Source organism: Setaria italica, chromosome IX, assembly GCF_000263155.2.
Source record: "Setaria italica strain Yugu1 chromosome IX, Setaria_italica_v2.0, whole genome shotgun sequence".
In the NCBI taxonomy this organism is placed as follows: Eukaryota; Viridiplantae; Streptophyta; class Magnoliopsida; order Poales; family Poaceae; genus Setaria; species Setaria italica.
The window spans coordinates 38383319-38445834 of NC_028458.1; the positions used below are offsets into that span (position 1 = coordinate 38383319).

The window sequence follows — 62516 nt, forward strand, 5'->3', positions numbered from 1 at the left end:
TGATTGGCCCACGAACCCAAATTCATCTGGGGCACCAAAAACCTTTGTTTAGCAAGATAAATTTGGACTAATGGGGGATAAAAATCTAAGTATTTCCCTCACCACCTTATGCTCATGAGTGGAATGAAGGCTACTCTGTGCACTACTGGATTGCTTCCAGAAGGATCCATAAAACTTATGCGGGTCGTTCATCTGCAGAAAGATATCACATCACATTCATGTTCATCGCAACACAAATTAACCACAGTCCAATTCTCCAAATATGATTAAATCTTATAACCTAACCATAACTAAGATACCAACTTCAACTGTACAGCTAACCAAATTTATCTTCTTTTTTTTGTTGTCCCCTGGTGAAGAATAACAACCGGTGCTTAAAACTACCAAAGCAGTGCTTAAAACTACCAAAAGTAGAGCAACGAACGAGATTAAACCTGGTCAGGGAAGGACTGTTCTTGACGGAGCATTGCCCGCCGGGTCTCCTCCGCCACGGCGGGCTCCGGCGACGACGGACGGCAGTTGAGATCCAAATCCACTAAAGCAGTCATCCTTCCCGGCAGGAAGCTCCAGCCAGGACTGAGCCAATTCAATTCAGATCGAACCAACCAATTTAATCATCCACAACGAGTAAAAATAAATTTAACTTATAATCGTACACGACTGCGACCGAGACCATACAAGAAAGGGAGACTTACAGCGAACAAACAGGGAAAAAAGGAAATAATTTTTTGTGCGCGGCCCTTCTCCTCGGACTGGGTCTCGGATCTTCTCAATTCTTTTCGATTTCGGTCGCGGCTGATGCTGATGCTGGTGCAGGCGGCCGTCCGTGGTGTCAGCCGCAGCTCATGCCTTCCTATTCTTTTTTTTCTCTCTCCCTCCCCTGTTTCTCCCTTGGCTCACAAGCCCTTTTTTCCTTTCACATTCCAGTGCTTGGTTTACTGGTGCATGGGCAATGGGAGATAGAGATGGCGATAGGGATTGATACCTCTCGTTAATCTAATCGTTCTAGGGCTGTGCTTACCTGTGACTGCTGCAGCTGCAGATGCATGGAAGGAGAGAGGTGGGGTTGGGGATGGAGATGTGGCAACTCCGCCACTGTGTGGTCGAGAATCCCAAATTTGGAGGAGACAGGGAGCAGTCGGTTGGTTAGGGATTGTAACTCCCTCCGTATGTCGTTTTGGTTTTTCTTAATACATAGCATCTATATATAGTATTATGTCTAGATACATAGTAAAATTTATGTATCTAGAAAAACTAAAACGATCTGTATTTTGGAATGGAGGAAAGTACGTGTCTAAACAAAAACAAAAAAATCTTAACTGAATTACTAATCGGTTCTATAAAAGTATAGTAGTCGTCTCATGCAATGTCACATAAATTTTTTTTGCTGATGTGAATAAGAGAGGGTGAGAAAAGAGAAAAGACCGTTGTTTCGCGAAACAATCGTCTCAGTCCAACTCAACGAGCATACGTCAGCTAGCTCACAAAGAGCCAACTCAGCGTTTTACCTACGTGGAGGAGATGGAAGAAGCTATCTCTTTCCACCCTTAGCTCGGACGGAATACGAGGTGCTCGTTGGGCCCACTGACGCGTCCTCTCTCCCTCCTGTCTCTCGTTTCTTCTTTTCTATTCGGCTTCGCGGAAGAGCCCAGCGCCGGCAGCAGAAGCTCACCGGATGCGAGTGGCGGCGGCCCCTGCGACCACCGCGGTGACGAGTGGTCGAATGGCATCCCGCGTTCGCCGGAGACCTCAGCTCAACGGCGTCTGGCGGTGCAGCTCTGGCTCCAGCGGCCATGAGCGGCTTCCAGCATGGGGGAGGAGAAGCCGGCCGCCGACGCCGGCGGAAGAAGAAGCCTCCGGAGGTGAGGAGGCGGCGGGTCCTGCGCTCGCCATGGGCACGCGTGGCCGGACAGCCTTGCCAACACCGGCGGCTTCCGCTGTATGATGGAACTGGGCTGCGCAGCGCGTCGGTGCTTCAACGCCGGCGATGGCGACCGCCGCACGGAGCGGTCCCGAGGCGCGAGCGACAGAGCTGGACGAGACCGGCGCTTCCCGGGACGACAAGCGACGCGGCAGCGCGGGGGACGGCGGCCTGGAACGAGCGAAGCGGCAGCGGCGAGTTCGTCCCTATGGCTGCGGTGTCCGCGGGCCGCGGGAGAGGCCAAGACACGGCGGACACCCGCCGGCGGCGGCGAAGAGCAAGAAAACAACATTGCGGGATTGATTTTGGACTAAAGAAATGCTTTCACGTGGGCCCCACAGAAATCTCGAGGCGCTTGCAAGAGCTAGACTGATGGGTGGACGTGCTTTTTTTGATGGCTCGTGGTGACGTGGAAACGCCACGTCTTGCTATGAGCTAGCAAGCCGGCTTAGGGGGTGTTTGGATACGAGGTGTTAAACTTTAACAGTGTCACATCGAATGTTCGGATGCTAATTAGGAGAACTAAATATGAGCTAATTATAAAACTAATTGCAGAACCCTATGCTAATTCACGAGACGAATCTATTAAGCCTAATTAATCCATCATTAGCAAATGGTTACTGTAGCACCACATTGTCAAATCATGTACTAATTAGGCTTAATAGATTCGTATCGCGAATTACACTTCATCTGTGCAATTAGTTTTGTAATTAGTCTATATTTAATACTCCTAATTAGCATTCAAACATCCGATGTGACAGGTGTTAAACTTTAACACTAGTGAGCCAAACAGGCCCTTAACCTTCGAAGGAGGCCTATCTTAGTATTACGATACTACTATTCATCATTGTACGAGTTTTGATTGCATACAACTCATAATATTTTTTTTCTATGTATAAATTAAGAAAATAAGATTACTGTAGGACAACATAAAAAGACAACTCATTGCACATATTGTTTAACACTACATGTTGTTCGTTAAGTCATTTTAAAATTACGTATCAATGTATGAGACCGCCTATTAACAATACCAATGTACTTGCCCTAAATTTGTTGCCACGGATAAACCTTTGTCTAATCTGCCTTAAATCTGTTGCCACGAATAAACCTTTGTCTAATCTGCCTATGTTAGAGTAAGTATATCAGTGCTGTCTCATATTACACGTAATATTGAGACGATTTATCGAACAACCACTACAATGATTTGTGTTTTTAGTTGTCTCGTAGTAATCTAAAATTCCTTAATTTGCGCACAACTCGTACAATAGTAGAGTAGTGGTTTCATAGACCTAAAATTTAGTCTCTCTCCCTACTCTATTTTCCACATCAGCAAAAATACTACATAGTACCGAATGAGACAACCTATAAGAGCTACCACTTACAAAGTCATCTTGAATACAGTTGAGAATCTTTGCCACGAACGAGCGCTCCGAAAAAATCACCGAGATTTTATTTTGCTTCCTTGGATTTGCATCTTCAACACTGATAGTGATGGGTGACGGTGTGGTCCACTGGCCACTGCAGCAAATACGTGGTACGTACAGAAGAAAAGGAGCGGAAATAATCAAGTGGTGCAGGACAGGAAAAGGCTGTCATGGGGGGATACCGGAATGGTACCATCAGAACAAGTGTATGGGGCCATGGGGCAGGATGCTTGCCCAAAAAGCCCCTCGTGTTTTGACTCGTTAGCCCCCTGTTGCTTGACAAATTAAACGATCCACGAATTTCCAGGTCCATCTCACTGTTTGTTCTTTTTTGGGTAAAGGGAAAAAGCTATGCCGTGTCACATGAAACGATTGCCCAAGTTTTCTATCTTTTGTCGATTCAGACGGACCGCTTGAATCGGATAGCTCACAATCCATGCTAGTACAAACTTTCACATTTTCCGTGGAGTATAATATCCCGATCTTCTCAGTTCTTCGCTGTGGTTCACGCCTTAGATGATCCATTTATATATTTATTTATTATATTATATATAGTATCAACTTGCTTAGCAGGTAACCGTTGTTTAATTGGCTCTCCCATCTACTAACAACACAGCTCAGCCGGAACGTTCATTCCAAAATGTGCCGTGGGCCCCACAACTAATCTCCTCGTCAGGACCAGGATCCACGCGACATGTGTTGTTATCTTCGTAGTGCCGAGTGCGTTCTCTTCCATCTCTGATGAAAGGTAGGTCAAGTGTTGTAGCACTGACAGCTACGAAAAGCATATGGGAAAAGGGAAAGGATTAAAAGCAACGAAGAAATATGGTGACTCAGGTTTCTTGGTTATGCAAGTACGCCAAACGAAAAGCATTTTTTTTAAACCGGTACGTTAATTTTGCTTAGTTTCAAGCTTGACAATTGTACAAAGCTCTTGGTCTTGGATCTCAATTTCAATTGTACAAAACTTGACTCTTCTAACAACTGACATTCTAGCTACTCGGGACCCACATGGAACAGAACATACGTGGAGAGCAATCATGCTCCACCTGGAACCCACCTGCCAGTGACCGGCCGACTGCGGCTACTGAAAAGGTTCAGGATATGGTAAAAAGGGCATATGCACGTGACAGCAACCAACAATCCGGTCATCGGAGTACAGATGGCCCGGCCCGACCTAACCCGAGCACGGTTTGACCCGACCTCTATGGTGCGGCTCGGATAATGATCGTGCCGTGCTGGTCCGCGTGTCGAAAAAGCGACCCAACCACGGCACGCTGGTCCGGCGGGCCTTAACAGCCTCGCCGTGCTCGTGCCAGCCCGTTTAATTGTAACAAGCCACGACTCCATCAGTGCTGCAGCAACCTTATCTCCTCCTCTCTTCTCTCCCCCCTCCTCTCTCTCCCTTATCTCCTTCTTCTCTCATCTCTCCTCTCTACCGGGTGGGCAGGCGCGTGGAGGCCGGGCCGTGGGCACTTGGGCTCGCCACGGCGCGCAAAGGTCAGGGCACGGCCGCTAGGCGTGGCGTGGAGCTCGAGGCTCCGGCGGAGAAGGCCGGCGACCTCTTCCTCGATCGGCTGGCGAGCGGCGCAGCCATAGCTCGGGGCCCCGGCGGAGAAGGTCGGCGTGGAGCTCGGGGCTCCGGCGGAGTAGCCACCCCACCCGCAGGATTCGAGCAGCGCCGAGCACGTCGCGAGGTGCGGTGGCGGAGGCGTCAGGAGGAGCTCGGCCGGGGCCACTGCGCTAGGGGCGGGGGCCGCGGAGGCGGAGTGGGCAAAGCTGAGCGGGCAGCGGTCTTGCGGATCCGCATGGCGGGGAGCGGCAGGGATCTAGCGGCCCCAGGGTGCCAGCCGCTAGGGTTCTAGGATTTTTGGTGGAGACGGTCTAGGACTGGTAAGGGCGGTCGGTGTACTATGTATATGCCGAGCGTGGCAGGCCAAGCGGGCCTTAATAGGCTGGGCCACCCACTTAATTGTAACGGGCCAAATGGGTCGTGCCGTGCTAGGCCAGCACACGAGCTGAGGGAGCAGCCTAGGCACAACCCGTGGTATGGGCCGGGCCAGCACGGGCACGACAGCTGCCGTGCCTGGACCGGGCCAAAATCCCGTGCCGTGGGCCGACCCACGTGCCGTGGGCCATATGGCCAACTATACATGGGGGGCTTCTAATTAATTAGTGCATGGAGGGTTTGAAAGCACTAGTTTGCATCTACTAGTACTTCTAGCAGCAGAAGTGTGACGATCCTGGTGAAATCAGCCGAGTTAATCCTAATCCGAGTCCCTAATCCCTTTGTCTCAGCTCTTCCCGAGCAGGAGTGCTCCACTCCGGTTCCCGGTCCTGACCCCTGAAGAACCCGACTAGAACCACCGGTTCCCTCTAAGTCTCAACAACAGCGTCCCTTTTCAATCTTGGAGCTGTGGAACAACAGAGACTGGCTGGTGGACCCGCAAATCTTTTTCCCGGACCTCCCGAGGTAGACGCACTCGAGCAGCATGCGCCGCTTCAGAGCTTCTCGGCCGCGTGGCTTGAGCTCTCCGACGCCCGCCGCTTCGCCCAGTCGCCGGCCGTGACAGGATGGATTCCCGCGCCCTCCTCCCCAATCGCAGCGGAAGCCCCTCTGCAACCCTTTCTGCAGCGCCTCGTCGGCCACGCCTCGGTGCCCGTCGCCGCCGTGGCAGAGCTTTGCTGCTTGCTGCGTCAAACCACCTCGCGGCTCGCGCCCATCATCACCTCGCCGGATCTCCGGCTGCAAGCCCCGAGGACCTCCGGCTTTTCCGCCTCTCCACAGTCGCGCCGCCCACGAACTCGCTACGCGAGGATTCCTCCATCGCCAACCCCGACTCCGGCCGCGACAGCTCTTTTTCGCCTTGCCAGAACTGTGCCCCGGCAAACCGCTGTTTCGCGCTCGCCCGCGCAGCCGCAACTCACCTGTCTTTTCACCTGTTGCAACCTCGTTTGTAGCGCCGTTCTCCCTGTCACACCAATCAAATCCGCCGCTCGACGACGCCCGCCTCTGCCAAATCTCAACCCCGGCAAAACCGCGCCTGCGCCGCCTTGTCTCCAGTGCCCAATGGCCGAAGACTCTATCTCCAAGGTTCTGTTCCGCCGCCCATCGCCGCTCAATCGCCGCCATGGCAGAACACTCCATCCTTTTCCTCCAGTCTTCGTGCTGCCCGAAATCTCTCTCTTCCGCGCCGCTATAAAAAGTGAATGCCAGAGTTCCACTGGAGTTCCTTCGCCTTTGCTGTGTCACCGCCCCTACTCTGAGCACACTTGAGCAATCCCACTGAAACTCTTGAGAAGTTCCCTTCTCCGCTCAAACCCGCTTCTCCCCAATCCACCCAGCCGCCTGCTCCTCCGCGCTGTGCTAGAGCTTTCTTGTTTCCCACAAGAAGCTCCGCCACCGCCGGAGCACCGCCGGACATCGCCGCCGCCCAAACCTTAGTGCTTAAGACCTTCCTCCCAGTTCTGCTCCTTCTCGACCCCAAAGTTTCACCTATAAACCGAAGGTAAGCTGCCGACCCCTTTCCGGTTCGCCCGACCCCTTTTCCGTCTCACCCGACCCTGTCTGTCCGCCGACCCTTTTTCCGCCTCGCTCGAGGACTTGGCTGTATCCTTTTCCTTGACCCGAGGGTATCTGTGTAAAAGATTGGGATTCTCTACGTTAAGTCCGAGGGCCTCCAGCACAGCTATTCCTCTAGTTCAAGGGTCAGATCATAAGTTTCTTCGCATCCGACCCGTTTATCTTGCTCTCCACCAACTAAAGCAAACTTCCCCACCTTTTCTGTAGCCTTGCTACAAGTGTCCGAGCTTAACGGCAAGTGTTGTGAAATAACCGTCTAAACACTAACTCCTGCATTGCATTCGTGTAGAGTTTCATCTTGCTGACGGCGTCTACGAGCTACACCCGGCGCTAGAAGACGGAGCTGTAGCTGAGCTACCAGTTCCAGAAGCCGAAGCCGCCCTAGCTGAAGACCAGCTTCCCTCCCCTCCACTTGAAGGCAAGCCCCAGAGCATGAACCCAGCTTTCTAAACTTACACATGCCTTCCTTCTCATGTTTGTGCATTTACGTGTAGGAGTTGTTTGCAACCTTAGATGCATGACATAGTTCCCTTGATCTGAACACTAGTCTTTTGGGTCGAGTAGTTGCACTGCTTAAGTAGGTATCAGTAAAAATCGAGTGATTTCCTGTCACTCGCGAGTTATAGGAATTGGTTTGTTTCCTTCTGTTACAACTATAAGGATGATGGGCGGGGCAGGGTTTTGGTTAACTCTTTTGGTGGTCGGTTGATCGCCCCATCTGTCTATGGAATCTGTTAAGGCCCGACAGTGTTGGTGTTCGTGATCAAGTGTTTGAAAGTACTAATCTTATACCTAGTATGGGATGAGGAAGGCTAGTACCTGATTGAACTAGGGCGTGGCTTATACCCCTGCTGTCCCTGGAACGAGGTTCCCATGGTGCATCATGTGGGTGCAAGTGCGGTCATAGTACGGTAGAGGCTAGGACTGTGGAGCATTGCATGCCAAGGGAAGTTTGGACCTGACACGTGCCTGGGAATTGATGGGGATGGCTGACATAGGAAGCGACCCTTGTGGTGCGCGGATGTCGTGAGATTAGGTTCGCCATGCATGGTTAAGAAACTCGAATCGATTCGTCTGCCTCTCACAGTTTGAGACTGCTTGATCGCTATGCTACACTGAGTAATGAAAGAGTCTGATGATGACATGGTCTTGATGATGAGCTTATATACATAAAGATGGATCTATGTTTGCTTAGAGTAAGTTGCAAATGTAGACTGGTTAATGAACTTAGAATTTGAGCTAAAACTTGAAAGTAAGGACCCAACTTAGTCATTTTTGGCAAACAAACCCTCAGCCAAAGAGCCTTGCATGTCTAGACGTTGGTGGAGTAGTTCTCCACTAGTCGGTTAAGTCTTGTTGAGCTTAGAAGCTCAGCCTTGTTGTGGCTTCTCTTTTCAGGTGAAGTCGCAGCTTCTGAGTTTGCTCCTGTTGGCACTTGGCCGCCCCAGCTTCCTCCTGGGTGGACGGTCGAGTGGGATCCCTCCTCGGACGGCGAGGAAAGGGATCACTAATGTCCTGATTGGCCTCATCAGGTACGTCCGACCCCGACGAATAGCTCCCGCTTGTTTTATCTTCTGTTGTTTGCTTCAGAACTTGTAAAACTCTGACTTTCGAATTGATGTTGAACCAATTTGTCAAACTTGTTTAACTCGGTGGATCTGCTGTATTCTCTGGAACCACTCACCTTCGTGTGGGTCATGCTAACTCGGTCCTGTTAAGTGGTTAAATCGGATGAAATCCGACGGCACCTTGAGTTAACGCGATTAAGGCATGAGTGTCGCGTCTTAAGCGACTTAACTGTGCTTTAGTTGAGTTAATCAGAGGTGGTTGCCACAAGAAGAAGATTTGTTTTTCTTTTATTTATTTTTGAAATACTATTTTTATTTTATTGATATGGTTAAAACATGGGTATCTATCGTTCTGGGTACCATGCACCTGCATCTCAATTCTCAAGTCAAACATATTTTACGAAATGTTCAAAAAGTTACATTGTGGAAGAAGAAAAGGTGAGAAAAAAAATAAGAGCATTACATTGGACCTGCTGACCAATCCCAGCCATGCTCCCAGCTCTCGCATAGGTAGTGATTGGTAGGGTGCATAGGTTGGAACCTGGCTAGGAGTAGCCCATGGCCAACCCGAGCCTAGCTAGGCCTACCATTTTGGCCCATGTTTGGTAGGGTGCACAAGGAGTTTTGACCTGTGCAAGCATGTGATTGGTAGGGTGCATAAGTTGTTGGGCTGCATAAAATTGGCCTATCTCGTGGTGTTTGGTAGGGTGCATATCTTAGATGGGCTTACCACTTGCACAGCTCGGGTAAGGATACCCCTTCATCTGAGGGCACCGTATATACCCAGCCATCCTAACCCTAACGGTCACTCGCCGTCATTTTCACCGCCCCCATTTTCTCTCACACTCTCCTCTGTCTCTCGTGATTCAGGCGCTCCGATGATTCATTGCCCGCGAAGGCCGGTGGAGAGGATGGCGGTCGGAGGTTGAAGGGGTGTGCCCGCGGTAGTCGTAGCCCTTCGCAGTCCGATGAGGTGAGCTCCCCGCCAGTGGCCACCCACTTCGTCTATGAGGCCGGCCGTCCCTGTGAGGCTTGCCTTCAGTACCATGTCCACAAGGAGAAGTTGAAGGAGCGGGAGGAGAAGAAGGCTGCGGTGGCCAGCGATGGAAGCGGCGGGCCAGGTGGAAGTGGCCGAAGCGGTGGATCTTCCTCCCCTAGGGATTCCAAGAAGTCATCATCTGAGCCCAACACCAACTCATCCGCCAGTGGCGGATCTCAGGTTTGTCCATCTCTGCAACATTATTAGCAACAGGGTTAGGTCGATTAGGGATCTAGGGTTTCACTAGGTGGATTGGGGATGTGTGTTGTGCAGTGGGGATTTAGAGGTAGATTGACTAAATTTTACGCATATGTCCTTTGTAGAGTGTTTCTGTTAGTGAATTCAACGAAGGAATGGAGACAAAGGAGAGGAGAGGTCTTGACACTGAAACTGAGTTGAGATGCCGCCATAGGAAGTGTCCTAGGTGCATGTTGTGCTGGGATGGAAAGAACACCGGGTGCCGTTACCTCGCTTGTCCACTAAGAGTAAGATTTGATGAGTCATTGTGATAGGTTGTTCCCTATAAGATGTTCTGATTGATTGTATGATAGGTTGATCTCTTTGCTTGTGGTTGCAGGGGAAGGAGAACAAGTGTGACTTCGTTGAGTGGATAGATTACAAGTGGCTACCAATGTTTCAGAAAGTGGCTGCATCCATTTGGGAAGTCATTGGCAAGTTTAAGAAGCAAGCTGATGAGGCCCAGGTTGATCTGTTAGCAGCTATTCAACTTAGGAATGATGTTTATGAAGAGAAAGAAGCACTGTTGGTGGAGAAGGTTGAATGGACCAGGGAGAAGGAGAGCCTCATCAAGGAGAAGGAGAGCCTGGAGAGGGAAATGGCAATGAGGACTAGGCTTGCAAGGACAACATGCTCTACTCTGGAGAATAGGATCATGAGTGATGGTAACGACAAGAAGATGTTGTACGGTTTGATCCTATCTTTGTTTGGTGTGATCGTTGCAGTTCTGCTAGCAGTTGTGTTCAAGAACAAGTGACTGATGACTAGGAGGCCACACTCTTGACAGTTTGGTTCTTTTAGGGTTCTGTTTGGTAGTGTGACTGATGAACTGTGTGGCTTGGGTCTACTGACCATTTATCAAAGTCTCCTAGGCTTTTGTTTTGTGAAAATGTAGTAATGATGAATCTTGGTACTTTGCCTTGGCTTGGGTTCTAGTTGGGTTGTGTCCAAGAACTGGTGACTGATGTTTAAGTATGATGCATGCCATATGAACTTGTTATTTGGTGAACTGCTTGTTTCGTGGATGATGAATGGCATATGACATGTGTGAATAATAACATGGCCTGAATCTCTTTACTGATACAATACATTCATGAATCTCATTACCAATACAATAAATCATGATCATTGGTAGTGTTGACAGCAGTTAGTACGTTAATTTATGAACCACAAGTGTACGGATCAGTTATAGCTCTTCCCTTAGAGTATCCCCCAAGGTTTATCAATCTGTGGAACAAGTGGATTTGCACGCTTAACTAAACACTAATCTATGTAACCGAAGGTTCTTTATATATGATAAAATTGATCTAACGAAAAAACTACTGACTTAGATTAAACCGAACAGAGAGTATGGATGTAAATAAGATAAATAAAATGCTTGTCCTAGGGATGTAGGATCACTTGTAGATGTAATCGTCATGTATGAAAGAACTAGATCTAAGTGTTATCGTGAGTGGATGTGAACTATGCCTAACACTTTCCCTCTGGCACATTGTCACGATACGAGGGTACTCAAATATTGCATGATAAGAACACAGCTTGATGATCATTTTAGGTAAGAAAATAAGCAAGATCTAAGTATTATCATTAGTGGATGTGAACTATGCCTAACACTTTCCCTCTCGCACGTTGTCATGACACGAGGGTACTCAAATATTGAATGATAAGAACACGGCTTGATGATCATTTTAGGTAAGCAAATAAGCAACCCAAAGTAGCATTGGCCAGTCATTACATGAAGGAGCACCATCAAGATATGATAAATAATAAACAGATCTTAAAAAAGAGGTTCAGCGATTACAAATCAATATCTCCATACAACCCCGAGGACAAACAAAGACTTTACCCTATGATCTTACACATGTTGATAGAATTTTGGGTAAAGATTGCCCTGTAGATCAACTGGACCGAAGGGGACGACGAACGGGGGCAGAAAAGCCCCAGGCCAATCGGCCTGGGAGGTTCCTTTCTCCTCACGTGCTTCGCTTTGCGTGACTTTTTGTAGATCCAATCTTCTCTCCGTTTTTTCTCCTTGTGGCGGCGGTGGATGGTGTTTGCATGGTGTTTTCTTCTCTCTATCCAACTCTTCCTCCTTGTAGTCTATGAGGGGGTATTTATAGTCTCCCATAGTCGGCGGCTCTAGGTCAATGTTGGTGAAAAAAATCCTTGAGATCATCGTAGACTTCACGCTGAAGAAATGGGAGGTCGACCGGGCCCTAGAATGGGCCAGGCCGATTGGCCCCAAGGGTCCCAGGCCGATCGGCCTGAGCCCTTCCTGGCCCTTATGGTCCTCTCCTTCCTCGTGCTGGCTTCCCTCGATGACTCATATCCAAATATCCATTAAGATTTTTATGCAACCCCCTTGATTATGTTGTATTTCCTGCCATAATGCAATATACTCAAAAATACAACATATATGCAATAACGGGGTTATTTCAGGTGTCACGTGGTGGGTTAGTATAAGATTAAGCATGAAAACACTAGTTAAATGGCACTAAAAAATATGTCAATAACGAGCGTCAATAGGTAGCAGCAGGATCATGACAAATTACATGGAATACAACTTAACACAAATTGACAACAGTAGGATCATGATCATTGCTAGTAGAGCCGTATTGATGAAGGACATTAGGATCCTCTCTTGGTAACATGCGGCGCCGTATTGCTAGGCGCCTCTTCAACTCCCATTCTATTGCCATTGTATGCCATCATTGGCTCTTCCCTTGACTTGAAACTCTGGTAGCTAGCATGGCTAAACCTAGAAACTTGAGCTTGGCAAATGTTCCAATCATCGTATACACCGGGTTTCCTTTCCTTAAACATCATGTATCACTTCATCTCTACATGTTAACATTGCATTAGTTAGTGAGACAAGAGGACATTGAAAGTAAATAAAGGTGAAGCACATTAAATAATAAGAGCACAAAGCAACATCACAGCACAACAAATGCTTCAAATTTTAAACCACCACATCACAACATACCAATTGTTTGAGTTTGCAACCAGGAATACTATCCTAGGCATACCATCTAGTATGCATTATCCACAACCAGATAATCCTAATTTATAGAAGATGCAACTGTTTCAGTGTTCAAGGCTATGGTGGAACCGCCCAAATTAAACCGGCTTAAGTGTGCTAACCATCATCTTAATGGTTAATCCGGTCATACACACTTAAAACGGTGTAAACCAACAGTCCGTTGGGTCAAGCCCGATTAAACCAATGAATATCTCGATCGAAACAACATGCAACAAGTCTCACACAAAGGTAAGTGCAGATGATACAACATGGTATTTCAGATTACAAACATAGAGTTCATAATTAATTTACAAATTGAGTTCGAATTCTTAAAAGATTACAAGCCGGAGTTCTTGAAATAAAATACAACGGAAGTCTAAACGATAAAGCGAGAATAAAGATACATGATGACATGAGTAACCCACCACATGTCATCCAACACAAGACCACCTCAAGGCGAGGCCGGAGACCACTCAACCAACCACCCTTCAGGTAAAGAATAGCCATCCCAAGGTTGACCGGCAACTAACTCTAACATTTCATCACTAGTACCTGAAAGTAACAACAAAGCAATGCTGAGTATACTGATACTCAGCAAAACTTACCTGACTATGGTATATACTTAGCCGACTCTTAGCATGAAATGTTTGTGGCTAAGGGGTTTGTTTTCCAAAAAGCAACTAAGAGTGGATCCTTATTTTCAAGTTTTAGCATCCAATTTAAGGTTGAGCTAACCATTCTAAGTGAGCAACATTTTCAAAACTTTTCAGTGTGGAAAAATAATTGTTAGATAATAACATCAACATTATTTCACATTTATTTTCATTCCACTTCTTACTACGATGTGACATGGTGATCAAGGTTATCTTAACTGAGAGTGGCAGCGAATCGATTCGATTTATAACTTTGCAAGGCGGACCTATACACACGACATATGCATGCCCCGTCTAGCCGACATGGCAAACGGTCCCCTTAGAGAACAATGACAGTGCGAACTCCTACGACCCTCGAGTGCTAATCCCCACCAGTACCTCCCCGGGCCTATCGTGAGTTACTGACTAGCACACGAATAGGAAATAGGACCAACTCAATCTGCAATCGCGCCCTAAGGTACTAGGTTTTATTAGTTTCAACTACCTCTTACTTCTAGCATGTGTATAGTAATGTTCAAACTCGATCAGCAAAGCCACAACGAACGGACCTTAATCGACACAAGCGGAGCGCAAACACAATACTAACTTCAACTTTATTTTCTGTCTCCACCCGATCTCCAACTTTTTCTTTCATCAGTGATTCATTCTCAAGTAACTTGCCATAAATATTGAAAGGTCCTATGTCTCGCGAGCAACCGGCCATCACTCGACTTCTACCGTTCTTAATTAAGCATGGCATTTCTATTGACCTACACATACTAGTATTTTAAACTTGGGAGTCCTAGGGATCATGCAACTAAGGTTTCATTCAACTCCTTGGAACTTAATGCATAAAAGTAAACACGTATTTAAAATAATTGCATAGTTTGAAATTATGGGTTATGCTCCGGGGCTTGCCTTCCAAACTAGCCTTGGGCTCTTCTAAACTTTGGTTAAGGTCTTGAGATGCTTCAACTAGAGAGGCTTCACGCTGCTCACTCTCGGACGTGGCGATCAATTCATAAAGACCGTCGACTAGCAGGTTATCTACATGAAAGTGCATATGTATGAGTTGATTGAAAGGTGATGACACATGCATGAAGTCAATTTTAGAGAGTGCAGCAATTCAATCAAACAACATTTAAAGATCAAGAAGAGTATACAAGTATATCACTATCTACACAAGGAAACACTAGAGTTTTCATATAAGACATAACATTAGCCAATAATATTTCAGTAACTTTGGTTGCAACATGGCATGAATACCAGAGCCTAAATAAGTGATTTAGCATGTCATAATGGTAACAAGATCTAGGTAAAACATGCTTATGAGCAAACTATAGCATTAACATACTAGAGGTCAAATAAGTGACACATACAAGCAACCATATAGATTCTGTTAGCAAATTTTCCAGGGATGAACATGCTACTGATAAAGAGCGTACAAATAATTTATGAGCTCCCAATTTCAATAGCAATTATTTTCAATAATTTAAACTATCTTATAACAAGAATAATTATTTAGGCAGCATTCTATGTTATACGAACATAAATCATTTACAAGAGCTTACTAAACACGCAAAAACATTACTGTAAAAGTTCGGCATGATTGAACTTCCACAGAGTTTATTAAAAATCAAACATTGCAAAATTGCAGATATGAAGAATAATTTATATCTCAAGTTATATAAACAATTTGGTTCTACAAACTTCCCAGAACACTTTTCAACATAGGAACATATTAATGTGAATTTATCAGAATTTTATGAGCACGAGAACTATTTATTCCACAATGAGAAGATTAAACAACATGCATTATGGATAAGCAAAAAAAAACACATATTCCACAAGAACAAGTATTTTTACTAGGTAGATATGAGCATCAAGAAGCTAACAAAATTTATTTGGTATTTTTACCATTTTCCTATGATTTTATACGGATTTCCCAATTTCAGCCATTTCAACTAAAGTTAAACCCGAAAAAGGAAAAATGCTTTTGCAAGAAAGCCCTCCGAAACAACTTCTCCCAACATATCCACCCTTCCTTTTACGAACCAGTACCTGACTCTTACACTTAATCCCCTTGACAAACTTCCACCTCACACTTAAACCTAGAACTTTTACTCGTAATCCCCTAGACTTTCTATCTGTTCGCAACTCAGCCCCCGGCCTTGTTCTACGTCAGGACAGAACTCGGCTGGCAGCGGCGGCGCATTGGCGCCGGCGCGGTGGCGCAGTTTTCCACCCCCATGACTCCCCTGGAGCCTTGCCCAAGACCTGGTGCACGTTTCCCCCCTCTTTTCTCCCTGAAACTCTAACCCTACCCTAGACCTTGCCTAGCGTCGGCACATGGCTGGCGGCAGCTCGAAATCGAGCGCAGAAACTAGCCTATCCCCTCTAGAACGCGGGAGCATCACGACCATGAGCTCACCACAGGTCGATTTTGGTTGTTGGTTGGAAGAGAAGGGGCCAGGAAGGGGGCATCGATGGTGGGGGTGGAGCTCGGGCAGGTGGCGGCAATGGCGGCACTGAAGCTTTAGTTCCCGGCGAGTTAGGCCATGGCGCAGGGCAACAAGTGGTGGAGGAGAGAGCTAGGAAGGTTGCTAGGTGGAGGAGGTGGCGGTGTGGAAAATGGTGGAGTGGAGTGGTCGAACTTGGCCGGCGCAGGCGGGCATGTTCCGTTTGTGCTTGCTCGGGTGGTTCTGGCACTTGGCCGCGGTGTGGGAGTGAAAGGGTGGGTGAGAGCAAGACCTGCAGCTTGAGGGGAAAGATAAGGCCGTGAGCGTCGTCAGTGGTCTTTGGTTCCCTGGCAAGCAGTGGCGCATCGCAGTTGAGCAGAAGGGAGCCAGGCGCGGCAGTGGCGACAGGCGAGCGCAGGCAACGGCGTGGCATGGCGTGGCGTCAGCTGCATGGTGCGGCAGAGTGGTTGGCAACGGGATGACGACGTACGGTGTGCGCACGAGTGCTAACGAGTGCACGTGTGTTGACCGAGGCTGGGTGATGGAACAAGCGGCGACATGGTGAGGTGGGGGCTCGTCCCTGCCATTTGTGGTAGAGAAATGGTATGGGAGGAGGGAGAAGAAGGTGACTAGTGGGCCCGGGCTATTTTTCTGGAAATAAATTTCCCCCTTCAAAAGAGCAAGGTACAACTGGCCAAAAGTTCCCTAAAAATATCCATTGGAAAGATAAAATCACCAAGAATGCAAAGGAGCTATAACCAACTGCAAAGCTAAAAAAGATTGCTCAGAATTTGAAAAGTAAAATAGTTAAAATTGAAACTTTATAGAATTATTAACACTAGCAAATATCATCCAAAAATTATGGAAAATTTTGTAAATTCATCATTTTGCATCTAGTATTTAATTAAAATAAAAGGAGCCACAATTATATTGCAGAAACTTATGTTACTTTATATTGTTGCATTTGAACAATAAACAATAATAGAACGGTTTTAAGCGATTGCAATGCCATGATGCTCACATTTATGGAGATGATTAAGTCTAACTACACCAACATCAGTTACAAAGCAGCCAAATGGCTCAAATAGTTAGGTTGTTAGATGTTATCCAAAAAGTTGTTAACTGTTGGAACTCTTAGATCAGGTTGGCATGCCATGCTTGCTCAAGTGACAAGCTAGCCAGAGGTCCCTCTCTTCGTTGTCCATGTCGATGAAGCCTAGGGCAGACCACTTGTGCTCCATTAGGTGATCCAAACAGAACATTAGCTGCACTTTGCAGAAGTTGGAGCACCCCATGTTGGCCTTCATGATCCCAGGTGTTCCTTCTACATGAATGGAAGAGGTGACAGCTCCAGCAAAGCCCCAAATAGCATCAGTTAAGCCTTGCATTGACACTCCTTCTTCTTCTGCGGTGACCCTCTTCCTCTTGCCCAAAGTTTGTCCATCACTCTTGCCCTTACAGTCAGAACCTTCCGCGGTGGCTTTAGTAGGAACATGAGCATTTGCATCAACATCGATTGTCTCTACATCAGTAGGGTCCCCTGGAGGTTCATTGGACCCTATGGCAAACCTCCGAGTAGCCACTCCACCACTAAAAATGGCCTGCATCTGAGGGTAGTTCACCAGAGGTATGTTCAGGAACTCATCATCTTTGGGGTGGTCCTGCTGTAATCAGCGCAGGTGTGTTCGTACCCCCTCGAGTGGTCGCCGAGCGAGCGTAGATTCAATATGTTGATTTTTTATGTTTACATTCTCAAAAGAAAGGTAAGCGACAAAGCTTTTTCAACTATTTGAAATTCACGATTTAATCATGAAATGTGCTACTTATAATGCCAGGATTGCTAAAAGGAAAATTTGGGAAATGGAACCCATTGTATGGGAAATACTTTAAGAAGTTATGCGGGGACATCCTGTATTGTTCAACAGAGCACCTACCCTGCATAGATTAGGCAGGTACATGATAATCAAGAATCAGAACTAGTAAACTATAAACATGATGACCATAGCAGAAGGCAGTAAACTGAGAAACAGTACATCAAGAAACAATACCTTAACATGGCCTGAGTAGTGTTCTGGTGCAAGGGTAATCATGAAAAGTTCTTCATCCTAGTTAGCACCACTCAGATCCTTAAGCCTGCAGATCTTGACCCATCTGGCATGCCACTTATAGAGGTGATTGTACACCTGAGAGCCACTGACCTCCATGCCCGCCCACTCCGACAGTTCCGGGCAACTCGGTTCATATGCAAATCCTTGAACCCCCTTATTAGTCTTAACCCCTTCCCCAACAAGTTTTGTGAACCGTCGTAGCACAAAACTAGACATGACACTTGTCCAGTTTAGTCTGACATGTGCACCATTGGCAGGAGCTTGATTAACCTAGTTAGGACCCTGAACCCCTTGCACTTCATCACCCATTTCAGCCATTGCCTACTAACACATTGCATAACATATTCAACAAAATGATAATAGAGCATTGCATTCATCAAACATCATTCTAGTAGTAAGTAGAATATCATTGCATTCAGTACCAAATAGAAATCATGAACACAAACATCATTCTAGTAGTAAGTAGAATATCATTGCATTCAGTACCAAATAGAAATCATGATAGGGTTCAGATTCATACAAGAAATAACAACATAAGAGTACTAATTATTCAACAGCACATAACAACACAATCTACATGAAATGAGAACACACAACAACACTCTAAATTCTAGTTCCTAGCACCTTGCCTATTTTGCCACATTTGTTCTGCCCAGGTGTCCCTCTTAGCTGCCCAGGTTCCATTATCCATGGCAACGTCATTGGGTACTGTCTCAGCAGATGGATTTGCATTCCATTGTTGTTCAGTTGGAACTAAGTAGTCATGTCCATGTCTAAGTATCCAGTTGTGGAGGATACAGTAGGCAAGAACAAGCTTCACTTGGATCCTGTATGGGTGGAAAGGCTTGTTGTACAGTATCCTGAATATATTTTTAAGTTCTCCAAAAGCTCTCTCCACTGTCACCCTTAGGGATGAATGCCTTAAGTTGAATAGCTCCCTTGCATTCTGTGGCCTTCTACTCCCATACTCCCTAAGGTGGTATCTTGTGCCTTTGTATGATGGAAGGAAGCCTGGTCTCACTGCATACCCAGCATCTACCAGGTAAAACTTGCCTAAGATGATACAATGGATAGAATCAGTATACATGAACAGGCTGCATGTCCTAAGGTTTTGTGGTTAGGCTATTACCTTGTGGAACTTTCAAACACATTTGGAGGGCATCAGATAGAATTAATGCATCATGAGCTGATCCCTCCCATCCAGCTAGGACATAGGTAAACTTGAGGTTAAAGTCCACAACTGCCACCACATTCTGGGTGGTGGTGTGCTTCCTTCCTAAGAATGCAGCTCTATCTTTGGTAGGCGCTCTAGCTAGCACATGGGTTCCATCAATTGCTCACACACAGTCCTACAACATCATCCAGAGGATATAGTTACTAATCATTCTAAGATGTTAGGCTTGTGAATGATGGACACAAATTATTGCCAAACCTTGAAGTAGGGATTCCATCTGCAACTATTTTGGATTTTGGCTGGGACTACTGAAGATGGAGGAATGATCATCTCTCCTCTAGGCTCCCCCACTGCATATAGGACTTCTTGGAAATACCTACTGATGGTTTCAACAGACCTTAAGAATGGAACTTGGATGCACCTAAACCTTTGGTTGTGACCTACAACATGAAGGAACATTGCAACCTGCTCCTCAATGTTAATGTGGATGCTATCCTTGAGCAAACCCCTAGTGCAGAAAAGATCACACAACTTGAAAAATGGGGCTCCTTTCATCCGAAGTTGGTTCACACATTGGGTATCAGTGGAGTTGTATATGTAGGCAAGATTCTTTTGTCTTTGTTCATCTCTCTCTAGCATAGGAACAAAGGGGATATCAAGCCTGGCAAGTGCACGGTGATGAAACCTAGTCATGAACCATACACTGATGATAGAAACTAGTGCTACACCCCTAACAATCAGCTGGCGGTGCCTAGTAGCAAGTTCATCATCCATGTCTATAACAAGAGGACAACAAGATTAATTAATACCAGTGCAAAACTAAACATTTTGATCGACCAACCTAATATCTTGTCACAAACAACATCGACAACACAAGATACGAGAGCATAACATACAGATCTAGTTGCAAACATCAACACCAACAAAGATTATTCGATGAATCCGACTACATCCTATCGCAAACATCAATGTCTATTCAAGCTTTTTGCGAAATCAACCCGGATGTGGCCGCAAACAACTCATACAACAAGAAAACACCAGATCCTGGTCCTCTACTCTACCAAAAAGAATCCTAGAACTAAGAACATGCGAGACAATGAACAAAAGAGGGGGGACGGGAGCGGAGCATAGAGGTTTGGGGGCCAATCAACACGATTGGATACTTGCGGATGTCGAGAGGGAGCCGAAGGCCTCCTCTGATGGTCTTCCAACAACGATAATGGTGCGGAGCGAGAAAGAGAGCGGGAGCAGGAGGGCGAGCGAGGGAAAGAAGCAACAGGCGGCAACGCGAATGGGACTGTGCAGCGGTAACCCTAGCGGGGGCTCCTGGTTTTGTTCGTTGCGCAAGCTAGGTCGGCGGGTGGCCGAACCGGGCCCACGAAGGTGGCGCTGCAAGCCTGCATAGTTAGGAACGTGGGTGGACTTCGTGTCCTCAAATGCATGCCGCACCTAGCGTTTTGCACAGCCCAAACCTACATAAGACCCCTATGAACCCTACCAAACACTGGTGGGCTGCATTCCACAAGTCTGGGTAGGGGCTATGCCGCCTACCAATCACAGCCATACAATATGCCTCCTGTTGCTGTTGGATGGTTGGATGCTCAGAGCCTCGGAGGGACGCTACGGGCTGCGGCTGGGGATATGGTAGGGCCCACGTGTCTAGCGAGATAGCAAGACAGTCATCAGTGCGTGCACCCTTTTGGGGGGTACGACGGATTCGCTCGCCTTGCTACGCGGGCCCCTTCCACGTGGGCCAGCTACGCGGCGTTCCCTGCCGTGCACACAACGCGGCATCATGTGTGCTTCTTCTTTTGCTTCTGCATGCCGTACCATCGATCTGCGGATACCGAGGCCAGATACGAATACGAGGTGGAGTACCGAGGCAACGAGACGGAGAGAAATGCGTCGAATTGACGAGGGGGAATCCGTAGAAATTCGCTGTGGCCGCAAGTATATCAAGCTTGTTGCGTGCCAGATCCAATTCCTAGATTATTTTCTATCATTTTCAACAAAAAAAATGCGGGTTAGTAATAACGGGTGTGAAATTTTTGCATGGAGCATGTGTGCGGTCAAGGGTATGGAAATATACGATGAATAAAAAATTCCAGTCTCCAATCGTGTCTTTTATCTCCTCTTTTATTTTTAGTTTTTAAATGCATCCTCCTTTTCTTTTTTTTCTGCTCGCATAAAATTTTGTCCGTCCTCAAACTTTGCATGACCATACATCATTGCGCTATCTATATTTTTGGTTGAATTTTTCGTGCACTGATTGATGTGTTTCTTGATGGTGGAGTACCGAGAGCACCTCAAGGTGCTGGAGCACACCTGAAACGTTCTCGCCAAGACCGCGGGAATAGGAGCGCTTAAGCCCACGCCGAGCCACCGATCGCACCCGTTCCGACCCGTAGCAGCAGTAGGAGAGCCCCGCGCCATCGCCAAGCCACCCACCACAGCTGAGCACCGAAATGCTTGCCTGCCGTTGTCCTTCCTCTCCCTCCCTTGCTAGATTGGAATCACGAAATTCACGATCCTCGACACAATTTGATCGATTCATGGATAAACTGATAAAGGATGCGAGGAGGCGGTTAAGAAGCTCAAGCCGCTAGGAGCTCATGATGGAAGAGAAACTGCAGGTGTGGCCTTGTATTTAGGACTCGATGGATCGGATGAACAACGTTGTTACTCTCCTCTTTGGTACTCTCTACGTTCCAATCTGTAGGTCATTTTAGCTTTTCTAGGTTCATAAGTGTTTGTGTGCATTTAGATATACACTATGTCTAGATGCATACAAACACATATGAATCTAGTAACATGCTTGACAAAGGAACCAAGAGAGGTTTCAATTCACTTGTAGGAGCCTGGATAATATGGAAGGAAAGGAATGATATTGTGTTTAATGGTGCCTCGCCCAGGATGGAGTGGGTGCTTCTCCTTGCATAGGAAGAAGCCGTTCTCTGGAGGCTAGCAGGCACCAAAGGCACTAGTGATCTAGTCGCTGCTCGACCTGGGGGTTAGCAGTGTCCGTTGGTGAGGGGTGGTCGACCTTTAAATTTTTAGCGGACGCTTATGTAACCTAGCACCTATGATGTTTGTAGTGTTGGTGTGTGTGGTGTTGTATGGCTATATAAGCCTCTTATCTCCTTTCTTAATGCAATGATACGCAGCTCTCCTGTGTATTCCAGAAAAAAAACATATGAATCTAGAAAAGTCAAAACCACCTACAATTTGGGATGGAGGGAGTGGATGACAACTGATACTTGGGGAAATTAAATCAAAGAAAGAAAAATGAAAAAGTACAAGATACTCCTAGCGTGTCCCACTTATCATAGGAAAATACCACTTATCATAGAAAATTAGGGGCTTAGAATTGGAGATTATTGCTGGAGTTGGAAGTACTTAAAAAAAGTAAGGTCCTTAGAAAACAGAGGCAATCCTCATTTAGCATTTGGAAGGTTATTGTTGAAGTTGCTTAGGTCCAATGGAGCCCAATTAACCAAGGAGTTTTGCTATTTATCTGTCAACATATTTTCAACAAAATCTGTCAAATTTTGGTGCATTGGATGTTCTTTAAGATCCGTGCAGTCACAGCCTGGTTTCATCTCCCTCCCGGCGGGTGCGTTAAGCCGTTTAGGGGTCTCAATCCGCACTCTGGCACCCGTGAGACGAACGAATTTTTCGGATGGCACGCCGTTTCCGCTTCTGGTCATTTCATCACCCCGTTAATCTTTCCTTTCGAATTGCACGTCATTTCTTCATTTTCTCTCCCCGTTTTTCTCCTTTTTATTTATGTCTCACAAAATATCCAGTTCAGTCCCCAATCAGCACAGGCATGTTCGAGTTTCTCGCCGGTCAATGGCGCTTGCGCTTTCGTGTTCCCCTCCGGCCGCGACATTTGTGTACCCCACCGGCCGTGGGCGCCGCTCCTCTCCCCGTCTCTGTCCAATGAGAGGTTAAATTGACAGTTGATTTGTACGATTTTCCCAGGATTTTTTGGTTTGTTTTGATCTTTTCTTCTTTATTTTGTTGTCTGCAGTTCGTTCTTGCGATTTGGGGTTAGTCCGGCTATGGAATCCGGCGAGGACGGCGACTGTAGCGGCGGGCAGTGACGCTTGATTTGTATCTAGGTACATCAGATGTCGATTTCACTTCACGACGTATTCGATCTGTCCGGGGCGGCCAGGGAACCTTGGAGCAAGGAGGCAATGGCTATGCGCCCACACACTTCTGCTGCTATCTTTCTGCCCAGTTTGTAGTCGCCGCGTCCTTCTCGTGCTCTTGGATGTGTTGTTTCCTGCAGGAGCCTCTTGCTTGGTGCATTGCGTTTATGTTGCACGAATTTTTGTGTCTGCTTAATAATATAAGTACTACTTCACAGTTGTTATGTAGCCTAGCTCTCTTGATCTACTTGCTTGAGATGATTTTTCCCCCTCGAAATGCATGCCATATCTTGTTCAGTTGCATTTAGGTGGTGGTCGCATGGTTGCTTAGTCTCTGTAGTTCTGTTTGTATCTTGCTGAAACGAAAATCCTAAAATGGATGATGCCTCGTTTTTTTAATCTAAATTTGCATGCCCTGTTTTTTTACAATTCCAACTAAACTTCTTTAAGGATAAACCATGCGAGCCTATCAATTTGCTCTACTACTATTGATAAATCCTGAGCTAGCTAGAACTCTTAATCTTTGGCATTAAGTAAATGTTGTTTCTCCCAAGATGCATGCCGGGCCTGTTCAATGTATGAAGGTTGCAGTGAACATTTTATCCTAAACTATATGCTCTTTTTTAATCTAATTGCATGTCTGTTCATTCCATTCCAGTTAACAATATGAAAAGTTTGCCATGTGTTTTTTGGCATGTCAATCATACAAGCAAGTCTTGCATCTCTTCAACTAATCCTATGTTTGTCTCTCTACCTTTTGGTGCTTTGTTGCTTTATTTGGCGATTGCCGTGTCCTTCCTACTCTCATCAATGAATTGAGTTAAGCTGTTGAATGAACAAACATTCAATATGTGTGTCCTTCCACGGTCTGATTTAAATGTGAACTGTGGTGTGGATGCATGGTGATATTTGTTTTGAGCGCAGTTCTGTGTTGATTATGCAAACCCTCCTCTATTTGGTCGAGTTGGAGGTGGGGTGGGGGGGGGGGGGGGGTCAGTAACTGTGTGCTTCCACCGTCCTCGATATGCTAAATGAACCATTCATCATTATTCTTGATTTGTTTGCAACCAAAATGGAACCCCTAATTTTTTGTTTATTATCTTCCATTTAGCTATGTCAATTTTGATTTGTTGTCAATTAGTCTTCCATTTTTCTGATTTTTTTGTGTTCATTATGTCATCTGTCAGCATTTGACTCAGCTCTTTCTATGTGCTGAATGTTTGATCCATGCCTACCTGCTGTAGAGAATGTTTAGCCTATGTTGCGGCCGTGATTTATTTTTGATCTCTTCCATTCAGTTTCAACAGCAAGCCGACAGCTGCTGCAGCTCTTATCATCGTTCTTTTATTTGCAAGTCGACAGTAGTAGCAGCAGCTTTTGCGTCCTTCAAGTTGACTTATCAGGTTCTCGGTTTGCCAATTTCGTTTTTAATTTGTGTAGTGTACCTATCATGCTAGTGTACATAATCTTGTCATGTAATATGTTCATTATTTTTTTATTTGAATATCTGTGGAGAACTTTCAGACCATTCTCTTAATTTTCAGATTACAAGGTGGCTATAGTGATTGTTTACCTTCGATAAATGCGTAATACCATTTCTTCTATTTGTATATTTCAGAAAAATCTATTTTTTGTCACAATTCACTTTGCAAACTCCTACCATTGTCTTAAAGATATGCATTCGTATATGATTTGTTTGGTCTTTTTAAATACTTATATCTTATATAGTTGCATATATTTAGTGTTGATTCCGTGGTTATTTTAATCCTACCACAAGTCGCTTTACTGTTATTTGTGTCTATTTTGTGAATTTCATGACTGTATGATTAAGCATATTAGGTTGTTCTTTTTTGCTTGAACTTTTGTGGGTATTCTGAAATAATAAAAGTTTTGACCTACAATTTGTTTGTGCTATCCATTTGCTTGAATATATTCTTTCAGTTTTTATTATCATGAGTGCCATGGGAATTATATAATCAAAGTATCAGTTCTGAACTTCTGATAAGTGTTCCATTTGTGTGAAATTCTATAAATTCTTATTTGAAGGTTGTATTATAATATCCTTTGAAATTGTATTATGTTTGAGATGGTAGTTGACTTGTGTGCCTTTATTTTGAGCTATCCTTCTAGTTATATTTTAATTATGTTCTAGTTATATAACAATTTGAAAAATCATTCCTAGCTTTTTGGTGTGATCTATTTTATATGTAACTCAATCCCATTTGTCAAATCATTCTAGATGATCCTGCTATTGGATGTTTGTATCCCATTTTTTTATATTGTTTAGTTGCATCCGATCCTATTCTTGTTCCTTAGTTCTGAGTGCTAGGGTCATTAGATGTGATTATTCCTCCATTTGTCCTGAGACTTCTGTGTTGCAAACTCGAATTCCAAGTGGTTTTCCTACTATTTGTGTGTCCTGCTATTAGGAGGAAGTTGTGTTGCAAAGCAAAATGAAGTATTTTTTTAGAGCAAAATGAAGTAAATTTTGGTTGAGCTGTTTGCATGCATAATTGTTACTCTATTGTTGACTTGTTCATTTGTTGTTTAATTAGTACAGTTTGTGAAATTTCATATTAGTTCATTGGATCAACTAATAGAAAACACACGTATGTTTTGTGGCTGCCTTTTGGAATATTGTGTAGACTTGTTGTGGTTTTCTCCATCGGTTTTCATTGTATTTGAGTGACTATGGATGTACGTTGTTGGTGGTAGCTTTTTGTTAGGCAAAAGAGTTCAATATGTGATGTTACTAATTTACTATAACACCTAAATCACAATGTTCTTTCAGTGGTACCACAAATTTATCTATTGTTGTTAGAAGGCTTGTGAAATTGTTGATTGGTGCTTGTGGCATGTATGTTGATAGTTGTGCATCGTTTGCATGCCATATGCTGTCTTGTCTCATCATTTTGCCAAAGCAATTGACTACAGCTCATTTGTGGAATGTTGAATGCTGTTTCTTGCATGTCTTCTGTTTTCATTTGAAATCTTGCATCTGTAGATAAGTACATGTTCACTGTATCCTCCAGTCGATCATGTCATGGCTGTTGTTGTTTTCCGGCTTATTTGGCCTAACTTGTATCTTTTATCTTGTCTTGTTGCAGCCGAATGATGTGATTTTCTCCTGCAATTATATTTGGAGTATAATTAAGATTTGTAATGCAGCTCAACTTTTGTATGCTTCATGGTTTATATAGGTCTAGTAGTCCAAGTTTGGCTCAGATTTTGTCTAAGCTTAAATCTGATGAGACTTCAGAAAGGAGAATTGGCATAATCGAAAGGCTATAGTTAGAGAACTGCACTGCAATTTGTGTTGGTGCCAAAACACTATTATCTGATTTGGGTTATTATTGGACCCGTTAAGTAATAATTAGCCTGTTAGTATAAACCTGACAGATTTGTGCTACCGAATCTGTCACTTTTTTATTTGCTGATGTGTCAAATTGTCGTTTGCCAAAAAGCTGACAGATTTGGATACAGCAAATCTGTCAACAGACAGCTAGATAGTTCCTTAACCAAGAGCTATCAGTTTAGCCGCGTCTTCTCTGTTTTGCTCCCCGCCATCAGTTTTTTCGATGCGATACCACTCCTAATTCCTAACCCATGGTGTGTGTGTTTTTCGAAACACATGGCGTTTTTTATCCGAGAAAACGTAGTGTCTAGTTTTTTTCAAGGCAAAGTTGGCGTTTTGTTCACAGGAGTAGCACATTGTTTTTCGGAATTCCTAAACATCACATTTTTATATATTTTTTGAGGGGGTATAACCCTTTATTCATCAACAGAGTTATTCCAGTCGATTTTTATATGTTAAATCCTTTTTCTCCTCCTAGGCATAGGCCCCATTTGTATCCGCTTATAAGCGGCTTATCGATGGAAATAAGCGAGAATCCCGCCAAACGTTTTACTTATTTCCACCGATTCTCATTTATGTGGTAAGCCACTTCAACGATTTGAACTACGAGAAGCGAAAAGCGAGAAGCAAGAAAATCTTCGCTTAGATTAATCCAAGCGTGGCTAGGAAAAGTACATACAAATAGGGCTATAAGCCCATGCAACCTGACGGCCCAATGAGCTGAACACGAAAGAGAGCAAATAGGGCTATAAGCCCATGCAACCTGACGGCCCAATGAGCTGAACACGAAAGAGAGGAGGGCTCTGGTGGAGGAGAGAGAGCATGCGACGACGCCATATTGACGCTATATTGGTTCCGTTTGTTTCCGCTTATAAGTGGCTTATCAGTGAAAATAAGTGAGAATTTCGTCAAACGTTTTGTTTATTTTTACCGATTCTCGCTTATGTAGTAAGCCGCTTCAGATACTTAACTTTAAGAAGCGAAAAGTGACGTAGAAGCGAAAAGTGAGAAGTGAGAAAAATTCACTTAGATTGGCTGGAAAAAGCCTATCCGAACAGCACCGTTGGTCTCGTGGCCGCCGCTCTGGTAGAGGAGAGAATGCAAGCAACATGGCGTGACCGCGTGAGGCGTGACGTCCACGAGCGTAGAACCAAACGCAGCACCTGTTTCACAAAAAAAAAAAACGCAGCTCCTCCACCAAAAAAGGAGAAAGAAACAGAGAGCCCGAAATCGTTCGAACTCTCCCAGCTCCACACGCCTCCGCCCGCACTCCCCGTCGCCGCCTCCCATGCAGTCGGCTCCCCTCCGCCTCGCCGTCATCGGCGCTGGCGCGGCCGGACTAGCCGCCGCCCGCGAGCTCCGCCGCGAGGGCCACGCGCCCGTCGTCTTCGAGCGCGCAGCCGCCGTGGGGGGCACCTGGCTCTACGCGCCCCCGGCCACGTCCTCCGACCCGCTCGGCGCCGCCGCGACGCACTCCAGCCTCTACGCCTCGCTCCGCACCAACCTGCCCCGCGAGAGCATGGGCTTCCTCGACTTCCCCTTCTCCGCGGCGGCGCCCGGCTCCGCGGACCCCCGCAGGTTCCCCGGGCACGAGGAAGTGCTCCGGTACCTGGAGGCGTTCGCGCGGCGGTTCGATCTGCTCCGGCTCGTCCGGTTCGAGACGGAGGTGCTCAGGGTGCGGAGGGAGGGCCGCGGGAAGTGGGAGGTGACGTCGAGGAAGCTCGGGGACAAGGGGAGCGGCCAGGAGGAGGTGTACGACGCCGTCGTGGTCTGCAACGGGCACTACACGGAGCCGCGCATCGCCGTCATTCCAGGTAATTTCGTTGCTTCACAACTTGCGATCCTGTAACTAAAACTACTAATATGGGTTCTGGAATAAACTGCATTAGAAATATAGCGCACCTTTGGCGTGCCTTTAGGACCCATGACTTTTGGTCTGCGTTATGAATTTGGATTTGTATCTTGTTGTACAAAACAAAAAACTTCAGTGAAATTGTAATATTCAGCACAATGAAGATTTGAATATATTGTCATTCGGGTGAAGTCCCATATATTTTGTTCAGACAATTCAAATATCATTTATGAAGAATAGATTGTATGATATGAAAGATGCTTCAAAGCTTAAACACGTAAGGCGTACAACTCCACAACAGATTCAATAAGATGATTCTCATCTCTCGAACTGAAGTAAAAAATCATATACAATTACATCACCTTTCGTATTGGTAACTTATACAGTGTACATGATTTGAGGGAGCACATGCGGCAATAGCAGTAGCAAGACCTATGGTGAACACACACAGCATTTTGTGGTCAATTGGAGAGGCATTACACACGTTGGAGAAAAAAAATCAGAAATGAGAGACAATTCAGAAGTTTAGATAGCAGGAACTAAATTGTGTTTGTTGGCTTTATCATGGAAAGGCTAATAGCCTAATAGGTCCAACTGTGGTTCAACTGTTCAACTGCGGAAGTGAATTAGATAGAACATAATTTAAAGTATGCTGAATTGTAGGTCTGAAGAAGACTGGGAAGGCAGTAACTGTCCCCCATATTTATTTTCATTATCTTATAAGCCTTACGTAGATTGACTGATCATAGCAAATTGACAATTTGCATTAGCCAACAGCACACCTGTAAATAGAAACTTTTTAACTGTAGTGCCTGTGCTGAGTTCAATGACTAGAAATCTCGATACATTAGAGAACACTTATCCCCATACCAATTGTGAGTTGTGACACCTGTCAAAAAATATTTTACATATAAATGCTTCAAAAGCAGACTACCTATTTTAACTTGATTTGCTAAGTTATCTCTGTTCCTCTACGACTGAGTGCAATTGATATAGCAAATTTGGTTCCGGATAATCACAGGAGATACATGCCAATTTACCAGCTAGTGCTGATTTGATAATTTTTGGTATCAAATCTCTAGTAACATCCACAAGGATTGAGATACCCTCTGAGCCCTAGCATCCTGAAAGCATTTCATATTTTTCATGTTTGATAACGTGAAGGCTGCCCTGCTGGACAATAAATTAACAGCTGGATCATCCATGTTGATAGAAATCTGTAACAATTTACAACCATTGCAAATTTCAGATGGTTATTGCCTTCAGTAACCAATTCATACAGTTTTGAACTTTGGCAGGTGTAGATGCTTGGCCAGGGAAGCAGATGCATAGCCACAATTACCGTGTGCCGGAGCCATTCCTCGATCAAGTGTGTGTTTTCCTCTTGGTGATATATACTCCTCGCATGCATTTCCATGTGTAACGAAGACTATATGTTGCAATGACAGGTAGTGATCATAATTGGGGCTGCAGCAAGTGCAGATGACATTTCAAGAGACATTGCAAGCACTGCAAAAGAGGTTCATATTGCCGATAGATCAGCACCAGTTTGCACCTGTGTGAAGCAGCCTGGCTACGATAATCTGTGGCTTCATTCCATGGTAAACAGCCTTTTCTCCTGGTGAGTCAAGCAAGATATGGTAGCTTTTATCTGTTGGAGGAGCTGCCACAGTTAGTATCGTTAAAACCAATGCTCGAACTGCAGATTGACCGTGCAGAGGAGGATGGTAGTGTGGTGTTCCAGGATGGCAGTTCAATCAAAGCTGATGTCATCATGCACTGCACCGGGTATAGAGACTTTCAAGGGCCCTTCAATCCATTTCTTATGTTACAAATGTAAGCCATCATGTGCTACTTTGCCTGAAGCTGATTATGTGCTTCCTTCATTTATATGCTGGCTAGCTACTTGTATGACTTCCCATTCCTTGGAGATGATAGCACTATCACTGTGGATGACAACTGTGTCGATCCTCTATACAAGCATGTTTTCCCACCAGAAGTGGCTCCTCAACTGTCCTTCATTGGATTACCCTGGAAGGTCAGCTTTGCTGCAAATTGCTACTCGTCAGTTCAGATGCACTTGTAAGTTGCAGCTTTGCCTTGCTATGCTCTAAGATCTGAAACCTTCCAACCTCTGTTCCATCCAGGTTATTCCTTTTCCGCTGTTTGAACTCCAAAGTAAGTGGGTCGCAGGAGTTCTATCAGGACGGATAGTGCTTCCATCTAAAGAAGAAATGATGGAAGATGTGAAAGCTTTCTACTCAAAACTAGAAGCACGTGGATGGCCTAAGAGATACACTCATAACTTTTCAAACTACCAGGTATCCTAGAGATGCATGTCAATAGAAAACTCTGGACAACTCCCCGGGGTATTCAAGAAAAAAAAATTGTGACTTGGCTGCTGTACTGCTCTTCTGTTGATACATTTGAATTTTCGTTGATATCTTTGCTTTGCATGCAGTTTGAGTATGATGATTGGCTTGCTGAGCAATGCAGCCATCCACCAATTGAAGAATGGAGGAAGCGGATGTACGCTATTAACGGGATAAACAAGGCAATTCGTCCTGAGAGTTATCGCGATGAGTGGGATGATGACCATCTAGTGGCCGAAGCAAATGAAGATTTCAAGAAATATTTGTAGAATCTTTTTCATTCGATGTGCTTGAGACCGATCTGCACTGCAATAAGCATGATCAATATTTACCTGGTGTGCATATATTGGCCACACATCCGGGTTAGCATTTCATTGATCATTCGATGTATATTTCATTGATTCTTCATTGCAATAAGAATAACAGAGAAAACGATTTTGCAAGTGGAAGTGTGGTGTGGACATATGTGATATTACTAGTATTGCATAGCTATGATGAGCAAAATAATATATACTAAAAAAGTAGATGCACCAGCCGGGAATCGAACCCGGGTCTGTACCGTGGCAGGGTACTATTCTACCACTAGACCACTGGTGCTTTTGTGTTCTTACACTTTAATTAACAGAGTTCTAAAAATTATGGAAATAATCAAAATTGCAGCTACACAGCTTCCTTTGTCCTATGAACACGGGCAGTCGGGCATTATGTCAATGTCGTTTCCTGTCATCTACTCATCTCCGCTTATACGCACCACCAAAAGCTGCCTTCTTCATTCTGTAAAGGCCCTATGTTTTCCTTGGTGCTGCATGGTTTCATTTCGTGGCTCCTAACTGGGAGAATCGAGGTGCGAACTGTTGCAAGGACGGTGCTACGGACTTGAAAATGCCACTCATCAATCCAGCACAAAACTGCAATTACATTGAACACAAGATCAAATTTCTTGACTCCAATAGCACATATAGTCATATAAAGTATACACACGCTCTTCAGCCCTCAAATGTTGAAACGTGAAATGAATCAGATGTTGCGCTTGGACCGACAAAAATGTCCTGACGCAACCAAAGAAGATGTTCCGCTGATCCTACATCTCGACGCTGTCGTCCTCCATCGCGTAAATCCTCTCCGGCCGTCCCTCATCCTGCGCGCACGTCCGCCTCCGAATCCTCCGCAGCACGCCGTCCACGGCGAGGTCGACGGCGTCCTTCCCGGCCCCCCTCAGCTCGGCCGTGCTCCCGTGCCGCCGGTACAGCACCCTCGGCGCCATCTCCAGCACGCGCTTCCGCATCCTCCGCACCTCGGCCTCCGGCACGGCCTCGAGCGTCTCGGCGATCCTGACGCCGCCGAACACCACGGTCTCCTTGGGAATGTGCACCGAGAACTCGTCGTACCGCGCGGGGGGCAGGTGCCAACCGTACTGCCTCCGCGCCGCGAGGTCCTCGAAGAAGACGGGCACGCAGCCGGCGAGGATGGCGTCGAACGTGGACCGCCGCGTCGGCGTGTCCCCCGGCGGCTCCAGGCAGAACTTGGCCCCCAGCATGGCGCGCATGTACCGGCCGGGGTCGTGCGAGCACTTGCCGCCGGAGCAATCCACGACGGCGCACGCGTCGGTGCGGTTCGCGCACTCGGCGAGGATGGAGCCCCGGATGTTGGGCCGGGACGGGCGCGAGACGCCGCCGGCGAAGAGCATCAGCGTGCCGCGGCGGGACCGGCGCGCACGGGCGAGCCAGGCGCGCAGATGCGGGAGCGTCGCCGGGTGGAAGGACGTCGGGTGCGGGATCGCGTGCTCCTGCCACGGCCACATGCGGGACTCCACCGTCAGGAACGTGAAGTTGGCGAGCTCCGGCCGCCGCAGAAGCGACGTCGTGCCCCACAGCCTCGGCCCCTCGCCGGGGGACTGCGCGTAGTCCCACGCGGACCCCGATACCACCAGGAAATGGTCGTGCCCCTGGCGGCGCGACAGGATCCGCGGCTGGTCCCGCGCGAGGAACCCGGCGAGCTCCTCGCCGTGCCGGGCCGAGGCGTCGAGGAGCGCCGGGTCGAGCACGTACGGCAGCGCGTCGAGCGCCGCGTAGTAGGTCACGAACACGGCGTCGGCGCGGGCCGGGTCGTCGGCGAGGCAGTCCCGCTCCAGGATGCGGCGGTGGAAGAAGGGCTCCAGGAGCCGCGCGTCGGTGCGGTACCAGGAGCGGCTGCGCGGGTGCGTGCGCGGGCCGAGGCCGTGGTTGGCGAGCGACTCGCAGGGCGGGGCCGAGGTGGCCGCCGCGGACGCGTCGGCGAGCGGGAAGGCGTCAGCGCCGCAGTGGCGGAGGAGGTCGGCGTTGAAGCGAGGGGGAAGGTGGCGGATGTAGATCCGGCGGCCCGCACAGGGGTCCGCCCCGTCGGCGCCGGCGCGGGGGGCGGCGGCGACGTTGAGGAAGAGGAGGAAGAGGAAGAGGGGATTGGCCATTTTGGGGAGTGGCCGACCGAGGGAGGGAGTGGGAAGGTGGTCGTGTAACTGAAACGACCGGTTTGTGGATGGGTGGTGCAGATTTCACCGCTGCTGTTAAAAGCAGTTAATTTTTGTACATGTGAAAAAAAGATCCTATAGCCCCCCCTCAATCCAATCCAATCAGCCCACGGCCCACTTCGCACAAGCTCCATTTTTGCGCCACCTTCTTCGACCTCGGGACGCCTGTTTCTTCCTCGCAAGCCAACATTTTACACCGCGATCTTTCTAGCCTATGAAATCGGCTTTGATGGCCAAGTGATCGACGGCGGCATCGGCTGTGGCGCTGGCTACGGTTATCGGACGGGGGAGACGGCGCAAAGGGAGCTTGGACGAGAGAGGCGAGGGAGAAGAAATCGCATCCATTAGCCGGGGCTGGCTGTGCACGAATCTTAAGCCTTCGAGCCTTTCGCTGATGGGCCCGCACCCACGCAGGAGTGAGTAGTTCAGTGATCTAGCCCAACTCACTCAATCCCAGCCAAACGACGGACGATGAGCCAGTAACTACTTTTAGGCCCAAATATAGATGTGGGCGGGCACTCAAATTATAGCCCGATAAATATGGCAGCCCATATTTAAGTCGTTTACCAGAGCAGTTCAGGGCTCAAGTTCAGGAAACAACAGGAAATGTTAACATTGAAAATTTGACCTGATTTTTTTATGTGCGATTTAAATAGATATACATTTTCACAAATAAATTGTCCAAGGTGAATTATTGCCGATGTCTCTTCCCACGAGTCATGATGGAGAAAATGCCAATTCAAATGGAATGGCTCCAACCTGATGTTACTGTCGAAAGTCGAAATCCCTTTATTTTCGTCTGTTAAAGAGTATTCTTCAGTCTTCCGGCATCCGTGCCAATAGCTTAGCCATCACAGCTGGTGCGGCGGGTAGGATGGGACATGCTGGCCGCCTGGCTCCGGCCGTATCGTAGCTGCAGACTGCAGATTGCGCCATGGTCCAGTGATCATATGCGGAAGCGTGTAGCAGCGATGTAGCATGCGAGCCGTTGATCTGGCTACACGTCGGATTTTATGACTGGGATCTGGGAATAGGACTCGTCCAGTACTGTCTGAAGCACATGATCGATACAAAGCTCTGCTACCGATCCAACGCTGCGCTGATGATCCTGTCCAATCCAACCTCCGCCGTTGCGCGGCGCAATTGGCTAATCAAACCACTACCGGAAGACATGAATTCCACGCAGCGGCCCGTTTGGCACGTTACTGAAGGCATTTTAAATGGACGCATATTTGGTGTTGAGTGGCGCCAATGTATAAGCTCAGCCTTTTGTAATTTTTATGTGTTCCTTATCACACACTTCCAACGGGAGCTAGAATTTCTTATTAAGAGCAGCTGATGCGTGTTTGTGGATATAGCGCAAACAATGGAAACTATAAAAACTTCACATGGAACTACCATGGCAATAACACCATGTGACGTGCATGCAGGAAAACTAGTCGTGCATACATGCATGAACAGATTTACATATGTAAATGTAGTTTTCATAATAATCAACTAATAATGGCTGTATTATCCATCCATATAGAACTAGATATTGTTGTGGTACAGTCAAGATTATAATTCTTGAGCTTATAACAGACCTGTATGATTTTTTTTCAGTTTATGACCGGAGGAAACAGATAGGATTATAGGAAGATGGGCCGTAAACTAGGCGGCCTACTAAACAACCATACACACATGCATGCATCCTCCTACCGTCGTGTGAGGCCCAACGTGCAAAATATGCTATGTAGTGGTCAAAAATTAAAGGTGCTGGATGGCAAGCTCAACGTCAATTTTCTCCATATTCATGGAACTTCGATATTCACGTGCATCATAGTTTTCTTTAAATTCAGACATACTCCCTGGCTAGCCTGTGGGGCCGTTTGGATTCAAGTGCTAATGGGAGAAAAAGTTAAAATTTAGCACCTTTATGCATTAGCCCATCCAAATTGGAGGGCTAATTTTTAGCCCACTCTCAAAAAGTGTAAAAAGTATTAGCTGGTGGGAAGGAGTTAATGGGTGCTAATGGCTTGTGAAAAGAACTAAAAAGGGAGAGAGAAAAGGGGAGGTGAGAAGATAAAGGGATAAAAATGATTTTTCATTTTTTTATCTATTAGCCGTATCTTCAAAATGTTAAACTTTAAATGGATTAAACTTTAGCAAAACTCTAACCATAGCAGATCCAAACAAGTCATACATCCACGGTAGGTTGGTCTTGCGTTCGTATGCTGCGACTGCGACCGCTAGCAGCAACAACTGCGCTTGCAAAAGCTGCATCCCCCTTCTCGGCGCGCCGATACATGTTACGTACGCAACAGGACGAGGAGTCCAGTCACGTCCAGCTCGACATGCCTGCAACTCAAGCCTGCAATCATGCGGGGACGTGCAGCTAGCAGCACGCGAGCACGACGGCGATCTGGCGGCACGTCAGACCTGGCGGCCATGAACAGTACGTACCAGATGCTGCTGCTCGATCGATCGGTCGGGCACTGTGGCAGCTCCCGTGCACAGTGCACCGCCCGGCGCCCATGGCCAACTCTTTACCCACGATCGGTGGACGGTGGCTGTACATACAGATACAGCTAGCCAAGCCGGAGCTTGCTTCGCAGTTTACAATCAGCTGACGCACCGTACCGTAGCAAGGATCCTTTCCAGCGCACGCGTGACGACGCAAGGCGACGACTGACCTTGATGGAACCATTAGCTTCGGACGGCACGAATTCCACGGGGATTTGTTTTTGGCGCGGAGGTGACGTCGGCTGTATCCCACATAATCTCCGTAAAATTCATGCGTTCCTTGTCCTTGCACGCCTCAAACGATCGAGCTCGTTTCTTTAAGAATACTCGCGGTGCGTGACGCCGGCGACCGATGCAACAACTACCGCCGCGGCATCGCGGCGCAACGTGCGGGAAATAAAAACCACCAGCTAGTCACACGTCCGTTGGCTCGTTGCAGAGAGGGGGATGTCAAATCGGTGGCGCGGTGCGTGCCGCACGTTACTGGCAATTTTATGGCTCCCGCCCCGTCACCGCACCGTCGGACGGACGGTGGGTTCGTTCGGCCGCATCGCGGTACGCTTCGTTGCTTATAATAGGGGCAGCCAGCGCACGCATGCGTGTGAGGTGATGAGGTCGGAGGGCTGCAGTTGGTCGAGAAAGGTAAGGAAAGACCGGCCGCGCCGCGCGCCGGGACCGGCGGCCAATCATCGGGGAGTGGCGGCTGCTGCCGCGCCGGGAGTGGGAGGGCAGTCGGCATCACCGGCACCGCCCGGGGCGGACGGTCGACTGCAACACTTGCTACACGAACCGACGAAAACAAGTACCACTGGCTAGCGCTAGTGGTTGACCCCGCGAGGAAAATGGGTTGTGCGATCTACGCGACCACGTCCGCTCATGTGCCCTAAACAAGCGGCGGTGAGCTGGAGCCTACACACAATGCAAGCAAGAATGTCCTCCGATGGTCGTGAGGCCTTTTGTCCAAGACATGCTAACCGATCGATGACACACACACACGGTGTCTCGACTCTCAAGGTTTGGCTAGTGCGGCGGATCGAGGTTCTGGACGGCATCATCAGTCGGCGATGCGTGCTGCCGTGTCTGCGTGTGTGCCAGCGGCGTTCTGAATTGCTGCGGGCCGCGTGAGCCGCCGCCCACGAGGCTAGCTAGCTATATCAGGCGAGCGGCAGCGCGATCAGCGGCGTGCACGCATGTCAGCTCCTCCTAATTCGCCGGGAGAGGAAGACCGGTAGCTAGGTGCTTGATTAAGCTGATGGAGCGCGCCCCGGGCCACGCTTCGTGGCATGTGCGCCGGGCCCCTCTTTCCCTATTCTGAAACGATCTCCGCCCGGTGGCGGTCGGTACTGGCGACCGGCCGTCCGGCCAGTAGGCGCTGCGAGTGGCCTGGCCGGCACGCGCGCAAGTTGGAGCCGCAGCAGCACGGGCGCCGTGGCCAAGGCCAAGAAATGCCTTTTGGGGCACTAGTTGCGCGTTTAATAATAAAAGCTTCAACTTTGACGCCGTCGGTGAGATCGATCATTGGCCGTTGCGTGGTTCTTCAGTAGCTCAGGGTGTCAGAAGTTCTGCATGTGACGCCTGTTACTCCAGCTAGCTGGAGACTGCAAGAACAGTAGTTTCGGCAGACAGTTTTTTTTTTAAAAAAAAGAGAGAGCTGTCCTGTCTTTCTTGGAGGTCAAGGCATGCAGCTAGCCGCCGCCGCCGCTTCCATGGGATCGATCTGTCCAAGTACCGGACATGCATAAACAAACAAACAAACAGGAAGTAGTTAATCAAAGCAGCAAGTGGTCAAACACGCCACCGGCAACCGGCATGGTACTCCAGCTACCTCCCGCCGTATGTATTCCCGCAAAGGCGACAAATAATTAAAACAAATCGACGGCGGGTTCTTATCAGTTGTCAGAGACTCCGAGTCATGCATGCTTCGTGTTCGTGACAGACGCCGTCGTACGATCCACGACGCCGGCTGGATTCGGCGGCTGAAACTTCCGCACAATTTCTCGATCGCGCATTGACTTGTTGATGATGCTTACTAGTTGATTACGACAGAGAAGCCTTCCTTGATTTCGTCGTCCCCCTTGTCCGCACCTGCTTCACCTGGACCTTGCTCTGAATATTCTGGCGGGCTCCCACGTAGTTCATACGTGTCACGGTGCCGTAACCGCCAGCTGCCGCCGGTGACTTGACTTGGGCGCCGGCGCGGCCGCCGACCGCCGGATCCGTGGGTAGCTGAAGAAGCTTTCACCGTCAGCGCCACGTACGCGCGCCGGCCGTCCGGGGCGGTGCGTGCGTGTACGTGCGTACCGCCACCGACAAAACCGTACAGCTCGAGAGAAGACGGCGACGTGCCGGGCGCGTAGTGTTGACGTGCGATCTCATGAGCCTGCATGCAGAGAGCCCGGCCGTCAGCGACAGGCAGGCGAGTTCGCTGGCGTCGTGCGTGCACCTGGCGGTGGAGCGCGCTTGGGCTGCCAATATAATAAACTCATCCTACGCCGCAGGGATTTGCGGCGAAATGGTGCGGTATCTTCCGAACTTCTCGCCCTTGACCTTTGCCAGTTTGCCATGGAACCACGAGACATCACTGGGACAAGAGATCTTCAAAGCCACAGTTGAGTGGATCTGCAACTTCAGACCTCCTCCAATGTTACAAGTTAGTATCTAGTTCTAAGCACTCTAAGAGACAACACTTTCAACAATTTAATTTTTAGCACATAGCTCATAATATGAATGATCCTACCTGTTATGCCCACGTAATCTTGAAGCGTGTACGAGACTAGCTCCGTTCCTACTCTGTCGTCCCAACATGCCTCTGCACAGCACAGGAGTGCCCGAGTGGATGCTTTTCACAAGGATCGGAGCACACACTTGCGCTGGTTGCTGCTAATTGTAAATTGTTGGTGGTCCGGGGGTAATTGCTCTCTCTGCATTGCATGCGCGCAGCCCATTGGCTGGGTTTGTTGGGTTAATAAATACTCAAAACGGCAAAGAAACATGGGGACCCGTGTCCAACAGTTGGATCGCGACAGGATCCGAAGCACCCCCTACCGTTTTTGTCTGCAGCCGCAAAACACTGCGTTGCCGCCGATCGCCATGCCCTATATAGTTTTTGCTCTGCCCCTTGGCGGCCCTGTACGGCCGAGCAAAAATCAGCGTCAGAAAAACGGCAACCGCCGACCACCCGTTTATACAAACGGGGCTACCGGTTCTCGAGGTGGTAAGCGGAGCGGCCCGAGCCTGCTCCTGCTTGCGGTGAACTCAAACCGAGGAGCATCTCGATCAAACGGACGAAGCGAGACACTGACATGATGTGTCGCCTTTACGCCCGCGCAGCTGCCTGGCGCCTCGCTATGGGCCTAGTACTCCGTATGGTAGGATGGATCCACGTCAGTGCCAGCTCCGGCTAGGCCCCGCCCTTTCGTCCTGCTGAATTCTCAAACAACGACGCGGAGCTGTTTCACGTGCCGGCTAAACATCGCTTATTGTCACGATCGCACATCGCAGCATGTTATGCTGCAAAAAGGTTAGCATTTGATGTTGACCACCGATCATCGTTGTCGTCACACCTCACAACGCTGTTTTTTTGCGAGAAAAATTATCTACCATAGTAGAGATGTGAGGAGCCACCCACCGCGTCAAATTCGGAAGCCCACAGTTTACACAAACTCTAGCGATTTTAGTAGTTTTGTCGACAATATGGAATATGGCTGTATCCGAAGTAGTTTACCCGAGAGGGCTGTTTGGTTTACACCCACGCCAAATCTAGAGCTAACCATTCTTTTTTTTGGCGAGAGATTCGCTCGCCTTGATTTCACCCTCGCGTTGGCAGCAAAATGAACTAACGCCGGCGCAGGCGTGCGGCCGCACCAATCGTTGGCTTCCGTCCAAACGCGCTCCAACGATGCAGTCAGAGAGAAAGAGGTCGTTGTTTTGCAAAACAACCGCCTCATAGGCTAGATTTTAGGACTATGAGATGACTACTCTACCATTGTACGAGTTATGGTTGCATGCAACTCATAATATTTCCTTTTTTTCTATGCAAAAATTAAGGGAGTAGAATTACTATGAGACAACTTAAAAAGATAACTTATTGTATAAGTTGTTTGTTAAGTCGTCTCATGATTACGTGTCATAAGACCAACACCAATATACTTGCCCTAAGCAATTTGCGGGTTTATGAGGTGATGCGTGATTTATGCGTAACAGTTGCAACTAAAATAATTATGGCAAAACATTACAGTAAAAAAATGGCAACATGTCTGTCTTTTTTTTTTAACAAGCAACGTGCCTCTTTTGTTGATTGGAAAAAGCTTTGGACAAAACTAAAAAAAAGCAGAGACAGGAAGGCCCGTACTCCGGAGGAGACGAGCCCGCTGCACGCAGCCACGCCCCACGTACGCGGGACGAGGCCCGCGGATCCGGCGGTCGCCCACGTGGCGCCACCCGTCGTCAGCGTCCGCTCACGTGGAGATCCGGTGGACCCTCTCCCCCGCCCACGCGGCACCACGTGTCGGCGCGTCGGTGGGGACGGGCCCCCGCCCCGGCCGGGGGCGGTCAAGGATTCCGAAGCCGCTCGCTCCTGTCTCGTGGCTGGCTGCTTGCCTCTTCTCCGCCACAGATCCCGGGCCCACACCTCCCCTCCCCCCCCCCACCGCAGTTACCCCGCGCACGTGTGGGGCCCGGACCGGCCGACCCCTCGCGATCGCCGTCGCTTCCCGCTACGTGGCGCGCCGTCGCCCGCCCGCGTCAGCAAAAGCTCGCGCCGGCGGGCCCGTCGCTGCGGTCGCTTTGGGGGGTTAATCCCGTGACCAGCGAAAACGAAGCGAAACGCCCATGACCGAGACAACCGGTAACTGCCTTTTGCGCCTCCGCTTCTGGTAGAGAGAGAGAGAGAAAACATAGAGAGAGAAGCCGCGGGTCGCCGCCTATTAATACGCGCCCTCCTCCACCTTCTCTCCTCTCCCTTCCCCTGTTCGGCTCCCAAAATCCCCTCCTCCGTCGCCGCCTCCCGTCCGGTCGTTTCCGAGCCTCGTTGGGTGGCACGCCGGCGCCGGCATTGGGGATAGCCTCGCCGCCTCTGTCCGGTAAGGTTCCTCCTCCCTGGATCGGGTCCTCATGTTTTCTTGGAAACTATGTCACGGGGTTCCTCCCTCAAGTATTCGTTCATAGATCTCGCGCCGAATTGCTTTTCGGGCTCGTGTAAAATTTTGTTTTCTGAGGGAGTAAACCTCGCCGTCTCCGTATTCCCGTGCGAAGGCGATGGCTGCCGTCCCCACCGGTAATCAGTTCCGTTCCATGTATGGAACTGTATCGGAAGCGCCCAAAGAAAACGCGATTTTTTTAATCAAACCACCCAAACACGGCCATGAATGAGCAGGTGGGATGCGGAGGGGAGAGGCGGAGGAGGGGTTGATAGCGCCGGTCGTTGGCGGTGTGGGATTCTTCCTCGCGGGGGTCCCTGCGGCCAGGGCGGGGTCCGTCCAACTGGCCGTACCTTTTTCTTGCCCTTTTCCCCGATTCTTTTTGGATGTATCGCGAGGTGGAGGGAAATAAAAATCCCGGCTTTGATGATTGCCGCAGTGCACCGGTCCGGCCTTGTCTTCGGCCGCCCCCACGTATTTTGTTCTTGTTGGTTGGGGTTGATGGGAGCTGTGCCTTTCACTGCCGCCGTTGCGAGCGGCATGTTGCATCGCCGAGGCTTTCTTGCGAGCCTGGCCGCCAGGCGCCATCTGTTGTACATGCCTATTGATTGGCTGATTGATGCGCTGGTTGTCCAGTCGATTACTCCTGTCATGATACGTGATGATTACTGACCTAATCCACAATTATGTGTTTGCTTTTTTGTTTCTGAGCGCCACCGCTAAAAAATTCCATGTGCACTTGTCCTGAATTGCTCTTGGGACTTCCTTGTACTTTTCTGTATGCGTTTTCATGGGCACCTTAACCACGGTGGTGACTTGTACCGATGATGGCAACCACCACTTCGTGCATCTACCACTAGTACACATGGGTCACACCAAATCATCTATGCTGATGTCATTTGTTGTAATTTGGCCTTTTAAGTTGCTGATGATGGATGGATCAAACGTCGTTTTCCAACTATGCGGTGGTACATAGAAGGAATCATGGCTCACCAGCTGTTGTCTTTGTCATTTTCCCTTGTTACTCTTGAATTGTGGACCAAAAGGCATCCCAGTCTGTTTCCTTTTTTAACTTGCAAGACACAAACAGTAACTATGCTGTTCAGTGTGGTCAGCTGTTCTTGCATTAGGTGGTGTGGTGTTTCATTAGACCATTACATGACAAGGTTTTTTTTTTGTCTTTTTAATTACTGCAGTGTTGGCTGTGATTGTGCGCAATTAATGTCCTTGGAGCTGATTGATCTCTTGGATGAATGAGCGTTTCTTTTAAATGATCTGTGTTGACCATGGCGATGAACCAGTATGCGTCTGAACAACCTGCAGTCTTTATTTTTCAGCGGTTGCTATTTCCCAGTCTAATTTTTTTTTCTAATGCAGAATGCAGGGTCTTCGCATTTAATGGGCTTGACGCGGTACATGCATGTTTGCAGTGACAAGAAGACATTGAAACGCTGGTTTTTCATTGACAAGAGGGTTGGTTAAGTGCTCAGTTCTGTGGAAAATTCTGCATTCTTGTGCACTGACTTTGTGTAGCTTCTAACTGCTCTTACAACGAGACTTGAGGGGGAGGGAGAGTTGTGTCCTGTTGATGGATTTGAAGACAGGCCTCAACTCACCTGTTCTTGCTGATCATCTCCCTACAGCCTTGCCTGCTGCTGTAATGACTTTCACAACTCCTACTAGCTTCCCCTCTCCGGGGCTTTGCTTGAATACTACCAAGAAGATACCTCTGCCTGGTAAGGTCGAAGAAGTTCGTGCCACTGGATGGCTCGACCTCATGATGGCCTCATCACCTACCCGCAAAAGACAGATCAAGGATGTCGTCAATGACACTCAAGCTGATGATCTCGATTTGCAATATCATAACTGGATGGTATGTACTTGCAGCTTAGTGTTTGCGACTATTAAAGAAGTTTGACAACATGTCAGTGATTTGCTTTATTTTATCATTGTAGGTGGACTATCCTTCTGCTTTGACCTCATTTGAGACAATTACTGATCTTGCTGGGAGTAAAAGACTGGCATTGTTTCTTGACTATGATGGAACTCTTTCGCCAATTGTGGACAATCCTGCAAATGCATTAATGTCAGATGAGGTATATCTTCCTTAACTCCTGCAATTCATGTAAGTTTGGAGCACAATTCCTATATTTTCAGGTTCAATTTTCTGTCCACTTTCTAAAGATTGTATTTCACAGATGCGTGCTGCTGTTAGGCATGTGGCATCACTTTTCCCAACTGCAATCATTAGTGGAAGGTCTCGTGATAAGGTATGCTAAGTTATTGATAATCATGACTAATACTCTTTGTATCAACAATTTTGCATTTTCCCTCACCTGTTGGTTCTTTTCTCTGATTTGACCTTTTCCTTTTAGGTTTTTGACTTTGTCAAGCTTAATGAACTGTACTACGCCGGAAGTCATGGGATGGACATAATGGGCCCTGTTAGGAAGACTGCTGACTCCAATGGTGTGGAATGTATTCGGTCCACTGATTCGCAGGTGAAACAACTTCTAGATCCTGCATCCACTTTTTACATTTGTTATTACTCGCTTTAGTAATGTGAATTTCTTTTTTTTCCCCTCACAGGGTAAAGAGGTCAACCTGTTCCAACCTGCAAGTGAGTTTTTACCCATGATCACTGAGGTATGTATCTACTTCAGAAATTTAGGTTGCCATTATATGTCATATGGTTGGACTTTGCTCAGTCTTGTACATGACAGGTGTATGAAAAACTTGATGAGAGTGTCAAGGACATTGTTGGTGCCAGGATGGAAGACAACAAGTTCTGTGTGTCTGTGCATTACCGTAATGTGGCAGAAGAAGTAATAATTCTATATCCAAGTGTTTATATTTCATACAGGAAATGTTTTATCGGAGCATTTGAGCTGAATATTGACCAATTTGAACTCATTTCTATTCTTCAGGACTATAAAAAGGTTTTCCAGCGTGTAACTGCTGTTTTGGAAGATTACCCTTGCCTAAGGCTAACCCATGGAAGGAAGGTGAGGATTATGCACAACTGGAAGGCTTTATCTAAATTATTTGCTAGTATACATTTTTAAATTTAATTAATATTCAATTGCACTCTTCAATGCAGGTTTTTGAGGTCCGTCCTGTGATTGATTGGAACAAAGGTAAAGCTGTGGAATTTTTACTTGAATCGCTTGGGCTCAATGAGAGTGAAGATGTTCTCCCTATCTATGTTGGAGATGACAGAACTGATGAAGATGCATTCAAGGTATGCCTTATTATGTCTAATTTGCTCACAGGAACTTGTAAAACATCTAGACTGTTTCTACAATACATAATTTTCTTTTGGTGCAAATAGGTGCTGAAGGCAAGCAACCGTGGCTTTGGAATATTGGTGTCGTCTATACCCAAGGAGAGCGATGCCTTCTACTCCTTGAGGGATCCAGCTGAGGTAAGCACCGCAATAACCACAACAAACTTTTGCATTTGAATGTTTAGTGTTGGTTCCAAAGGAAAAAAAAAACCTTTTGAATGTATCCGGTATTTCAAGTGTAGAGAAATGAAACACTCTTCTTGATGTCTAGGTGATGGATTTCCTGAGAAAGCTTGCAGCTTGGAAGGAGCAATCCACCTGAGAGTGGAAGAACATCGCTGGGGTTGGTCTGGAGAAGAACCAAGAGTATAAATATTAGCAAGATATATACCGCTAACCAAATAAGTCGGCTATTTGGAGGAGTCAGGCCAAAATGTTTTTGATTTGGCATTTTATAAGAGGCTATTGCATTTTGCTACTTTTCTGTCCCACTTTGTTCTCGTGTCAGGGTTTCTGAAGCAATTGAATTCTTTCATTATTTAGGTTCCTTTAGTATATACGGAGATATTCTTGAAAGAATTGTGGTTCCTGCTAGTGTTTCGCGGTCTCGGCAGTTTTGCTCTAGGTAATTGTCTATTCCACATTGTATTCGTGAAGATGTAAAGAACTGGTTCTTTGTTTAAACAACGCTTAGCTGTCAATGTGCTCTAAAATGCAAGTTGTGAGCACGGACCCTACCTTGCAGCCACGTTGTGTATTTGGGCTATTCTATGTTTCTCGCAAGTATATATCTGGGTACATGTCTACCTGATGTTCCAAGTATCCGTTCCGTTTTGTGAGGTGGACCAGTTCTCCATTTTGTGCGCTGGACAAATTCTTGCAAGTTTGTTCTGTTACCTGGCGAGCAAAATGTTGAGCTCGCAGTGTGCAAACCTTTACCGATTTGAAGTTTTGAACTCGCAGTGTGCGATGTTGTTACGAACTTACGATGTGATGTGTTAGATCTATCATCTATGCGTAAAAGCATGTTTTCTCCACCAGTTTACTCTGTTAATTTTGCTTAACTGAAATGTGTAATGTGGCGGAGAAAATGTGTTAGGTCGAGTATTTGCAATGTGATAATTTTGCTTGAAAGCTTTTAAAATCGACCTATTCTTAGGCGGACATGATAAACTAGGACGGATGGCGCGCTAACGCCGCGCCTGTCTACCTCGATGGTTGTATTTGAGTATAGCATTTTATGGTCCAGGCACATCCATCAATAATGTGAACAGGTGCTAATCAAGATATTTCGATTGAGTAAAGAGTAGATTTGCAAAGAACAAATGATTTAGCATTACACAAACACAAAATATAATACAGAACATAAAACAGTATTGTGGTAGTACTTGATACTTGTTTTGCTTGGCATTGCCTATTATATTGCTGTCTAACAATGCTTAGACAGAACACATCAGATGTAGGTCCCTGATTTAACGTGCTTGCATAACCTAATAGAAGCATGGTTACTACTCCCTCCGTTCCTACAATTTGTTGGTTACTACTCCCTCCGTTCCTCCAAATAATTTGGTTACTACTCCCTCCGTTCCTACAATTAGGTCCAAATTATAGGTCATTTAGAATCCATTCCAAATTGTAGGTCGTTCCTACAATTAGGTCCAAATTGTAGGTCATTTAGAATCCATTCCAAATTGTGAATTGTAGGTCGTTTCATTCTAAGTTTATAGATATTATTATGTACCTAGACATACGCTATATCTAGATGCATAATAATATCTATGAACTTAAGAAAGATAAAACGACGTACAATTTAGAATAAACGATGGAACGGAGAGAGTATTAAACTTGCGAATACCAGTATGCACCATCCTTCAGAGTTCAGTTATTAGAAGAAATGGCACAGTCACTGAAACATTTGAATTAGAGCAGGAGATGTATTTTCTGCCTTGGACTTGTGGCCATAAAACCTTGTTATTTGTAGTAGGAACCTTAGCGTTTCAGTCACCTGAACAACAAAACAGAAGCAGTGGTGCTCTAATTAGCTCTTTGATGTCATCATGTAAGAATACAAATGTAACTCCATTAATACACAGCCATGTAAACGAAATCATGTAGGAAAAGTTTATGTATTTATTATGAGTGGATAGGAGGCTGGTCACATAGCATGGATATATCTAAATGCAAAGGAAGCAAAGCAAAGCAACAACGGACGGCAGTCAGATCTCAGAAAGTACAGAACCTACAAAAGGACCACATGCTACACAATGCAATTGGAAAGTAACAACATGGTTTCCTTGGCGAAGGAAAATAATCGAAACCGCAGGTGAAGAATTTGACCTGGAAACAGCATGAGCAGACGGGCTGATAGCCCAGAGGCCGGCAGGCTACGGCGCAACCCGAATAGTAACAGGAACCTAGGAGGGAGGAGGGCAAAGACAAAATGTTAGACCATGGAAGCAGCACACAAACACAAAGAATCATCCACGCAAAAAGGAGCAGGGCAACCAGAAAGGAGAACGAACGCATGGAGGACAGCGAAGCCACAGCAGGAGCAACGAAAAATAGAACTGTTGGGGGGACCAACGGACCGACGAAGGAACATACACGAGGCCGTGCAAAACGAAGGAAGGATTCGAAACGAAGAGGAGGAGGAGGGATTTAGAGAAATCGGCAGAGCTTACCGACGAAGGAAGAAGCAGGCGAGGGAGCCGAGGAGGACCGACGAAGACGACGGACGACTCGGCTGCCACGAATACAGGCAGCAGGCGGCGTAGCAGGGTGCACAGGGAGGGACCCTTGCGTGAAGCTGACGCTGTTCCCGTCTGGGCCGCTGGCAGCAGGCCAGCCAAGGCAAGAACGAAGGAAAAATGAGGAGGAGCCCAAAGGAACGATTTGAGGCTGAAAAAATAGGGAGGCTCGCGGACGCCACGTACGCTACGGAGGAACGGAGACGATCCCATGAACACGTGGTACACAACAGGCTGAATGTGTAGGAGCTCCCGTCGAGCTGCAATCCTTTGAACGATATAACTCTTAACTAGGCCTTGTTTAGTTTCTAATTTGGGAGTGTCAAAGTTGGAAGTTTACAATAAATGCGCAACTGTAGCATTTCGTTTGTATTTGTGAATTATTGTTCAAACATTGACTAATTAGGCTCAAAAGATTCGTCTCGCAAAGTACAACAAAATTGTGCAATTAGTTTTTGATTTCATCTACATTTAGTACTACATGCATGTATCGCAAGTTTGATGTGATGGTGAATCTTCTTTTTGCATAGTGTTAAAGTTGGAATTTTAGGGAAACTAAACATGACCCTATTTCCAGTGAAATTCCAGTGCGGTCACTGTCGTCGTCGGGAGCTTCTGCATCCATTTCATTTTTTTTAGAGGATTGACTCCTTTTTCATTTGATAGTAAAATAATGGGCAGCTGGGCCATACGGTCCATGCGCCCTTTCCAGGCTGAGAGTTCGGCCCATGATCCCTACCTAATGAATTCATAATATGGACCAGTTTCTTCCCATCACGGCACTCCGACCGTCCGACGGGCCGCACGTTTTCCTTCCACTCCCCAGAGTCCAAAACCCTACGACCCGCGCTACCATGCCGCGCCTCGCCGCCGCCGCCGTCGCCCGCCGCGCCGGCGCGGCCCTGCGCCGCGGCGCGCTGGGGGGACTGCGGTCTCTCTCCTCCCTCCAACCGTCGCACGCCACCTCCAGCGAAGAGGTAACCGAGCGCTGGGCCGCCCTGCCCCCTTTCATGGCATCCTATTCCGGGATCGGAGGCGCGATGGTCAGTCGCTGACACCGTATTCTGCGCAGGTGCTCGTGGAAGGAAAGGCGAGTGCGCGCGCCGCCGTGCTCAACCGCCCCGGCTACCTCAACGCCCTCACCACCACCATGGTTCGTCCCCATTTCTCGTGTTATAGGTAGCGGTTGGTGCGCATTTTTGGTTTTGGTGATGATAGGGAGACTGTGTTCGACGAAATGCTTACATGATTGTGCGGTGGTGGGGCTCAGTGAACTCTGGACGTGATGTTTGATGATGAAGGGCTAGTTGGATTCATGCCATTACAATTATCAAGAATTGGAAATTTGCCATCGGTTGTGTCACTGACAGGTGGGGACCACCTCAGTCACTGACAATGGCATTTTTCAAATTACTGAAAATTGTAATTTGATGAATGCTTCCGTGATCACACTCCATAGTAGTTTGATGAATTGCATTTGGTTTGATGAAATGTCTAGCATGTGTTTGATGAAATGCCTGCATAGTCATTTATGTAAGCTGGACGCCTTGGTGTAGGATGAACTACCCTTTTGATCAACCGATCTTAAGCTCCTGCTGCTTGATTTAGTCCCTTTGTTGAATTGTTTCTTTGCTTAGTTTATTTCTTGTGTTTTAAGGCGTTGACAATGTTCACCTTTTCTTTTCTGCGACGAGTGCATAGATTACAACTTACAGTTTTACAATGGAAACATCGATCTGATGTTTGGTGAAATGTCCATCTTGATAGGGAGGCAGGCTCAATAAATTTTATGAATCATGGGAGGACAACCCAGATATTGGCTTTGTCATGATGAAGGTATGGTGCTTCATCATTTCTTTCTACTGATGTTGCTGACCAAATATAAATCGAGGTGTTCATTGCATGAAGGGCAGCGGCCGAGCGTTCTGTGCTGGCGGGGATGTTGTTAGATTGCGCGAACTTGTCAGTGAAGGTGGGTGGTTAGGCCCTGCATAGCATATAATCCTTCCATTATAGTTATGTCACCTTCCTGTGCGGCTGTCATGTTTGCATTTAGAAATCAGCAGCAGGCTATTATGACAACACAATTTGGAAAAGAACAACTCTCCATTGCTTGCTTGCTCAACCTCCTTATTTATCTCTAGATCTAGAAAAGTTTGATTGCAAGACTGCAAGTATAAGTTTTTTCTTCCTCCAGTTCTGTCATACACAAAGTTCCTTAATTTTGGAGGGTCCATGGAAAACCTGTTCATTGTCAAAATGGCTTTGTCACATGTCCAAGGTTACCTTAAGTTTTTATTCTTTTTCTTTATCAGGCAAAATGGAGGAATGCCAGGATTTTTTCAAGACTTTGTACAAGTTCATTTATTTTCTAGGCACGTACTTGAAACCACATGTAAGTATATGAACTCAAAACTACTTTCTTATTGCGGTTCATCATAATTGTTTGGATTCGACATGTGAAGTTGCACTTTCTTTTGGCTAATAATAGGTTGCCATTCTTGATGGTGTTACTATGGGTGGTGGAGGAGGTGTTTCGATTCCTGGGACATTTCGCATTGCAACTGATAGAACAGTATGTCAATATGTGTTTCTTGATTTGCTTTTCTTTTCTATATATTTCTGTGGTGAGCTTATATTTGCTATTTTTCTCTTGATGGTTGCTCTATTTCAAGAATAGTTTGAAGTCAGGTATTTGATGTATTTATTATGACACAACGATTTTCAGGTCTTTGCAACTCCAGAAGTTCATATTGGATTCCATCCTGATGCTGCAGCCTCCTTTTACTTGTCACACCTAACCGGTCATGTTGGTTAGTGTTCTTATTAGTAGTTTCATGCTGTTCCCTATGATTTTATTGGTGGTTTTGCTATAGTCCATTGCACAATAGAACATTCACTCTACTAGTTTTCACACTGGAAACTTTGCAGGGGAATACGTGGCCTTGACTGGTGAAAAACTCAAGGGAGCAGATATGATTGCCCTTGGCCTTGCCACACACTATTCCATGAGTGAGGTAAGCATCCATGTCTTTAGGTTCTGGTCTTACCACCCTGGTATAATTAACTAAACTACCAACCATTTTTCCTGTTCTTTTTTTTTGGGACAGCATCTGGATCTGGTTGATGATCGACTTGCAAATTTAGTAACTGATGACCCATCAGTTATTGATTCTTCCCTTGCACAATATGGAGACATGGTTTATCCAGACAAAGCAAGCATTGTTCATAGGTAAGCTATTTGCTGAACATGTTTTATCAAGCACCTTACCGTGCCATCACTATGGGTGTCAGCCGAGCTAGTTCAGCTAGGATTCAGTAAACCATTTTTTTCATTCCAACTCTTCTTTTTTTGTTCTGGATACATAATTACTAATCACACACAGGTTATAAAAAAGTAGAACCGTTTAGGAACAAGAATCGAGAGCTAGAAGCACTGCTTTCGCTATAATTGATCCTAGATTTTCCTTTGATGCAATTACCTCTAGCCATGTGCCTTATTTTTTTTCCTGCCTACTTTTTTTATTTTAAAAATTGCCTTTTCTATATATTTCTGCGAATATCATCTTTATCGATGTTCACTGTTTCATTTCTGTTACCTAGGCTGGAGGTGATAGACAAATGCTTCAGTCATGAAACAGTTGAAGAGATTGTTGGTGCCTTGGTGAGTTATGATTTAGCTGCTTTTACTATTTTGACATCGAGTATTGTCTGATTGATCTGGTCATGAGTGAAACTGGAGATATTGTTGATTGATACATGTCATATGGGGCTTACTTTTTGTTAGTATCTCTCTATTTACTATGAAACTGTCATGAAATTTGTAGTTTAACTTTTGATGGAAACTTATTATACTGTCTTGACATGACTTCTGTTCATTATAACTGTACTGTCCTGGATGGTGCATAATTTAGTTTGTTGAGTTCAATGCTTTAGTTCTGTAACTGGAAGTTTGTTCAATGCCCATATGGTTTAAAACTTGTCTACCATTGTAACCAGGAAAGTGAAGAGGCTAGGTTGAACGAAGAATGGTGTACCTTGGCACTGAAACGATTGAAAGAGGCCTCTCCATTAGCTTTGAAGGTCTCACTGCGATCGGTGAGTAGAAAGTTGCATGACCTCAGTTGTTTGTCCTTGTGCTGTTGGCTGAGATTGTTTTTGGCCATCATGTAGATACGTGAGGGTAGATATCAGACACTTGATGAGTGCCTTGTCCGTGAATACCGCATGTCCATGAATGGGATATCAAAGCAATTTTCTCATGAATTTTCTGAGGTATGTTTTTATGCCATGCTCTTTAAAGTTTATGAAATGTTGTATAAAGCATACGATGTGATCAAGTGATTATTTTTGTCACAAAATTTTAAAATGAGTACCAATGGACTTTAGACCTGAACATTTAATGACTTCCAGCCAGAATGCTGTAACTATAATCATTGACTTCTCTGTTGGAAAAAATGCACCTTTTGTTATACTAGTTGCACTAATCTTTTTTGTTGCTGTGCAGGGTGTGAGAGCGCGCCTAGTTGACAAGGACTTGGCTCCTAAGGTAATTGTTTTGCTCTGCTCCATGCCTCCGTTGGTTCCTTAATAAACTGCTAATAAAAGAAAAAAAAGGTTCTTTGTGACCTTTACATTGCTAATCTCTTTTGCAGTGGGATCCTCCTGCCCTGGAGTATGTTACGCAGGACATGGTGGACGCCTACTTCGCACCACTTGGTGAGTCTGAGTCTGAGTTGAAGCTACCTACAGAAACGCGAGAGGCATTCGTATGATCACACGGATCATCCAAGGGCCTTGACCTGATAAACGTGCTATATTTTGTGAAGCCATTATTGCCGGCAGGGCAAACAGTCGGGGATGTGGACAAACTATTCGTGTAACCATATACACCTTGGCGTCCTGAATTTTGAGCGTCAAGGGAAACCTGTGTTACTTTCTCATTACTTGTCAATTGTCATAAGCTAGCGCTTCTTCACCATACAATAATTCAATGAGCCAGGAGCACTTTGTGCTGTGCCTAAGTGTGGTCAGTCAGCATGCGGCTTCACTGCCATTCGCAAGTGCAGCCCAGGCAAACTATGGTTTGTCACGGATCCAGCTGCTCGGCCCTGTCGTCGGTACTTGGCCGTTCTCCTCTCACTTTGGGCCACTGCATCTCAGGTGTGCGCAGGCCCGGCTGTGTGTGGGTTGCCTGAGAAACCGAGCCTGGGCCAGGCGAGGTGGCTGTATAAGAGCAGAGAAAGCAACAAGTAATCTCAACGTCCAACCGTGTAAAATCACTCATGTAAGACCAGAGAAAGCAAGAAGTAATCTCAACATGCAACCGTATCGTGTGCTGAAGAAGTTCATCCTACTCCTACCTGGATCTGAGGACCTGAAGCCCTGAACAGTACGAGTAACAACTGCAGGGCTCACTCACATGCCAAATCCAGCAGGCAAAACAGCAGAGAATATATGTGATCTGGCCAGAACATGCAAAAGAATATTAAGAGTACGAACCCTACACGGTTCAACCAGTTAATCACGGGTTCACGGGCGTGTTCGCGTCCAAAGATCCAACGAGATTTCAAGACGGAATGATGGCAACGCGCCAGCTCGAGCACCACATGCGCGACCCCATCTCGCGTCACCACGACCCACTATAAGCACCACTCGCCATGCACAGCTGCAGCAGCAGCAGCACGAGCAGCTCGATCGCAATGGCAGCTAGAGCGGCGCTCCTCCTGGCCATGAGCCTGATCCTGGCGGCCGTGGCGAGCGCTACCTACTGCCCACCGCCGCCGGCCCCGAAGCCGGGCGGCGGCCACCACGGGTCGTGCCCCGGGACGCGCTGAAGCTGGGCGTGTGCGCCGACGTGCTGGGGCCTCCTATACTTTAAATGTATCTAAAAGCAATATTCATATCAAATTATTTATACATATTACTTTAAAAGTTTCTTCTAACATTCCTCGATGCAAAGTCACTTATGCTACAGTTGATGTCAATCTCATCCAATAATTTCTTCTCGATGCATAATATTGCCAAACCATTTAACCTCTCCTGAGTCATTGTTGACCTCAAATAGTTTTTCAATAACTTCAACTTTAAAAAGCTTCTTTCAGCTGATGCAACAGTCACAGGCACAGTAAATAAGAGTCGGTACAATAATATGCTCGAAAATCTCCATAACAGACATTACGCCATCTGGCAAAGTGAATTTCATAATCTTTAATTCAGAAATAAGATCATATACCTCAACATCAGGTGAACCATCAAAAGAAAAAGTTTTTGCAAATTTAGTGCAATATTCTTAAAATTCATTATTATTTAATGACTTGAAAGTGCTTGAGCTCAATAAAAAATCGAATATATCTTTAAACACCATGAGTTCTTCAAATCTGTTGAGATTAAATAACTTGTGATAGTGAATTAATAATTAACGGTATGGAGAATTGGAAAATTAGCAATCGAATCACATTATCACAGAAACGAATTGACGATCTCCTATCTGATCTCGCCCGTCCGCCGTTCCGCCGAGGGGCGGTGGGCGTGCAATGCGAGCGACAGGATGAGACGATAGGGATAAGAGGGTGCGGTAGATGAATTCGGCCCTTTTTTAATCACGAAGTGGGCCCACCTTAATGTCACCTTTTTGTGGACCCCCACCTTAATACTATTTGGAACATAAGTATTACCTTTACCCTAAGAATTGTGTTATCGTTACTGTACCTCTGGATTTGGAAGCCCGGGGCGGCCGCACACCCTGCCCCCCCTGCCCCTAGGGCCGGCCCTGCACCGTACCTGCCCTGCTGTTCGCTGCTGGACGGGCTCGTGGACCTGGAGGCCGCCGTGTGCCTCTGCACCACCATCAAGGCCAACATCCTCGGCATCAACCTCAACCTTCCCATCGACCTCAGCCTCATCCTCAACAACTGCGGCAAGAGCTGCCCCAACGACTTCCACTGCGCATAGATCCGTCGATCGTGTCCGTCGCCGGCCGCGCGCGCGGTTCAGTACTCCGCGGCGTGCGTGAGATGCATGCATGATGCTTTGCTCTGTGGTTTATCTTGCTGCCGGTTCGAGCTTGTTTACTATGAATCGTTTCGTGATGCACGAGTGGTTTGCACGTATACTGGGGTGATCAGTTAACTACGTCCTGGTCATGTGATTCTTGATTTGTTCTCATGAGTCATTATCTGTTTGTATATATGGCTCTCGTCCCACGAATGAAGTTGAAATTTCGTTCTGGTAAAATATAGTGTGGAATACTGGAATTCATTTGGACGTGTATACTGCCGCTACACCGTGTCTTAATTATTAAGACGGTCTAAGTAAGGAAATTGGAGGAAATAAAGTTCACAATGTGTTCGTATACTTGCATGTGTCTTGCCTGGGGTGATCAGTTAACTTAATTAAGATCATGTGTGGTATTTGTATTTCTTGATTTGTTCTCATGATCTATTTGTATGGTTTTTCCAACAAATAAAGCTGTAGTTTATTTCTGATAAAATTGAGTGTGGAATTCATTTGGACATGTACGCTTACGCTACACTGCACGTAAAGATTAAATCCGAAAATTGGAGGATCGAATGAAATAATGCTCATTATGTGTTCACGTTGGGGTAGCAATCTGGATATATGCGTACATGTATCTCGAGGTGAAGTATTTAAACAAATAATTGAATGCGACGCCATTGCTTACATGCATACTTCTACTTTCATTGCCCTTGAGTTAAAATAGTTTTCATTCCATTTCCACATATATTATGAATGTGGTTCCATATACAGTAAGAAAAAGGTAGTACTCCTTCCGTCCTAAATTACTATTCATTTTGTCTTTTCTAAATACATAATTTTTGCTATGGATCTAGATATATGTTATATCTAGATAGATAGCAAAAGATATGTATCTAAATAAGCCAAAACGAATAGTAATTTGGGATGGAAGGAGTACTAGTGTACTACAACAATGAGCACGCCATGCATATGGTCCAGACAACAGTGATAATCGCTTAGAGTTCATGAATTGCAAAACATGCACATCTAAGAAGCTATAATTTTTACAACGGTTAAGTTGTGAAGAAGAGAAAAAGTACCATCTCGATGTACAGCCAACGGGATCGTGTAGCTCTAGAAAGGGAACTCTCAATCCAGCTATATAACTGTGAAGTTTAATCAAGTTATTGAGTGAGAAAAATCAGTGAGACAGTGACTCATAGCTCTACGCACTCCACAAAATCAATCACTGCAACCTTGAACGCTCTAGTGTTCTCCACTTGGGGATTAATGATAATGGTTCGATACAGACCACCGGGCCCAGGCGTTCTCGCTCCATTTGCTTCAGAGAATATTTCAGGTACAGACCAAACAAGCAGCGCATACTGATGTGATCTGAAGACACGCCCATGACCACGCACGCTTACGATGCTGATGAGCGATCGTTATCTGACAGGGGATGGAGGCGAGGAACCGACGCCACCCGTGAACCGGGTAGCGGGCGCAGGTTCGTCGCGCCTCCCGTCCCACTTGGCCCTGCCAACCCCCGGCCCCTTGCGCGCGAACATCCAAGCCAAACAACAATATAACGAAGAGTAAGGCCGTGTGCTGGGCTGCTGGCTCGCAGATCACAGGAATACCAAGCTAAACAAGTGGGATAAAAATGAAGAGGAAGATGCAATCGTCCAATACAATGGCACATACTCCACTTATTCGGCCAGATGGATGCCGAACAGTTTTTTTTTTTTGAATATAATGGTCATGTCTCTTGGTGCGTGGGTGGGTGCAATGGACATGAGATTTGGGATGGTTGGGTACCTGGGTTCACAATATGGCTTGTAATAAGCTCTCAGGATTTTGACATTCGTGGAAGAAAATAAGTCATAGTTTACCTATCTTAACTACTCACTTCGTCCAAAATTATAAGTCGTTTTGACTTTTTTAGATTCATAGATTTTGCTATGCACCTTGATATATATTATGTCTAGATGCGATGAGTTTGTTTTCTTCGGCAATCCGAAAACCATATATTCGACCTCCTCAACTATCTAAATTTGGACAGTCGAACTACGTCTTGTAAACATGAATGAATGGAGTAATTTTTATGATGATAAACTGTCTGGTAAGATTACTCCGTTCATCGTGGTTCTTTGACCAAAGCATAGTACGAAGATGTGCATACACAAAGTACATGAGATTTTTTTATGATCACTCCGTGAATTGTGCAAACTAATTATTATTATACTGCACACGATCACTCTCTCAAACAGATAATACGTACAAATGAACACATGCCTGAACTTTTGTCTGCTCTGTGCCTCCAGCTAGCTGGTTCTGAATTCAGAGTTAGCTACACACCTTGTTCATCATATCGTGGACGGAGATAATGTGATCCTGTAATTTTTAAAGCGAGTCTGATAGACGTGAGGTGAAGCCCCCAGATCAGTTTGCAGCGGCGCCCATGTTTCCCAGCTCGCCCGCCGCGTTAGCGCTACACAAGTCCAAGTGATGCTCACACCAAGTTCTAAGATTTTTAAGGCGAGTGGCCGAGTACCGACGGAGATCAAGCCTGGAGGTGTGCACGCTGCACTCACGTCAGGACGTTGTAAAACACTGATTAATTGTAATTTGCTAGGAACTCTGCTTTGTTCATTAGCGAATAGCTGGCGGTGCCAAAGCATGAATTTTTCTTATGGTTTTCACCCGCACCATTACGCCTGAACCACGGAGTATTTGTTTTTGGTCGGGAACTCTTTTTGTATATTTGCTAACGAACGAAGGAGAGAGAGTTCCCCCCCTCCCCCCCCCCCCCCTCCCCCCCGGCCAAAAAAAAATCAAGCATGGATTATGCAAAAGTTGCTTTAGGATCAACGGGACGTCACGGGTGATAACACGTCGTCACATGGAAACCAGCTGGAGTGGGACTGCCGACTGCTCCATACATGATACACGTATGATGATTCAGTGAATTCAGAAATCGCATTTTTCAGAGTTTCCCAACTCAATGTATATAAGAAAACTTCCAGCCGATCACGTCTTTATTCTTTTCACGAAATGAGAAAGACTAATAACACCAATTACTATCACTAGTCAGATCATTTGTATGCAACGATTCTACTCTACTATTACATTTCTTATTATGCAAGTATGCCTGCATTAGTGCTTGCGCAGCATTTTTTGAGCATTTTTGCTAAATGGCCGAGGTTTTGTCCTTAACAATTTTTTTCCTCTGAGGTTTTTTAGTCTCCTTCGGACAATCCAAGATTGAGCAAGAAAATGGATGCGCTAACGCGCAACGTGATATACACATTATGGATCAAGGGTATGAAATTGATTGACCAGTGTCAGTTTAAGAAAAAAAACAAAGTCCACTTAGTAAATAACTCCAATAAAATATCTTAATTAGACTAAAAACCCTAACCTGTTTGATAAAATTACAAACAAAAATCAATAACAGTCAGTTATTCACAAGAAATACTCAGAAATGTTGCAAATCTAGCAGTGTTAATTTGATCATGCATTATTCAAGGCACACTGAAAAATGTGAATGAACAAAGTCTACCCTTAGTTATAGATCACTGAACATGCACCAAAATTAGAACTTGGGAGTTACCAAAATTAACTTACTTAGTGACTGAGATATTAGTTTTTTATACTCCTTCCAGTGTAGGTCATCTTAGTTTTATCCTATGTCAAATTTCTCTAACTTTGATCAAATTTATAGAAAAATGTACTATCATCCACAACACCAAATTAGTTTATTAATTCACCATAAATATGTCTTTGTATCTTTTGTAATGAATTTATTTGGTATTTTTAATAATTTTTCTATTAAACTCAGTCAAAGTTTAATTCGGGACAAAACTGAAACAAGCTACATTTAAAAAAAAAGAGGGAGTACATCCTAATAAGCTATATTTAGTTTGATACTAGTCTTATCTCTAGGGCTGTAGAAAAGGTTCTATTCTTAGACTATTTCTAATGCATATATAGCTAGTATCATGATATTATATCAAGACTGTAACGCCACATAAATGCCATTAAATTAATGTGTATGAATAATACCTCCTATGCATAGTATCTTCTTGTTGTTTTAGGAAGTTTTAATTGTCGTGGTACTGTGTCTATATGAGTGGACCCAAAACTTTAGATTTTGTACTAAAAACATAAGATATCATACCAATACTATACAAGATACAATTTTTTGTCACTTTCCTATTTAACTGTTTTGCACATAAGAAAAAAAATCCTACCGGTACCTAATTGACGTGCATGATACTAATGCTTAATATTGTAGTGAATTGTGACATTCTGGACTCAAATGGTAGATGTAGATATGCTGATAGCTTGCTCATGCAAACTTGATAGCTTTTGGTCACAAATGATATATGTAGAAATGTTGATATATTGCTCATAGATGCAAACTAATTGCTGTGAGACATATTAGTTTGTAGTGTTCTAATGTGCAACGTGACATTACATTGAACTAGCTACTAGCAGCTTGCTAGTTTGTATGGATGACTGGATGTTAATGCTATATGTATTATTGTGATAAATCAATGTCAATTTTTCCTACTGTTTGATGTATTGTTGTGATGACTGCATATGCCCTGGTGATACAATAATTTTGAGGCAATTACATCTGAATAGCATTGTATATATTGTGTTGAATAATTCTCGTTGGATCGTTGGTCGGTATTTGTGTACCGTGCATCTGGTCGTTAGGCGATACAAACATGTTAGTTGGTATAGGTTTACACCGACGCCACTTATGCATCACATAGGAATGGTCAGCATAACTCTATACCGACCAACGATTAGTCGCTACAATGACATGTACCGACCACAATGTAGTCGGCCATGTGAGGCTATAGTATAGTGGAAGTAGCGAAAATGCAGCTCCACATGTACATGTGGTTATATAAGTTATCTTAGCCCTTCATTCCTCTCACATGATATTCATCCAACCGTTAAATTTTTCACCTATCCATAATTCATCCTACCGTTGATCTTAAAATGAATGATTTAGATAGCTCATGTGGTTACATGCACATGTGAAAAATCCATGTGTTGGAAGTAGCCTTTGTTATGATGGACACTAGTACTGCAGTAAGCAGAATATGTAGCAGTAACCTAGCAGATGATGATAAGAGTCCTGACCCATCACTAGCTAGCTCTTGTCGAGTGAATTTGGCATGGTTGCTCAAGTTGCTTCTGTACTTCCACATGGGAAAGAATTGTCGTATCCCCCCAAAACAACTGGCGCGTCCAGGGACAACCAAGCAACGATCAAATCGTTCGAAGGATACACATCATGCTTTGCTGCCGCCAAGATCAAAAGCATCTCCCTCCACTCCATCGACCTGCTATAAAAACCCTGCCAAACACCCTGAGAAAACCATCCCAAAACACAGAACACGCAGTGCACAGTACTAGAACACCACCTCCTGCTCAAACCGTAGAGCAATCAATCACCAATGGCCCCCAAGCCTGCCCTCTTCCTTGCCCTCGGCCTCCTCTTCGCTGTTGCCGCCCATGGCTGCACACCCTACTGCCCCGGTCCAGTCGTCCCTACGCCGCCGGTCGTGCCGACGCCGTCTCACGGCCACGGCGGGCGCTGCCCGATCGACGCGCTGAAGCTGAGGGTGTGCGCTAACGTTCTGGGCCTCGTCAAGGTCGGCCTACCCCAATACGACCAGTGCTGCCCCCTGCTGCAGGGGCTCGTCGACCTCGACGCCGCCGTCTGCCTCTGCACCGCGATTAAGGCCGATGTCCTCGGCATCCACCTCAACGTGCCCGTCAGCCTCAACCTCATCCTCAACAAGTGCGGCAAGATTTGCCCGGCCGACTTCACCTGCCCTCAGTAAGATGGAGAGCTGATGTAGCAGAAGTACCCATCCACGGAACATACTCTCGTACTCACGCGATTCCAACTTTTACTTCATTGCTTTGCAATGGCGAGATGTTGCATGTGATCGAACAAGTTTGTTGTAATTCTTTTGCTGTATGTTTGGTTCGTATACCGTTTTAAATTGCCAATAAGAAATGTTCATCTTTTTAGAGAAAGAGGTAAGAATTGTTCATGATCAGTCAGTATGTAAGAACTACATATGACCCGAACTTCTGTGACAGTGATTATATGTTTGATTTTGTTCTGGATTTTTTTTTTTGCAAACTGAGTGGGACGCACCAGATTCAAGTACATGTCGTCTACGACATGATATGTGCTGCCACCCTACCGGAAAAAATCTACGTAACCCCCCAAGGTATAGATGGTAGCTCAATTCACCCCTAACCTACAAAACCAGGTTTTTTACACCATAAATTAGCGAAAACCATTTATATAACCTCCTAAGGTGGTTTTGTAGCCCGGTTTTGCTGATTTGGCATGCCACGTTGGATGGAAGTGACACCTTATCATTTGGGTCCACTTATCAGTTTTTTTTATTCATCCACACCTCTCTAGCTCTCTTCCCCATTCTACATATCCGTTCGCAACGCGAGAAAGCCCGGCCATGGCCGACGGAGGCCTGCCGCGCTGCACAGGGATGGGGGATGGGATGGCGTGGCGCTTCCATTTGTAGGCTCGTCGGTGCTTATTGAGCCAGCGGCGGAGGGAAGGGCAGCAGCAGGAGGAGCGCTCGCGTCATCATACCTCGATTTGCCATGGATTATCTCTACTCTTTAGCTTTCAGGCTGTGCTTCGATGAATTTTGCTGGCCCTAGCCACCGGCTACCATGGTTGGTATCTGATCTGAGCTAAGAAAGAAGAAACCACCATGGCATTAGTCACGTTGATGACCCACTCTAGTCTCCTCCCATGAAACGCTAATCCTAGCAACTAGCAAGCGGCATGCGCAGGTAGTTGGCGTGATGCTCGTTGCTCGAACTTGCAGCGCGGAGGTGGATGCACGCCAAGGAGCCAAGGAGCAAGAGAGGAGGCGACGGGCGCCGCGCAGCAGCCGAGCAGCTGTGCAGGTCCAGTGGCGGGCAGAGCAAACGGTGCTCATCGCACCACTCAGCATGGCAAGGAGGAGCCGTGCCGCAAGCCAGCTATATGGATGGCGGCGGTGCACTGCATGGGGGCGGCGCTGGGTGCCTCGGACCGGCCGGTGCGGTACCAGATGATCGGTGCGAGACTCCGTGGAGGCGCATAAATGGAGTGGTACAGTATGTCGTCGCTGGCGATAATGAGGTGGGCGCAGCTCGTTGGGGACGACGCAAGCGACCAGGGTGATGAGCTTGTGGAAGCGGAGGAACACGAGGGACCAGCGGGGCAGCGTCCGATCAAGCGGGACCCACGTCTCCGGGTCCATGTCAGCAATTGGTCCACCTTAGCATGCCAACGTGGCTAAACCACTCTACAAAACCACTATAGGGGGTAATTTAAATGGTTTTGCAATTGAGGGGGTGATGTAGTCGACCATTGATACGTTGGGGGTTAGCCTAGATTTTTTCTAAAAAACAATAAGATTGGCGGTGCCTACTGCTGTGGTCGAGACTTGAATAGGGCGAACATGCATGCATATATGACGACAAGCTGATTGTTTGTCTAGTCTTGAGCTTCCCTTTACCTTGCTGGCTTGCTCTAATTTCACGTTTGAGTAAAATGCACCACATGTACCTCAACTTGTTCCGCTGTGATGCATTTTGGGTCCATCTAGGCAGTGGCGGGCGCAGGATTCACTACGGGAAACAGGGAAGATGCCGAGTGCCAGGGGCACTCGGCGAAGCCCCAAAAACACTCGGCAAAGCGTTTGGCAAACGACACACGGCAAAAATCTTGACGGTAAACACTGGTTCGCCGAGTGTTTTGTGTCGGGCACTCGGCAAAGACTTTGCCGAGTGCCCAGAAAACACTCGGCGAACAATTATTGAAAAAATAAAAAAAAAATCATGCACCGCCACCTGCTCCGCCGCCGCCGCCGCCACCATCCTCTCCTCTTCTCTTCAGGCCCTGGCACCGGCGGATCCGGTGGAGGGGACGGGCGGGCGGCGGATCCGGGGGCCAGGGGCCCGGCGCCGGGGGGGGGGGGGGGGGGCTTTTGACACTGCTTCCAGGGGGCCGGTCAGACGCGTACCGGGCCCGTCCCGGGGGCCAGGTCCAGGGGACCTGGGGGTTCTGGAATATTCGGGCCCGGGGCCGGGGCCCCGGGGGGCGGGGGTTAATCGGGGCCACTGTACCGGTGGGCGTCTTCGGAAATCTGGAGATCCAGGGCCCTTGGGGTGTTGATGAAAGAATCTTGAACCCAGGGGCGGGGGGGGCCCGCGGGAGTTTTTTCTGGGGAGTGGAGAGATATAAGGAGGAGAAAGGGCTTGTTTTGAAGGGACTTTTAAGTGTGTTTTCTCAGGGGCCGGAGAAATCTTTAAGGAGGCCCGCCCATTGAATTTGGGGGCGGGGGAAAAAATTCTCTGTTTGCCCAGGGGGGCCACCAAGGCGAAAGGGGAAAAAATATTTT

At 46.5% G+C, this 62516-nt stretch overlaps 6 protein-coding genes, 2 long non-coding RNA genes, 1 other non-coding gene and 1 pseudogene across 12 annotated transcripts in view; 6 read left to right on the forward strand and 4 right to left on the reverse strand.

The window, feature by feature from the left end:
- The window catches only part of LOC101767578, a 4866-nt gene extending 2600 nt beyond the window's left edge, over window positions 1–2266 (reverse strand). The window contains exons 1-4 of one of the 2 annotated variants that reach the window (XM_004983651.4): window positions 696–2266; window positions 435–576; window positions 103–192; window positions 1–26 (exon numbers count right to left, since the gene is read on the reverse strand). The exon at window positions 1–26 is cut by the window's left edge and continues 302 nt beyond it. In XM_004983651.4, the coding sequence (XP_004983708.1) occupies window positions 1–26; window positions 103–192; window positions 435–548 (230 nt within the window). In that variant the 5' untranslated portion in view covers window positions 549–576; window positions 696–2266. The remainder of the gene's footprint in view (window positions 27–102; window positions 193–434; window positions 577–695) is intronic. The other variant, XM_004983652.4, reaches the window with a different exon arrangement.
- A 20524-nt stretch (window positions 2267–22790) lies between these two features.
- LOC101768258 lies at window positions 22791–23568 on the forward strand. The gene is made up of 2 exons (XR_215908.2): window positions 22791–23113; window positions 23198–23568. It is a non-coding gene; the product is annotated as an uncharacterized LOC101768258 (long non-coding RNA).
- A 4290-nt stretch (window positions 23569–27858) lies between these two features.
- LOC101768525 (flavin-containing monooxygenase FMO GS-OX-like 3) lies at window positions 27859–31346 on the forward strand. The gene is made up of 7 exons (XM_004983653.2): window positions 27859–28490; window positions 29827–29897; window positions 29977–30129; window positions 30234–30316; window positions 30431–30566; window positions 30676–30849; window positions 30990–31346. Exons 1-7 carry the CDS (start codon window positions 27965–27967, stop codon window positions 31167–31169), a joined length of 1323 nt encoding a protein of 440 aa, XP_004983710.1. The 5' UTR covers window positions 27859–27964; the 3' UTR covers window positions 31170–31346.
- Window positions 31347–31426: 80 nt separating this feature from the next.
- TRNAG-GCC lies at window positions 31427–31497 on the reverse strand. The gene has a single exon. It is a non-coding gene; the product is annotated as a tRNA-Gly (tRNA).
- Window positions 31498–31776: 279 nt separating this feature from the next.
- LOC101768924 (probable xyloglucan galactosyltransferase GT19) lies at window positions 31777–33401 on the reverse strand. Its single transcript, XM_004983654.3, has one exon. The coding sequence runs from the start codon at window positions 33344–33346 to the stop codon at window positions 31982–31984; it is 1365 nt and encodes a 454-aa protein (XP_004983711.1). The 5' UTR covers window positions 33347–33401; the 3' UTR covers window positions 31777–31981.
- Window positions 33402–40836: 7435 nt separating this feature from the next.
- On the forward strand, window positions 40837–45064 carry LOC101769336 (probable trehalose-phosphate phosphatase 2). Of its 2 annotated transcripts, XM_004983655.3 has the most exons (12): window positions 40837–40989; window positions 42243–42346; window positions 42424–42919; window positions 43002–43142; window positions 43245–43316; window positions 43422–43547; window positions 43636–43692; window positions 43770–43871; window positions 43974–44051; window positions 44147–44287; window positions 44378–44470; window positions 44604–45064. In XM_004983655.3, the coding sequence occupies exons 3-12, from the start codon at window positions 42635–42637 to the stop codon at window positions 44652–44654; spliced, it is 1146 nt and encodes a 381-aa protein (XP_004983712.1). In that variant the 5' UTR covers window positions 40837–40989; window positions 42243–42346; window positions 42424–42634; the 3' UTR covers window positions 44655–45064. The 2 variants fall into 2 exon arrangements, with proteins under 2 accessions (XP_004983712.1, XP_004983713.1); XM_004983656.3 differs by lacking the exon at window positions 42243–42346 and having other exon boundaries at window positions 40844–40989.
- A 195-nt stretch (window positions 45065–45259) lies between these two features.
- Window positions 45260–47181, reverse strand: LOC101770009. Of its 2 annotated transcripts, XR_002676086.1 has the most exons (4): window positions 47014–47181; window positions 46670–46746; window positions 46188–46337; window positions 45260–45920 (listed from the first exon to the last, which is right to left on the reverse strand). It is a non-coding gene; the product is annotated as an uncharacterized LOC101770009 (long non-coding RNA). The 2 variants fall into 2 exon arrangements; XR_215909.2 differs by lacking the exon at window positions 45260–45920 and having other exon boundaries at window positions 46172–46337.
- Window positions 47182–47876: 695 nt separating this feature from the next.
- LOC101770276 (3-hydroxyisobutyryl-CoA hydrolase-like protein 2, mitochondrial) lies at window positions 47877–52094 on the forward strand. The gene is made up of 14 exons (XM_004983657.3): window positions 47877–48056; window positions 48152–48232; window positions 48847–48915; window positions 48988–49051; window positions 49395–49474; window positions 49571–49654; window positions 49808–49892; window positions 50011–50096; window positions 50190–50311; window positions 50683–50743; window positions 51079–51177; window positions 51253–51354; window positions 51587–51628; window positions 51735–52094. Exons 1-14 carry the CDS (start codon window positions 47934–47936, stop codon window positions 51852–51854), a joined length of 1218 nt encoding a protein of 405 aa, XP_004983714.1. The 5' UTR covers window positions 47877–47933; the 3' UTR covers window positions 51855–52094.
- Window positions 52095–52781: 687 nt separating this feature from the next.
- Window positions 52782–54033, forward strand: LOC101771081 (annotated as a pseudogene).
- A 5411-nt stretch (window positions 54034–59444) lies between these two features.
- Window positions 59445–60208, forward strand: LOC101770680 (cortical cell-delineating protein). The gene has a single exon (XM_004983658.3). It carries the CDS (start codon window positions 59535–59537, stop codon window positions 59922–59924), a length of 390 nt encoding a protein of 129 aa, XP_004983715.1. The 5' UTR covers window positions 59445–59534; the 3' UTR covers window positions 59925–60208.
- Window positions 60209–62516: the final 2308 nt, after the last annotated feature.

Coding starts and splice junctions, on each gene's coding strand:
- LOC101768525 (XM_004983653.2), top strand. CDS start 27,965: ATGCAGTCGGCTCCCCTCCGCCTCGCCGTCATCGGCGCTGGCGCGGCC. Junction 28,491..29,826: donor GCGCATCGCCGTCATTCCAG/GTAATTTCGTTG, acceptor GAACTTTGGCAG/GTGTAGATGCTTGGCCAGGG. Junction 30,850..30,989: donor ATAACTTTTCAAACTACCAG/GTATCCTAGAGA, acceptor CTTTGCATGCAG/TTTGAGTATGATGATTGGCT.
- LOC101768924 (XM_004983654.3), bottom strand. CDS start 33,346: ATGGCCAATCCCCTCTTCCTCTTCCTCCTCTTCCTCAACGTCGCCGCC.
- LOC101769336 (XM_004983655.3), top strand. CDS start 42,635: ATGGATTTGAAGACAGGCCTCAACTCACCTGTTCTTGCTGATCATCTC. Junction 43,872..43,973: donor ACCGTAATGTGGCAGAAGAA/GTAATAATTCTA, acceptor TCTATTCTTCAG/GACTATAAAAAGGTTTTCCA. Junction 44,288..44,377: donor CTGATGAAGATGCATTCAAG/GTATGCCTTATT, acceptor TGGTGCAAATAG/GTGCTGAAGGCAAGCAACCG.
- LOC101770276 (XM_004983657.3), top strand. CDS start 47,934: ATGCCGCGCCTCGCCGCCGCCGCCGTCGCCCGCCGCGCCGGCGCGGCC. Junction 48,916..48,987: donor TTGGCTTTGTCATGATGAAG/GTATGGTGCTTC, acceptor CATTGCATGAAG/GGCAGCGGCCGAGCGTTCTG. Junction 49,893..50,010: donor ACACCTAACCGGTCATGTTG/GTTAGTGTTCTT, acceptor GAAACTTTGCAG/GGGAATACGTGGCCTTGACT.
- LOC101770680 (XM_004983658.3), top strand. CDS start 59,535: ATGGCCCCCAAGCCTGCCCTCTTCCTTGCCCTCGGCCTCCTCTTCGCT.